Source organism: Nothobranchius furzeri, chromosome 6, assembly GCF_043380555.1.
Source record: "Nothobranchius furzeri strain GRZ-AD chromosome 6, NfurGRZ-RIMD1, whole genome shotgun sequence".
Classification (NCBI taxonomy): domain Eukaryota; kingdom Metazoa; phylum Chordata; class Actinopteri; order Cyprinodontiformes; family Nothobranchiidae; genus Nothobranchius; species Nothobranchius furzeri.
Genome location: NC_091746.1, coordinates 51183044 through 51252972, shown reverse-complemented (window position 1 = coordinate 51252972; position 69929 = coordinate 51183044). Strand labels below are relative to the sequence as shown.

General features: G+C 41.3%; 5 protein-coding genes and 1 long non-coding RNA gene across 7 annotated transcripts; 5 read left to right on the top strand and 1 right to left on the bottom strand.

Moving 5' to 3' along the window:
* Positions 1 to 756: 756 nt before the first annotated feature.
* On the top strand, positions 757 to 6366 carry mpx (myeloid-specific peroxidase). The gene is made up of 15 exons (XM_015941107.3): positions 757 to 843; positions 931 to 996; positions 1068 to 1158; positions 1926 to 2101; positions 2191 to 2323; positions 2562 to 2691; positions 2774 to 2980; positions 3057 to 3420; positions 3830 to 3990; positions 4056 to 4314; positions 4395 to 4565; positions 4647 to 4884; positions 4964 to 5175; positions 5422 to 5478; positions 5760 to 6366. Exons 2-14 carry the CDS (start codon positions 933 to 935, stop codon positions 5472 to 5474), a joined length of 2259 nt encoding a protein of 752 aa, XP_015796593.3. The 5' UTR covers positions 757 to 843; positions 931 to 932; the 3' UTR covers positions 5475 to 5478; positions 5760 to 6366.
* A 7809-nt stretch (positions 6367 to 14175) lies between these two features.
* loxa (lysyl oxidase a) lies at positions 14176 to 23645 on the top strand. The gene is made up of 7 exons (XM_054744276.2): positions 14176 to 14945; positions 15036 to 15144; positions 15684 to 15815; positions 18462 to 18618; positions 22945 to 23040; positions 23148 to 23263; positions 23353 to 23645. Exons 1-7 carry the CDS (start codon positions 14336 to 14338, stop codon positions 23357 to 23359), a joined length of 1227 nt encoding a protein of 408 aa, XP_054600251.2. The 5' UTR covers positions 14176 to 14335; the 3' UTR covers positions 23360 to 23645.
* A 1186-nt stretch (positions 23646 to 24831) lies between these two features.
* Positions 24832 to 31803, top strand: snx24 (sorting nexin 24). 2 transcript variants are annotated; one of them, XR_011520864.1, is made up of 7 exons: positions 24832 to 25040; positions 26198 to 26281; positions 29793 to 29897; positions 30012 to 30106; positions 30179 to 30255; positions 30790 to 30854; positions 30931 to 31099. XR_011520864.1 is itself a non-coding variant. In XM_015941089.3 (7 exons), exons 1-7 carry the CDS (start codon positions 24972 to 24974, stop codon positions 30999 to 31001), a joined length of 519 nt encoding a protein of 172 aa, XP_015796575.1. In that variant the 5' UTR covers positions 24832 to 24971; the 3' UTR covers positions 31002 to 31803. The 2 variants fall into 2 exon arrangements, 1 of the variants encoding a protein (XP_015796575.1); XM_015941089.3 differs by having other exon boundaries at positions 30226 to 30255; positions 30931 to 31803.
* LOC139070322 (uncharacterized) lies at positions 28787 to 29106 on the top strand. The gene is made up of 2 exons (XR_011520865.1): positions 28787 to 28925; positions 29021 to 29106. It is a non-coding gene; the product is annotated as an uncharacterized lncRNA (long non-coding RNA).
* Positions 31804 to 34140: 2337 nt separating the features above from the next.
* On the bottom strand, positions 34141 to 40354 carry ggcx (gamma-glutamyl carboxylase). Its single transcript, XM_015941082.3, has 15 exons — positions 40192 to 40354; positions 39791 to 39991; positions 39559 to 39717; positions 39063 to 39228; positions 38911 to 38989; positions 38715 to 38821; positions 38469 to 38632; positions 38070 to 38365; positions 37795 to 37926; positions 37522 to 37673; positions 37280 to 37449; positions 37081 to 37211; positions 35799 to 35946; positions 34611 to 34815; positions 34141 to 34528 (listed from the first exon to the last, which is right to left on the bottom strand). The coding sequence occupies exons 1-15, from the start codon at positions 40214 to 40216 to the stop codon at positions 34369 to 34371; spliced, it is 2295 nt and encodes a 764-aa protein (XP_015796568.3). The 5' UTR covers positions 40217 to 40354; the 3' UTR covers positions 34141 to 34368.
* A 2499-nt stretch (positions 40355 to 42853) lies between these two features.
* On the top strand, positions 42854 to 68856 carry gmcl1 (germ cell-less, spermatogenesis associated). Its single transcript, XM_015941064.3, has 15 exons — positions 42854 to 43062; positions 57977 to 58152; positions 58265 to 58388; positions 58472 to 58568; positions 58666 to 58763; positions 58874 to 58986; positions 59059 to 59124; positions 59214 to 59298; positions 62555 to 62645; positions 62730 to 62870; positions 62956 to 63025; positions 63116 to 63191; positions 63271 to 63416; positions 68259 to 68346; positions 68425 to 68856. The coding sequence occupies exons 2-15, from the start codon at positions 57977 to 57979 to the stop codon at positions 68563 to 68565; spliced, it is 1512 nt and encodes a 503-aa protein (XP_015796550.1). The 5' UTR covers positions 42854 to 43062; the 3' UTR covers positions 68566 to 68856.
* The last annotated feature ends 1073 nt before the right edge of the window (positions 68857 to 69929 follow it).

Sequence of the window (69929 nt, the reverse complement as noted above, 5' to 3'; positions counted from 1 at the left end):
AATCCGACGCACCCTCCTCTCCAGAACTCCTGAATAGACCTTACCAGGGAGGCTCAGGAGTGTGATCCCCCTGTAGTTGGAACACATCCTGTGGTCCCCCTTTTTAAATTGGCAGACTGGGATGGTGGTCCTCCTATCCAATTGAACTGAGATTGATGTCCCTGGACTTCGCTTCCTCACTGGAAGACATGCCATTGGGATTGAGGAGGTCTTCGAAGTAGTCCGCCCACTGATCCACAACATCCCAAGTAGAGGTCAGCAGCACACCGTCCCCACAACAAACAGTGTTGGTAATGCTCAAGAAGTTGAGCCTGTCATTAAATTGTTTTGTTTTTAGTTTTAAGGTTTATTCAAGTGAGATAAATATGATGGTCCTGTCAGCCACTGTTACGTGTGTTATTTATTATCCTGCATGCGCTCGTGGCAGGTCTGTGGCACCTCACACTCACTACTGGACACTCCTGGAGAAACCTTACATGCACAGGTGCTCACATGGTGCTCTCACAAGGATGGACTTGAGCATTTTCAACACATCACCTCATTCATCATCTATTTTTTCTTCATTCAAGTCTTAAAATGATCCAAGACAAATCAAGGATGCAGTCTGCTGTTTATCTCTGCAGGTGTCCCAAGAATTATCTGTTGACTTAGAAACAGTAACCAGTTAGACATGGGGCATTTCCTGCAGCTCACTGAGAAGGAAGAAGGAAGTCGACTTTACTGAAACCTGCTCACACCCAGAGGGCGAGGTCTCCACTCGATCCTCTGAATAAAAGGAGGAGGATTATGTCAGATGCAGCTTCACTACCTCCAGTTCTCAGTGCATCTCAGCAGAAGTCACAGGTATCCTATAGTTTTATTCTGCACAGAGATTGATAAGATTTCTGGATGTGGTTTGTCTTTGCTAACTTTAGTTCACTTATGTTTCAGAGATGCTTTTCTCTGCTCTTCTTGTCCTGAGCATCAGCCTGGTGCCTACTCACTCTAAACCCTCTGGTAGGTCCATTTTTCTTTACATCTCATTTGTCTCGTTTCTGAGTTCATGTCTTTTTTCTATTTTTGTTTAGAAGGTCAAAAGCTCGGCAGTCCTTTTCTTTACAAATGCTTTGAAGAAGCAAAGAAGATAGTGGACGATGCATACAAATACTCCAGAGCAGAGTGAGTCTACTAAAGCAGTCTTGGTTATGTGCAGAGAAGTCCAGCCCTTTGCTGCAAAAACTGATTTATAAGAGTTTTTTAAGCCTCATTTTTAGACATTTTATCTTAGGTTTAATCTAGAAAGAAAATAAATTATTCTGTGGAAAAATAAATCAATAAAATAAGGTAAATGTTCTTAAATATGATCCAGGTATTTTGAGTAAAAGAATATGCAAAAGTTACTTGGCTAGAATTCTTAAAACAAGCAATAATAATAATAATAATAATAACAATAATAATGTTGATGTATTTTCCAGTTTTAAGAATTATAGCCAAGCAAATTTTGCTGATTTTTTTTTTACTCAAAACCAGAAAATTTGAATCATATTCAAGAAAATGTGCCTTTCTAAGTAATGCTGTTATTCTAAAGAAGAGTTTAGTTTCTTCTTAGACTACAAATAAAATAAAATGTCTAAAAATAAGGCTTTCTTTACTTAGATTTTGCAGTGTTGTCCTTGAGAGTCCCTCCAGCATGTTTTAGTTTTCTGCTCTGACGCCTGATTCAAGGGTTGAATTACCTGTTCAGATGTGTTGCAGCAGAACCCACCTGGTTTTAATCAGTGAGTGATTAACAGTCTTCTGCAGAGCTTGATGATCTGCTGAACAAGTTATTCAACCATTGGATCGAGGTGTGTTGGAGCAGGGAAACGACTCAAACATGCTGGAGGGGTACATGAGGAGATGCCTGGAGTAAAAAAAACTAATATTTTCTTGTTCTGGTTTTTCAGGAGTCTCAGACGGGTCCGTAAGGATGTAGTGCAACCCCATGATGCTCTCCGTCTGCTAAAGCAGCCTCGTGGTGACACCCGCTCAGCGGTTCGCTCTGCAGACTACATGGCCCAGACTCTCCGTCTGGTCCAGGAAAAGGTGCATACTGTGCACAAACGGTCCCTGAATGCAACAGGTCAGACAAACATTAGGTATATTCAGGTTGAAGCATGTTTATTCTGACTTCAAAGCTGCAAAAGATAAACAAATCCTTGTTTCTTTTAGATTTGCTGTGTCCAGAAGACCTGACAGAACTTGCGCGAATAACTGGGTGCAGTGCTCAGGTCAGAGCTCCAAACTGTGTCACCACACCTAACATCAACAAGTATCGCACGGCCACCAGTGTCTGCAACAACCTGTGAGCTCTATACTATACACTGTACAAATGCTTTTTTCTTTTCACTGAAATGAAAGAATTTTAATTTGTTCCAAGGGTAATAGTTTATCTCTTATGTAAAACTGACAGCTTCCCTGACAGGAAGTGAAGTTACTTTCAAAATGAGCATTGAGACACACACCACAGGAGATCTGTTCCCTTCTGTGGGATTTCTCAAGCTCTGTTTCCAAACTTGAACATTTCAAATTTTGACCCTCAGAAAAAATCCTCGCCTCGGAGCCTCCAACACCCCCTTTACGCGTTGGTTGCCTCCTGAGTATGACGACGGCATCTCCCAACCGAAAGGATGGGACAGAAACCGAAAGATCAACAACTTTGTGCTCCCACTGGTACCAGTTTAACCATTTACCTGCTAACCAAACCATCCACCTCTTTATTTAGGATTGATATTAAACCGATTTCTAATTTTAGGTGAGACAGGTGTCCAACAACATCTTGAGCACAACAGATGCAGGGGTTGTCAGTGACAGGGAGTTTTCTCACATGGTGACGCTGTTCGGTCAGTGGAATGACCACGACCTCACCTTCACACCCTTCTCGCCCAGCATCCGGTCCTTCAGCAATGGGGTGAACTGTGACGACAGCTGCGAGCGCACCGAGCCGTGCATCCCCATCCCGGTTAGTTATAACCTTGGATTTTGTTTTCATGCATCCATGTTTCCACTCACCCTCCAACATTTTCTCCCACAAACAGATCCCTCCTGGGGACCCCCGCCTGCCCTCCCGCCCTGACACCTGCCTCCCTGCCTTCAGGTCTGCCCCTGCTTGTGGAACCGGATACTCTGCTTATAATTTTGGAGGGGAACCCAACAGGAGAGAGCAGATCAACGCGCTGACGGCCTTCCTGGATCTGGGGCAGGTGTACGGCTCTGAGGAGAAACTTGCACTGAGTCTTCGCAACCTGAGCAGCAACGAAGGTCTTCTGGCCGTTAACACGGAGTTCAGAGACAACGGCCGAGAGCTACTGCCCTTCAGTCCTATGCAGGCCAACATGTGTGCGACTCGCGGAAGAATCACTAATGACACCAACGCTAAGGAGGTGCCCTGCTTCCTTGCAGGTTAGTTCGGTTTCTACATTTTTGGGCACCTAATAGCACTAAACTGTAAATATCATAATGTACACTCTAAAACATAGCAGGTTGAGTTAAATTGGATTTGCATTTGTCTTTATCTCTAAACAGCTGTTAGTGATAATTTCACAACTGTTTCAGAACTTTAATCAGAGGTAAAGTCAAAAATGAATTTGGGAATAGTGTTAATGATTATAGGCTTTTATAGTTCATCATACTTTTCCGTTTTCATGAAGAGCAAGCAAGCTTGTGTTACAAAAAGCCCAACATAGGTTTTTTTTTTTTATCAGTTTGATCAGCACTGAAATCAAACCTAAAACCGATTTACGCTTTTCAAAGTTCCAACAAACGATTGCAACTCAAACAAAAAGAGTCTGAAGAGCTAAAACTTTTGCAGGTGATGGCCGTGTGGTTGAGAACATCGCTCTGACCTCCCTTCACACTCTGTTCGTACGTGAGCACAACCGTTTGGCTCGTAGACTAAAAAGACTGAACCCTCACTGGGACAGCGAGACGCTCTACCAGGAGGCCCGAAAGATCATGGGCGCGTACACGCAGGTAGGCACGCCTGAGAATTCTCTAAAGCCGGTGTCATTTACTCATTTGATGTGTTTTTGTCTCAGATCTTTGTGTTCAGAGACTACCTGCCTCACATCGTTGGTGACGAAGAGATGCGTAAGCGGCTTGGTCGTTACCCTGGCTACAGCCCCAACGTCAACCCCAGCATTGCCAACGTCTTTGCCACAGCAGCTTATCGCTTTGCCCACTTGGCAATCCAGCCCGTTTTATCCCGACTGGATGCAAACAACCGAGAGCACAGCCAGTTTCCGAGCGTTCCCCTGTTCAAGGCCTTCTTCACCCCCTGGAGAATCATCTTTGAGGGTAAGATGCACAAAGACAGCCGTAACAAGATGGAGTTATGGTTTTAATCGTTGCCCTGATTGTTTCTGTTTCTGCTCCAGGTGGGATCGACCCTCTGCTGCGTGGTCTGTTTGGCCGTCCAGCTAAAATGGCCACCCAGGATCACATGTTGGTGGATGCTCTGAGGGAGCGGCTGTTCCAGTTCGTGATGCACTTGGCTATGGACCTGGGCTCTCTCAACATGCAGAGGAGTCGCGATCACAGCCTGCCTGGTACTCTGCTCTTTCGTTTTTACCCTTTTCCTCCTCCGATGTTTTCCTCCCTTTTTTAACTCATGTTGTCAACGCCTCCAGGCTACAATGCGTGGCGTAAGTTCTGCGGTCTGTCTCAGCCTCGTAACCAGGCAGAGCTGGGCCAAGTGCTGAACAACAGTGGCCTGGCTCGTAAGCTGCTGGAGCTCTATGGGACACCTGAGAACATTGACGTGTGGATGGGAGGAGTGGCAGAACCGTTTGTCCGCGGTGGACGTGTAGGGCCTCTGTTCGCCTGCCTCATAGCAACTCAGTTCCAGAAAATCCGCCAGGGCGACAGGTTAGAACATCCACGTTTTAATCCTTGACTAAACCAAGAGGATTTAATGAACTTTTGTCATTCTTGTTGAAATTTTCAGGCTTTGGTATCAGAACCTGGGTGTCTTCAATGCTGGTCAGAGGGGGGCTTTGTCTTCTGTCACGCTGTCCAGAATCATCTGCGACAACACCGATATCACGTCCGTGCCTCGAGACGTTTACAGAGTCATCTCCAACACAAACCCACTCGTGCCGTGCTCCAATATTCCTGCTTTGAACCTGTTTTCCTGGACTGATAGACCCGGCATCTTAGGTCAGGACACAAATCAGTTTATGACACAACTTGTTAGTTTTTACCATCTCTGTTGAGATCACATGGATGTAAAAGTCTCAATCACGTGCTGTTTGACCTCACAGGGTCTCCTGCTGATGCGTTGAATTTTGCAGTTTTCAAAGTTGTTTTTAAGAAAATCACATTAAATGAATGATGCAGGAATATTTAGACTTTGTGCCTCAGTTATGAGGTTTAGTTTAATGCTTTCAACCCTTTGATTTGCAGGAGGTGAAACTGAAGCACAAGCTGGATCAGAGCCCTATGGAAGTCCTGAGTAATGAGGTTGTCTATCCACGATTTTATTTAGAATAAATTAAAAAAAAAACATCAAATCTGTTCTGATCCAAAACGGTTATGTAGTTTTTATCATAACGTCTCCGCTTTTGAACCCTTTATTGGGTGAATGTGAGTCTTGATTTGCAGCTTAAACCAAAAACCCTTTAGAATTTAAAAACACACGTTTCAAAATTCTAAACAAGAACAAAAGCAAAGAAGTTTGAAAAATGAGACACAGTGCAGCTTAATGAGTGACTATTAATGAGTTAAATGTCTTTTCTTCTCAGATCCATTAGAGCAACCCGGCCCAGAGGGCTGACCGGACCACCAGTATTCTGCACCTCTTCTTGGCCCTTCTGGGCAAGTGTACAGCTCCTCCTCAAACTGAATATTTGTTTTTATCTGAATATATTCAGTGAATCAGACTATTCCATATCTACAAGTTGCTTCGTTTACACCTCTGGTGTCCATAAAGCAGGAAGTGCAGGTTGGGTGTTAACAGGAATTGTTGCTGCAGGTTCAGGGTCTATTACCGTCAGGAGACTGACTAGATGTTCCATCTGACCTGACCTGACCTTCTCCAGGCTGAACTTAACCTCATAAAACACCAGTGACCTGCCTGACTCAGAAACACAGTTTAACTGGACCCTCGTCTTACTTTTATTGTGACCTGATCAGATCTTTTGTAGTTTTAGCTTAAATAAAATTGAATGCAGATCTGTTACAGCTGCTTTGTTAAACCATGAATCTAATTTTTGATGAGATGATCAGTATTAAGATTTTATGCACCGATAAAATGTCGAATGAAAATGTTCAAAGCTGTCTGCTAATCCTGTTTCACAGCTGCTTTGGTATCTTGTGCTGCAGTTTTCATTCAATAAAAAATTCTGAGTACACTAGTTGTTTTTTGACAGTACTGTAAAATGTTTTGTAAAAGCTTGGGGGGGGGGGGGGGGCAGCAAAAACAAACCACCTAAAATAACTTACTAATATTTTGTGTAATTTTATAAAAAAAGGATTTGAGCTCAGTTGTTGCCAGGAACCAGTTACACTCTTTAAGATGGAACGTTTCATGCTTGAGTAAAAAAAAAATCAAACTAGAAGCTTGTTCCATCCTGACAAGTTTATCCACATTTTTATTAAACCGTTTTATTAATTTGAAGCTGGCTATTTTATGTTGAAACTAAATGTTAAAGTGCAAAAACAAATTAAGAACCTCTTGTGTTCTAAAGCTTATTGCGCAGTGACGAAAAACTTCAATAAAATAGTTTGAATGATGTGATTTCAGGAATTTAATCTGTGCTGGTGTATAATGGAGTCTCCACTAGATGGTGCTGCTTTGCTAAATGGAACCAAGTGGAAAATCCAACTTAATTCAAGAATTCATTAAATTCCTCACTGTCCTTGTTTTTCCAATTTGCAAGATCATCTTCAAATTCAGCAGTCTTTATTATAATCTGCCCCTTTAATCTGTGGGAATTAAAATGTATTTCTACATAACCCAAAAACTACAAATACATGTTTTGCAGATTGTTTTTCAGATTCTGTTAAATTAAATCTTGAACACAGACTGCCCTATTTTTGGAATATATACTTTTATTTTTATGACATGAAGACACACCTGAGCGGTTTTCCAGCCCACCTGGACTGCATGTGTCTGTTGGAAAAGACCCAGATGTGTTCAGAAGTAAACCTGCAACCTTTGGTAAAGAGACAGGAAATCACTCAATGAACCGGACAAAATGCTTTAAATTCATTAAGCTGATGCATAGATTTAGTATCAAAGCATATCCCAGATCATCCCCGACAAACCTTCGGCCACAAATGCCCTCTTCTTTTTTAGTTTCCTCCTCTCATTTCCACCTGCATGTTACCCAAACATGGAAATAAAGACAATGTGTGCTGAAAGTTCAACAAAACTCATGAGTAAATTTACAGGTCGTATTATTTTCATAAAATCTTCATTTTTGAGGATTTAAGGTCACTTTTGTTTAATCAATTTCATGCAAAAGAACATCGTCCACACAGTCCTGCAGAACTCTGAGTCCTGCCAGTGCGATGTCAGCTGCATGCAGAAATTCAGGGGAGTCATTAAGAAATGACATAAGCCAGACAGGAAGTGAGACATGTTTCAGTGAGGTGCATCCTGCATATTTCAAAATAAAACCTGAGTTGCATTGTTTTGAGGCCCAATCACAATCCTTGCACTGTGCCCTGCGGTCTTATGTGAAGTGCACTTGGGGAAGTGCACAGTAAGGCCACAAGTGTGCAACAAATTGCCAAATGGTGGCATCATATAAGCATTGTACCAATGTTTGGTTTGTAGTCATGCTGATTACGAACTTTTACAAGCTGATAAATCTCAAAATACATGACTGGCATGGTCGAAACAACCATCATTAATTTTTATTTCAATTGAAGTACAACATGTGTGTGATCCAGGGCGTAGTAAGGCAAAGCGGATTAGAAAGTAGCTCTTTTTGCCCCGTAGACTGATAGAAAAGAGACTAAATTTTAAAAAGAAAATATGTGAGACTGTTGTTACTTTAGACTCTTAAAATTACAATAAAACCACAAGAAACATTAAAAAAAAAGGGGACAAAGAGACTATTGAGAACTGATTGTGCCGGAAGGATTGATGAGCGCACAGAGAAGCAGCAGGATGATTAGCTGGAAGTAAAACAGGTGTGATGCATGACTGAGGAGGAAATGATGAACAGGCCGTGTGAGGAGTAAACCAATAATCACCGAACAACCCAACAAAGAGAATCAAATCCATGAAAATAAACATCAGACCCCTAGACTCAATAAATCATACATTAGAAAACAGATACAAATATCACAAGCATTATTAAGAAGGTTGAAGCATTTGAGGTAAAAAAGCCCGTTTTGAACACGAATCTGTCTGACTACAGAATGAAAAATAAAAGTGTAATGCATGATTATATTGATTCCATCATGTTCAATTTTAGCTATATATATATAAACAGTTTGGTGCATCACAACCACCAACTGGCTTGGAGTACAAACCAGAATAGTGCTCATACCATCAGGGAAACGAAAGAGAGAGAGAATAAAACGCACCATCAAGGGTAGCACATTGATCAGATGGAGCAATTAATGACCAAAGGAGAAAAACTGTGAAAATCGACAGTTTGGACTTTAGAATCCAGAAGGAAAATAATATAAATAATCTCTAGAATTGATTTATTCTTTATGGTGAAGTGTTGCGTTTCATCATGAATGTGTGTCTCTGAGCTGCAGGACAGTAAAGTTCCCACAAGCTCAACTTTTAGCTTGACACCAGTGCTGCTTTTCGTGCATTTCAGCTGGGATCTCTGTCTGCAGCTGTGGGATGAGTGGAGATACTGGGAGTGAGGAAGAATAACGACTCACTCCGCTCCTCCTCCTCCTCCTCCTTAGTGGGAGAAAATACAGTGCAGAATGCCACGTAGACCACCAGACTGTCTGTGTGTGTGTGTGTGTGTGTGTGTGTGTGTGTGTGTGTGTGTGTGTGTGTGTGTGTGTGTGTGTGTGTGTGTGTGTGTGTGTGTGTGTGTGTGTGTTATGCAAGCTAATGCTATCCCAGGGTGATAAATCTACATTTTTTATGACAAAAAGGAGAAACTATTCAGGTTTTCTGTAACAGGGGCTGGAAGCAGTTGGATTATACAACAGGGTGGAGATGAAATGAGCTACTGAGAGGAAATGTTGAAGCGTAAATATGAACAAACTTACCAAAGTGATTAGGACAAACAGAATATTACAGTCTGTGAAGTTTGTGAAGCAGATTAGAGGAAGAAGGCTCTGCTGGTGTGTGTGTGTGTGTATGTGTGCGTGCGTGCGCGCGCTCGCTGCGTGCGTGTGTGTGTGTGGTCTTGATTTATGTGCCTTTTGCTTAAGTAATGCTAAAACTCTAAAAGTTGAGAAAGGAGGCTCAAAAGATGTTTTTAACACCTTAGTCAAACGGGTCTGCTGACCCAGGGATTGGATTGAAAAACAATTTTTTTTCCATCAGGAGGACAACCCCCCCCCCCTCTCTCTCTCTCTCTCTCTCTTTCTCTCTCTTTCTGTCTCTCTCTTTGTCTCTCTCTCTCTTCCCTGACTTTTCTTTTGACAAACTTAGTTTGTTTTTCCTCCTTTTCTCTTCATCTCTAATGTGCATTTCTTCAAACTCTTTTTGCTCCTCCGAGTGCTCAAACGTCAGGAAGAATTCCAGCAACGTGGACAGAAGAAGCAGGCTAGCTAATTCCTTGCAGATGTGTCTCTGACCATGTGAAGGAGCACGGTATGCTAGCGCTGTCACTGCAGGCAGGGAGAGAAAGTATGCTCGACATGGAGTGGGAAAAAAAATCAATGAATCACCAGCAGAAATACATCCATGAACCAGAACAGCTGGTTCTGACTGTCTGGTGTTCCCTGGAAGAGAGAAGAGAGAAGGAGGCAATCAAGCAGCACATGCACTAAGTTTTCAGTCTCGGGAGGGGTTGGTGTTGGTATGCAGAATTAAACTATGTGAATCATCTGAAAAGTAAATTACAGAACCAAAAAGTAAGGAATTTTTCCTAGTTTTGTACTGGAGGAAAAGCATCGAACTTCCAGACAAACACAGGAAACAGAAAAAGGGGGAGAGCCATGTATTGGCTGAGGTCCCTATTACTGAAAAGATGGCATTTATTAGTCCACAAATTTCCTGTTTTTGTCATTTTTTTATGCTTAGGATGAAGTTTTGGTTTCATATATGGACCAGTTAAAGTTCGGGCCTCTTTCTAGACGACATGTGTCTACATTTCTACACATTTATAGCTGGAGCGACTCCCCGGAGTCTGCAAAGAGGATGTGTTGCATTTGCAGGAGCGCCTCTGATTTATCATTGTTTGCTTAAGCTGAGAAGGAAAGTCAGGGCGCAATTGGAACGGCGGTTAGACGATGTGTTCCCTCCGAGAACCATTCCACAGGGCTAAACACAGCATGATCTAATCACAAAAACAACACAACCCCATCAAGTATTTTTAGCTTGCTTCTTTTTTTCCTTTTGTTTCCAGCTGCTTTTTAAACGGCCTTCCCATTAATATTCACTCAGCACAGAACAGCCAATGGTTGATCTGGGTCAGATTTGATCAGTGTTTCTTTTGTTGTTTTTCTTGTAAAAATGAATAAAAGTGATGTGTTTTTGCACAGTTCTGTCCATGTTGAAGCAAAAGAAAAGTCAATATCAAAGAAAAATATGTTTATTTACATTAGAGTAACAAATTAAACATTTGTGTTGTTTTCGTCCAAATTTGTGAATGAAAACAATTCATTTGAAAGAAAATTGCAAATGTTCATGTTTTTCTCATTGATCAAATATGTTTTTGCCTCTCGTTTAGAAATTTTAAAACTTTGGAACACTGAATACATTTTTTTATTTATCATTTCTGATTATAATCGGTCACTCTGAGTTTTCATGCAGGCTGAACATGAAAATAGTCTCCTACACCTATCTCCTGCATTAGCTTCTGATAGAAAATAGACGGTGAGACTCTAGGATTAGAAAATCCTCACAGATCTACGTCACACTGTCACTCATGAACTCACCTATCTTGACCCATGACGAGGAAGGCTGTTATTGGTTTAGCGTAAAAAAAACAGCAGAGTGTTGTGACTAGTAGAAGCTAACTGTTAGCATTAACAACTTCACTACAGCAGAATATCCTTCAATCTTGTGTGATTTGTGGAGATAATGTTGCAAAGCAAACAGAGTCAGTAGTCGCATTACTGTTAGCCAATCAGAGGTGAGAGGTGAGGTCCCAATATGAGGAAGTAAGACTCCAAATCCTGCTGTCCGAAGGTCTCCTCTGATCTGGCGATCTTCTAGAGCCTGAAACAGGCACACAAGGTTTTTTTTTACCCAGAGTAATGGGTTTGACACACGGGAGGAAACAAACAACCACGTTCAGCAAAACTCATCGCTATCGCTTTCATAACCTGACACATGGGAGGCGACACGCACCAGCGGTAAAACCCAGCGACACTCTTGGATCCAGGGAAAATAGTGAGTCTTCCGTTGCTTTGGTTGGCCGTCAGATTGGAGATTTTAGGTTATTGAAGCAGTTCAGAGTTGAAAAAGTGGTCGCTATGAAGTCTAACAGGGTTTTGCTAGAGTTCAGTGAAGTCTTACTTCTGACTTTAATATATTTAAAAAATACTTGAATGGGTTCATCCATAAAGTAAACTTACCTAATCTATTAATTCTGGCACCAACAACTTCCAACGCCGCTGCCTTTTCTATATTCTTTAGTAGAAATGTTTTAAAGCTCTGGGAAATCTGACACGGCAAGGATGAACTTTTCCTCTATGTTTGCCCAGAGATGTACTGAGAAGCATCCTGTCTGCTCAATGGTCAGTCAATGAAACCTCCACTGATTAGTCCTTGATATTTTCTCAACTTTCTGTGATTGCGTCACTGACTGGGGATTGCGCACGACCTAGGGGGCAGTTAAGGCCACTGGCTTTTTCCAGTAAAACAATTCAAATGATGACCAGCCATCAGTGGAAGTAAATGAGTTAAAGTCTCTTTCCGGAGTATTTCTCTTATCCGATGGCACCATCTAGTGGCTGACGAGCATATCACACAAATAATCTCTCGATCCGTTTTTTTTAGATGGCGACTTCACATTTTTTGTTTATAAATGCTTCTGTAGCCGACAAACCGAGTAAAACATGTTGTTTTACAAGTATTTTATCATATCATGTTGTGTTATATTTTGTTCTTCACATTTGTTTTAAAGTGATTTATTAATTTTGAGCTGATAAACTGTTCATCAGCACATTCTTTAATGATGATGAACTCTGTTTTTTTTTTCAGAAACTCAGAGCTGATTGTAGTTTAGACTGAACCTTTTGATGAAAATGATAATCAAACCAGATAGTAGGAAATCAAGAGAAAATGACCAAAATCTTCCTCGCTCTGTAAAACCGTGCCATGTTTGGGGGTTTCACATCATGCCTGCTCATCAGAAACAAGTGAAAACTAAACCCTGAGTGTGGCTTTGAGCTGTAAAAGTGAAAGAGTAGAGATTACCCCTCCCACCGTCATCAGTTGGGCGCCCCTGAGCAAATCCTCTAACACCCAGCTGCTCTGGTGTTCCTGCGCCGTGGCGAGTGGATCTGACTGAGGCAGCTTCAGGTATAAACATAGGAAAGTGTGAGTGTCAGAAGAGCATTCCTGAGGTAAACAAAAACGTTCAAAGTGGTGCTATTATTTCTTCATAGCCACCTAATTCCAACGAGATGGCGGTTTCTAGGATGACTTAAGACATTTGATAAACACTCAAGTTTAAAGTTTGCCTATAATAAAGAACTTTACATGTTATGTTAGAAAAAGACCATTTTTAATGGGACACTTTAAGGGTGTGACTTTTGCAGCTGAACTTTTACTTTTCTGCTCAGATTGAATCAAGTTGTGGTTTTAAATCCAATGAAACATTGGCTCCTTTTTCATGTTGTTTCAAATAAAAACAAAACACACTTGATGCAAAATCTTTTCTGTGACATTTTGCTGTGCGACCCTGTGAAGTCGTTCCTGCGGTTTGTTGTGTGGATGCTAGAAATTATACATCTGGAGTTACCAGCAGGGCTGTGGTTTGACTCGACTGCTGTAAATGACTTCAATTCATCAGTAAAATGTCTCTGGGTCAGCGGCCAGTGAGACAGAATAACTCAGATATCAGGTATCACCACGCAGACTCCTTTTTTCTTCTCTTTTTCTCTCTGAATTGACTCATACTGACCTTAAAGTAGGACTGACGAGTGTTTCACAGTTTCTGTGAGGCTCGGAGGCTCCAGTCAAGTGGAGGGTTGGTTTGTGGGAGATGATTTCCTGGAAAAGCTTAGAAACTACAGGGCCATATAGCGTTGTGTTCAGGTTTCAGAGCTGATGAGTGATGAAGTGTCCAAACCAATAGCAGCATGCAGCTAGCTGGCATATAGAACTTTGTCGTTCCTTTCTTTTTGTGTTGAGACTTTTTTCTTAAGTTATAACAGTTCTACAGTTGATATAAAACATGTTCTTGAAGTTCTTTGTACTAAATTCCTCTCACATAAAGGGATTTAAGCAGTTTTATTCTTGAGATGTTTGGTACCTTCCAGAATGAGCCATTTCAGGGCTCTGTCACTTTAAGAAAACAAGCTGGATCTGGCCACGCCCATCCATCCACCACACAAGCTGCCATAAGCTGAGAAGCTCAACATCTGGAAGTGGCTGGTGTAGAGTTGTTGCTCCTCCAGCTGCTCTCTATTGCAGCAAGAGTTCTATTGTAATTTCTCTTATTGTGATGTCACAAACAGGAACTTTTTGAAATACTTGTTTAAAATACAGGCAGAAAACAGAAGGATGGATTACTTTTCACGTTTGGAGTGTTTATAGAGGCAGTAGAGACCCACAAAGGGGATGCAAAAGTTGGGTCATGCATAATATGTCCCCTTTAAACACTTAAGAACTGAATCTTGAGCGGTTTGTGTGCTTAAATAAAAATCTATACTGTTTCTCAGATGGAGAAAGAAAAACTAGTTTTACAACTTGTTAGCCACCTCATTTTACACATTGTAAATGGTCGGACTGTGCATTTATTAAACCCACTTATAGGGAGCATACTACATCACTTCGGTTACACGAGCAGCACCAGACTCTTGTAACCAGATCACAACTCCTCCTCTCCTTCATGATCATCATCATCCTCAAGCTGCAGAAGAAAAAGCCACACGAGTTCACTGAAATTTAGCTTTTCACTTTCACTGCTCGGTGAACATCATTTAAATACAGACATGACGGATTTTGTTGTTTGATATTTTTGTTTTCCAGGTTCTTTAAATTGAATTCACGATGGAATTACGCGCGTTTTGCGCCTCGCGTTATTTACGCATCTGCTTATTTGTTTTCCTCTTGCAAGTTTCCCGATGTCAGAGGAATCCTGCAGCTCGGCAGAGACACGAAGAGGGAGCTGCTCTCCGGCAGACCCTGCAGTGGTCCCACAACGGCCAGGTTTTTAGCATTTTGAGCCATGGATCGGAGTACGAACCCCCGAAGCGGAGGAGCGCGCCTCAGCAGCAAGTGCAGCCGCGACCCGTTACTATCATCCGGGATGCGGAGGCGGTGAGACCCCAGGACGCCCGGAGTCAGCAGCAGCAGCAGCCTCCCCGCAGCAGCATCCCGCAGCCGCTCCAGAGGCTCGTGAGAGGGCGCGAGCACCGTCAGCATCTTCACCGGGAGCGTCCCGGAGCGCGCGCCGGGACGCAAGAGAGCCCCAGGGTCAACGACGCACAGGGGAAGGTGAACGTCAGCCGACCGACTGAAGATGTAATGCTTGGTGATGACCCCTATGATCCCTACAAATCCATCGACTCTGATAATCCATATTACAACTATTATGACGCGTATGAGCAACCAAGGCCCAGATCGAGACCCGGATATGGCACTAGGTATCATCAGTACGGTAAGAGTACCAGTGTGCTCAGCTTCTTGGTGCACCTGATTTAGTTGGTGATAAATTTGAGAGAATATTTATTCTCTTATTCTGATGCAGGTCTCCCTGATCTGGTTCCTGATCCCTACTACATCCAGTCTTCTGTTTATGTCCAAAGAGTCCCAATGTACAGCTTGAGATGTGCAGCCGAGGAAAACTGTTTGTCAAGGTACTAATCCACAGGGAGAAGGGGTAGGAAGGGTTTACTGTCTGATTCACAGAGCTTCCGAGCCATAACAACCACTTTGTGGCTTTCTCCAGTGGAAGCAGTGAGATGAGGTGAAATTAAGTGAATCCTGCCACTGATGGAGAAAGGAGGGGGTGGATCTCTGTAAAAGTTTAATCATAGCCTGCCCTGGGAGAGAAAGCCCAAATGGTAAACACATTATTGAAGACTAACCCAAACAACCAAACGCCCATAAAGGATTTTTCCACCCAACACTTAACACAGACATGGCTTCATGTGGACCCTGGAAGTCTGCTCCACTCTGATGAGATGAAGCAGGAAAAACCTCTTTGATGATGTCATTGTGTCCACAAATTAAGGCCTCTCTCTCTCTCTCTCTCTCTCTCTCTCTCTCTCTCTCTCTCACTCTCTCTCTCTCTCTCTCTCTCTCTCTCTCTCTCTCTCTCTCTCTCTCTCTCTCTCTCTCTCTCTCTCTCTTCTGCAATCACACGTATTATTTTTTTTCTCTCTTTTATGTCTAGTTCAGCCTATAGGTCAAGGGACTACGACAACCGGATGCTGCTGAGGTTTCCTCAGAGAGTGAAGAACCAGGGCACGGCCGATTTCCTCCCCAACAGGCCACGTTACTCCTGGGAGTGGCACAGCTGCCACCAGTGAGTCTGTCCACCTCAGCATCATACGTCTCTGTGACTTGTTTTTCACCTCAATCTGCTGGATTTCTGGAATTCTTTGTCTTTGAGTCGTAACTGTTCATCGCGGCCGATGTCCACCTTGCCACACATGCACTATGTGCTTTTTCAGCCTAAATTTGCACCACAATTGTCCCACTCAATGAAAATATAATTACAGAATGTATTGCACATTCTTCAATCAACTTTGTATGATTGTTTTTTGAGAAATTAGTGCTGAAATTTAGCTTTAAATTAAAAATCTTTCCAAACAGTAAAATATGAAACACACCTGCACTTCTTCTCTTGTTGCTTGAGAATATTTCATCCCTTATATAATATAATTATTTAGTTCTTTAAGCAAGAAGTACAGAAAACTTATATATATATATATATATATATATATATATATATATATATATATATATATTACTCTTGTAATCCAGGATTAATTACTACACCAACATTTAGCCAATTTTAGATAACATTCCCAAATTCACATTCTGGCAAAAAAGAGGAACTATGCAGTTTTTGCTTGCTTTTAGCACCCCCTAGTGTCCGTTCATAGAACCGAAACCAAAACGTTGTGCTGTGAGTTTGTCTTTTTACTACTTTAATCTAACAGCTGAAATGTCTCCCAGCCTTCCTTAGTGTCTACAGGAGTGATTTATGACTAAATAAAGAAATCAGCTGTGTTCATGATCTAAAACATGCAGAAAATAAGCTGGAACCAGACTGCAGCGCCAGGTATGTCAGCTCAAATTTTAAAAGTTCCAACAGAGCTGCCGCCAGTCTGAAGTTGCAAGTAGAATATTCTGGCCACAGGGGGCAATAGGGGCAGGGTGGCCTTTTATTTACCCTGTAAAGGGTCGTTTTGCACATATGGCTCAAGAAAATAATTTAAAACATAAAAAAGTTTACCTTGTTGTTGTTTTAAGGTGTATTTGTGAGGTTATATACAGGTTATAGTATCCCTTTAAAGCAGATGGAATAGTAGGATTACTACTTTCACGACAAACTGGTTATATCCAGTCCTACATGTCAACAGCCTGAGTGGATCCACAGGTGGCAAGGGCCAGTTTTATTTATTTAAACTGTTAGTAGGCCCAAGCTGTAAAGGTGCTGTGAAAACCTCTTGTTTTTTTAAGCGTGTCCTATTATTTTCCTTCAAGGCAAACTTTTTTTAATTCACATATTTTATTATTTCTCATTTTAAACATATTTTAATAATTTTTTGAAATCTTTTTTAGACTTTCGTTTTTTGTTTTTGAGAAGCGTCTCATGATGTTTATCTTGAGAGGCGCTGTATAAAAGCTCATTTTCTTTCTTTATTTCTTTCTTTGCACATTTTTCATATTTTAAAATAATTTTCTTGAGCCAGTATGTGCTAAAATGACCCATTACAGGGTTAATGAAATGTCACTCAGACTACCACTCCCCGTGCCCAGAATATTGCACTTGCAACTTCAGAGTGCTGGTCCAGCCCCTGTTGGACTTAGTAAAGTGAAGCTGACATACCTGGCACTGCAGTCTGCTTCCAGGGTGTTTCCTCCATGTTTTAGATCATCAACACAGCTGATTTGTTTAATTTAGTAATGAATCAATCCTGTAGACACTAAGAAAGGCTGGGGGACATTTCAGCTGTTAGACTAAGGTGTTAAATAACAAACGCACAGCAAGGAGATAGGTTTCACTTTTGGTTCTACTAAACGGACCTTAAGGGGTGCTAAAAGCAAGCCAAAACTTTCACCTGCAAGTTCAGAAGAGACGTTGAGGTGGCATTGAGTTGTGGTTGAGGTAGGGCTGAGGTGGTGGTGCACAGTACCCATGGTCGCAGCCGAAGTGACGCTACCTGAGAGGGCTGAATGACATAGCTTGCAGCTTTAAAATTAATACGAAATGAGATAAAATTATTATTAGCTATATTAAAACTAGATGGTAAAGTTGTTGTTGTTATTGTTATTCTTATTCTTCTTATTCTTATTCTTGTTGTTATTATACATTGCATTTGGGATAAAATATACAGGCAAAACTATATCCTCTGAAAAAATAACACACACCTGATGATGAAGTTGTAAATTGTTTTGTTTGTTTTCATCCTAAAAAAAAAAAGAAAATTCCCTTTAGCTTTTCAGTAAATGATACAACTGACCTCAGCTGACCTTTAACCTCAACTTCTTTTTTCACTAAAATCTCATGATGAGGTTACTAAATCCAAAATGAAAACTTGGTGTTTCTTTTCCTCCTCTGACTTATTTTGCAAACTGTGACTCTTCCTTTTGAAACTACCTCAGTCCAAAGTTATGTTATGAAGTGGGAGACCTTCTGAACTGCTCCCCAAATGGAAAACATTTGGCCTAAACCCAACAAACTGTATAGATCTTTTTTGTCAGTGTTTTGAAAGTCGTCTGCTGTTACAATCCAGACTGTTTTTCTTGGAGATTGCAGAGCTAAACCAGACGTTATTGCCTTTCAGTTCCACATAACTGTGCACATTATGAGTAAAACAACCATTCTGATGTTCTTTCATCTCAGCATTGTTTGAAATAAACATCTGGATGTATTATTAGGTGTTTTGGTGAGAAACCTGATTTTCTTTACAGAATTGTGTCCTCTGCTGTTGACCCACAGGCACTACCACAGCATGGATGAGTTCAGCCACTACGAGCTGCTGGACGCCACCACTCACAGGGCGGTGGCAGAGGGCCACAAAGCCAGCTTTTGTCTGGAGGACACTTCCTGTGACTATGGATACTACAGGAGATACGCCTGCACGGCACACACCCAGGTCTCACACCTAAGCCTCACCTTAGCACTTTCTTTTCCACAATTGTTTGAATGGAGAGGAGGAAGTTTTCTCCTAAAGTTATTCAGATCTTTTTAACTTAGTGTTTGTGTGAATGTTTAGAAAAATCTATGTTTTATTTATTTATTTATTTATTTATTTATTTATTTGCTGTAGTTTGCTATTTGGACAACCTCACTTTGGAAAAATAGACTTTAGTCCTGACCTGATTGATAAGCTAACGGTTAGCCCAAGCAGAGCCAAAGCCAAAGAGGATTTTAGTTGTTTTAAAACCACTCAAGACTCAAAAATGATTGTAGTCCATCAAAAAATATATATTATAATAATAAATAAACCTTCCATTGCTGTCAGTTTCATATTACACACACGAACATCATGATGTTCCAATAGGAAGGGATCCAAGCTGCACCAAAAACTAGTGTGCAACCTCTGCTATTAGTGCTGACAACCATCTTTGTAAATGAGCATGCAATGCAATCTTAGTGGCGAGGTTTATAATTTAGTGTTGCGTGATCCACTCTGGTGTTTTTGAGTGAGAAGTTATGCAGCAGCTTACAATTTTGTTGAGTACTTCATGTTGTTTCCCCTCTAATCTAAAACGTGCAGCGTGTGATTTGTTTTTGAAGAAGAACTTTAGAAAATTTAAAGTTGTGAAAATATGAGATGTAACAAATTACAAAAGTACAACAGTTACAAACACTCGTAAATGGTTCTGATTCTTTCAGGGCATCGTGTGAGGCTTTAGCTTAAATTTGCACATAAGAATTCTGCACAAGTGTGTTAATCCAGAAGGATTGTCTCTTGCTGATGTGTGCAGCACATTAAATTATCAGAACTAAAGAAAAGAGGGATTTATTTAGAGTTTACTGAACCCAGAAATGTTTGAGGGGGAGTTTACAGAAATGAAAGCTCGTCCCACAAGAGAACTGCTGCCTTTTAACCAACTGCTTTTACATTGTTAGCTGTTTATGATGGCGGTTTAAAGGTTTGGTTCACTGAAAAATTAGTTAATTATTATTATAATCCGTCACTCTGAGTTTTTCATGCAGGCTGAACATGAAAATAGTCTCCTACACCTATCTCCTGCTTTAACTTCTGATAGAAACTAGATGGTGAAACTCTAGGAGAGAAAAGCTTGACAGATCTACATCACACTGTCACTTAACATTCATGGACTCACCCAACTTGACGCATGATGGGGAAGACTGTTGTTGGCTTAGTGTCTGGGAATCAGCAGAGAACTTCTCTGCTAATTTCAGCATTAGTAACTCCACCACACGGCAGAAGCTCCTACAGGCTCATGTTATTTGTGGAGATAAAACATCCACGTTGCAAGTCAGTGGTAGAGCCATATACTGCAGTTATCCAGTCCAAAACGATGCCCAAATATCAGGAAGTAAGACTCCAAATCCTGCCGTCTGAAGTTCAGCTGTGATGTGGGCAACTTTTAGGTCAGAGAAATGGTGCACCAGTATATTCTTTCCCCCAAAAAACAAGTTACAAGGCATTAATTCCTACCAGAGACCACTGCAAATGTATTGATTAAACGAATAAACCACTCTAATAAACTCTGTTCTCATTTCTTCAAAAAATAACGTATCTCAGGCAATTTTAAATACATTTGAGATGAAACCAAGACAATGTTTTAAAAAGCCTTAGAATGTTTAGTCCTATCTTTTGTTGACTTTGTAAGATAACAAGCTCAAGTCAATGGTAGTGGATTCAAGTCCACACCTCTGGATGTGAGTTAAAATTAGCAGAGAGTTAATTACAGCTAATGTGACTGCTACGAGATTACATCTGAATATTGCATAAGATAAGCCATATGACTGACCTCAAATGACTTTACTTCTCACTTCTAAGCATTTGATCATCTCTGACAAGCAATCCTTCAAGGAAAACCTGGTCCTTTAACGGTGTCCTAGAATTCAGAACCGCATTTACCTTGTTGGATATAAGCAGCTTTCCCATGTAACTTAGTAACGTTTTGATGGCCACAGAGAATCAGTTCCTTCTTAGAAAAGTTGGTTTAACATGTAAATCCCGACCCACTTCAATGTATAGACCAATGTTGGTCACAGCAATGCAGACAACCCTAATCCTAGCTGCTGCCAACATCCATGTCCCATCACATGGACAAGAGGAAAACAACAAAGAAGAATGATGGAGCTCCACTTATGTTCCAGGATGTTTGGGGAACATCCAGATTATGATTGAATGTCAGACAGTGTATACCCATAATTTGAGGTCTGGTTCAAGAAAGTATAGCTGCACACTTCCTGGTCTGCACCTCTCTCTCGCACACACAGTGGCGGTTCTACATGGAATTACTCCCAGGGCGAGGCCTCGAGGCCTCGCCCTGGGAGTAATATATATATTATAATATATATATTATATTATAATATATAATAAATATTCTAAATAGCAAAAATATTTCACACATAACAAACTAAAGATAATCACTACAGCACTGCACTTAGGACAGAAAACACAAACTAAAATTAAAACCTAATCTTGATGCAAAGTCATCAATAATGTCATCATATGAAATCTGCTCCCCTACTGAGTGACTGATACTAATCAGAGCCAGGTTAGTGAGCCGCCCCTGAAACATAGGTGACCTCAGGTATGACTTGATCAAGTTTTGAAAAGCTACTCTCAGCTTGAGCCACAGTGACTGGCAGAGCAGTCCAAAAGTTGGGGTAGATCTCCAATAGATCTTTATCATGATCCATAATATTTTAGAATTGCCTCTGAAATTGTAATTTAAACTGACATAAAAAATGTAGACTACCAAAAATGCCAACTTTTACAGAACAAATCATGTAAAAAATAATCAGTGCAGCCATCTGCAATAAATAAACAGGATAGTTAGTGGTGACTGGGGAGTTTTCTTCTGCTTGTAGAGTTGTTTTATTTATTATTATGTGAACATGATCAACATGTGTTTGTTGTTGTTCAGGCAGGCCACAGGCTGCAGCGAGCATTTAACAAATCCTTGTTTGAATCAGTAAAAAATGATTCAAGGATCTTTTTGAACCATTTGAATATTCGTTTCAATATGTCAGCCCTATTAGCTCTGTTAGCAATTAGTTGACCAAATTTAACCGTTAATATCCCAGTTAACTGGTTAAAAAATTGAAAACATGCATCATGAGAGCTACATACCTTTATCTTTCTCCTCTTTTTTCTTTTTTTCCCCCTGAATCGGGCACCTGGTGGTTTTAGCCTTTTTATGTTCATCTCTTCTGTTTGGCTCTTGACTCAGTAAGTTTCCTTTAGTCAGGACTAAACAATTTGACCTTGATGGGGGGGGGGGGTGACCACAAAATCGTTTTGTTTTTCCTTTTTGGTCATTTCACACAATTCAGAAAAACCTGAAAGAATGATAGGCCTGTGTTTATGATATTATGAATGAAATGTGCGTTAAATGGAAGGACATCAAGATGTGATTGACTTTAGCCATGTTAATACAGTTGATTCAGCCCCTACCCGCTCATTTCATTTGGGAAAGACCCAGAGGTGAATTTCCCCGTCGCACCCCTCCTCTTCCTCTTCTTCATACACACACGGTGCACCTGAACCCTCTCAGTCAGCAGGAGTGCCTGCAGCTGCAGGGGGCGCCAACTTGCTGTTTCCAATCCAGACACTGTGATATGACAGATAACAGAAAACCTCGGTGCGGCGCAGATTTCTTTCTTTTTTATTTTTTACTCAGCGCTTGTGCGCCCCTTTTGTGTCATGAAAAAATGCCGCCCCAGGCAACTGCCCTGTCTGCCCGTGCCTAAAACTGCTACTGAACACACACACACAACTCACCATGTATCCTTTCTCATTCAGTTGTTTTCTGAACGAAATGACGGGATTGACACTCGAACTGGATGTATTTCGCCTGAGATGGTGATTCTGTTGGTTCTGTGTGATCCTGTAACACTCACATACACATTACACACCACCCCATACAGAGTTTATAGCTGCAGGAAGTATCATAGTCATACAAATAAACCAGCCAATCAGCATGCAGCTCATTTAATATTAATGTTCTGTTCAAGTGGGTAGGGCAAACCAGTCTTTCCATTGTAGGGCTTTGTTATGGGGTTGTGTTTGGCCATTTATTAGGACTCATGGGTAACCGTTAGCCCCAACAATGTTACACAGAAGCTCAAAGAACATTTTCTAATTGTAAATGTTTTCTATGACCTCTATTATTCTATTAATTGCATTTTTTATTAAATGTATGCACATTTTAAGAATCATATATGTGATGTCTCTATTTGGTGTTTTGCGTGTGTATGGTTTGATGGTCAGGGCCTGAGTCCAGGATGTTATGATACCTACAACGCAGACATCGACTGTCAGTGGATTGACATCACAGATGTGAAACCTGGAGAGTATACCCTCAAAGTTTGTTGCACTCATAAACTAACTTCATTTCTAATACAATGAATAGATTTGAAGTGTTTTCATTGGAAAACCATGCTTTGCAGCTTAAATGTTACTTTCCTCCACAGATCAGCGTAAATCCTTACTATCAGGTCCCAGAATCCGACTACAGCAACAACATTGTGCGCTGTGATGTTCGTTACACTGGGAACTACGCCCATGTGTCAGGTTGTCACATGTCAACGTGAGTGTTGCATGATACTTTTTCTAAACAAAATGTTTTTGCCACCATTTCTCATCATTTCTGTGCTGTTTGATGTGTTTTTTTCTCAGATATTAAGGAACAGCAGTGATCTGTGGAAATTCTACTACTTAAACCCTGAAATCGAGGACTGCCTTCAGGATGTGGAAAATGACATCAAATAACAAAACATGAAACACTTTCTGTTTAGAAAAAAAACTAAGGAAACAGTGCAAGCACCATGAGATTTGGCAGAAATTTTTTTGATTTTCCTCACTGAAAAGCATGCTTACACTATTTTTTCCCCAATATTTTACAACATTGAATTGTACTGTAGGACTATGTTTTAAGAGAATAAAATAATTTAATAAAAACAAATACAAAAGATTTAACTAAGTCATTTTATTAGAATAATACATAAACTAAAAACATTCCCATATGTATGTGCAGCAGATAAATCTCTTCATATTCAACTGTTGTTGAAATATTCATAAATGAAGCTTTGTGATGCAGTTTTGTCATCTGTTTATAATAAAGTGACCATAGATTTCATTTTTCTGTTTCTGTCAAACACATAAGTTTTGTTTGTCTGAATTTGTGAGACAATCCTGAGAACGTAATCCACTAAAGTTGTGTTTCCAGCTGAGTCTCACTGTGTTATTCTGATTTTTTTTTTTTTTTTTTTTTTTTGGACTTTAGCCTGGAAATAAAAATTGCATTATCTAGTTGCTGGTTACTTTTTCTGACTGACTCAAAACACATTCAAGACTCAGCTGCTTTTGTAATGCAGGTTTTGCCTGATGACCAGCTTGTGCTATCAGAAAACTGTGATAACATCACCACAACGTCAACAAAATAGTTTCCTGGGTTGACAAACTTCCCAGGGACATTTTGCAAGACTTTTTCCAGGGCTGAGTGCAATAAAGAACAACCTGCCTTGCCTAAAAGTGGACTGAAAGTTTAACTTAAATTAAGACTTTTGGGGGGGATAAGACTCCTTTAAACTGTCTGTAAAGATCATTTAATTGAATAATAAAAACTGTTTACACATTATTCTATGTTTACAGTAATTTGTAACTGTACAACCCTTTTATGCCCACACCAAGAAAAGATAAAGCACAATTTTTTTATTAATTTGGAGCCTAAAAAAACAGGAATTTTTCTTCCAACTACACTATAGTTTTCATATATATACATACATACATACATAGAGAGAGAGAGAGAGAGAGAGAGAGAGAGAGAGAGAGAGAGAGAGAGAGAGAGAGAGCATGGATTTAAAAATAAAACATTAAATAAAAATAATTGTTTTTGTGATTTAATTTATTTTAAATTTACTTTCATTTAATCATTAGATACTTTTAAGATATAATCAGTTTGTATCATTGTATGATCGTTTTATTAGCTGCATATGATTAAAATTAAACATTTTAAAACATTTAATTTAACATTTAATCAGACAAAACGCAATTTTGTCCAAAAATCCCCAAATAGCTCCACTTTTGCTTTTGGTTACGTCATCCGCTCCACGCGGGGGCGCTACGAAAGCCTACTCGAGCTTTTTTATAGTTCAGGGATTTTTATCAGGTCATTCTGGTAAACCAACTGTAGTAAACCACCAGCAGTGTGTGTCTGCGTCTGTGTGTGTGATTGTGTGTAATGTGTGAGTGTTACAGGATCAAATATAACTGACAGAATCGCCATTTGAGGCGAAATGCATCCAACTCGAGTGTCGATCCCGTCGTTTCGTTCAGAAAACAACTCAATGGAGAAAGGATACACGGTGAGCTGTCGTGTGTGTGTGTGTGTGTGTGTGTGTGTGCATGCGCGCGCTTGCGCGTCCTGATCTGACCTGCTGCTGTCATCAGTTTTAAACCCTGATCTGGTTAAAATTAAACGCTTCTATGTTATAAACTATTTTGGCCTGCTAACTTTCCTCAGTTTGTGTCTAGATTTGCCTTGTTTACACTGTTTACAAACACGTATGCTCCTGACTGGCTGTCGAGCCCTATTTCAAATTCAAGAAATAATTTTTTGGCCCTATCAAATGCCACATAAAATACTTATTGGCACACCAATGTTGATTTTGAGGGCCAGTACTAATTTTTTATTCTTATAAATTTGCCAGTATCGCTTTTTCAGCGGTGATACATTCAGGGATCAAGAAAAAACTCTGATTTTTGAGATTCAGAGTGGATGAACCCTTATCAATCTGATCATTGTTGTCTGATTCCTTTGTTTTTCGTTCCTTTATTCTAAAATGCTTCACAGTCACCCTCACATTCATACAGTGTTTTTATTAGGTGTAAACAATAAACCCAGATATACAAGTGAGCCAGTTTGCTTAGGATATCGTTTAATTGTCTCAAAACTGACCCTCTTTATCATCATTTTTCTCTGGATTGGTGAAATATCTGAGAGAAATATTGTTTCTGTTTGAGCTAATGACGAACCAAACCATAATAACTATAAAACCTTTTTTCTTTGCTTTAACTTCCAGGATTTCCTGTAAATCCTACATGAAACAATCTGAATGTGTCCATATAATAAATGTGTGTTTTTTTTCTTTATTTTGTAAAAGAAAACGGTGATTATTACTAAAATAACATTTTTCATCTCTACCAGGATTATTGGTCACCTGATGTTTTGTTTGTATCTTGTTTGGGGTTGTATCACCACCACTTCTCCTTTATATGCTGTCATTCTGCTCAGAACAGGGATGTGTGAGCTGAGAATGTTTTACAGAACAATCCAGCTGAGTGAGGGAAGTAGACAGCAGTCTGTTCAGGGATGTTAAGTCTGACAGATCACACTGCATAGGCCAGATGTTTCCTCTCTCTAACTTGCTGATGGTTGCTCTAGAGGCAACACGCTGAATGGCTGGTGCGTCTCCGCTGACGAGCAGTTTTCATTCTCTCCTTCAATCTTTCTTTCTTTCAGGTCTTTAAAATTGACGTTCTGGTGAATGGAAGGTTGTACAGTGTTGAGAAACGCTACAGTGAATTCCACGCTTTGCACAAAATGGTGAGACTTTTAAAATGCATCCTCAGCTTCACTTCAGCTCCTCTTTCATATAAATGATCATATTTTTGCTTTTAATATTTAAAAATATCAAATGTTTTCTGCCTTAAGAGGATTTTGTTGATCATGTTTGAGTTACAAGAGCATTATAAAGTTTATCTGTGGTATTAAAGTATTTATGAGCTGATTCAGCGTTGGTCAGAACATTAAAAATGACTTGAAATGCTGTTTTCTGTTTTTGTGCCTTCATATTTGAAAATATATAAATTAACTTCTTCTGCTTTTCTGCACTGGTCATCAGAGCGATTTGATGATGGCTTTTCCAGTTCAGACCACTTATGCTGGACTAAAGCGTATGTAGTCATTGTCTAAACCACACATGGATAAAATATGTCCCCTGGACCACAGGCTCGCTGAGTCCTTCAGTGAAAACAAACCAATAGGACCGTTTCCCTTGGAAGAACCAGGAAGAGAGTTAAAGAAAATTCTAGAGTAGAGATCTTGAAAGAAACTTTCTGAAGTTGCACTGATTCTGTTTTGAGGGCCAGTGACCTGCTGGTATCTCTTCTGATTTATCTCCGAGAACTAGAAATAAAGGAATTGATTTAGCATCTTGAATCAAACCTGACCTGTCTAACTCCACTGACATGTAAAGAGTGAGTTGTGTTCAAAAAGAGACAATAATTTATTCTGATTGGTTATTTTTTAGCTGGCTAGTCCTGCCCCTCTGCCTGTGAGTTACCACACTCTTTCTCTATGCAGATCTAAATGGAGGACGAGTCTGGCAGGCCAGGTTAATAAAAATTTGGTCTAAAATACATGGGAGCGGGTCTAAGACTATCGATCGGCTCCAAAGAGGTTCTGGCAAACTGTCCGGCGCCTCAGGAGAGGAAGGCAGCAACTCGCTCACACTGTTTACAGTGGGGATGGGGAGCTGCTGACGTCAACTGAGGCTATAGTCGGACGGTGGAAGGAATACTTTGAGGAGCTCCTCAATCCCACCAATGCGCATTCCGAGGAGGAACCAGAGCTGGGAGGCCTGGGGATGGACTGTCCGATCTCGGGGGCAGAAGTTGCTGAGGTAGTCAAACAACTACACAGCGGCGGAGCCCCGGGGGCGGATGAGGTTCGTCCTGGGTATCTCAAGGCTATGGATGTTGTAGGGCTGTCATGGTTGACACGTCTCTACAACATTGCGTGGTCATCGGGGGCAGTTCCTAGGGAGTGGCAGACCGGGGTGGTGGTCCCCATCTTTAAGAAGGGTGACCTGAGGGTGTGTTCCAACTATAGGGGGATCACACTCCTCAGCCTCCCTGGAAAGGTCTACGCCAAGGTACTGGAGAGGAGGGTCCGATCGATAGTTGAATCTCAGATAGAGGAGGAGCAATGTGGTTTTCGTCCTGGCCGTGGAACTGTGGACCAGCTCTATACCCTTGCAAGGGTGATGGAGGGGGCATGGGAGTTTGCCCAACCAATCCACATGTGCTTTGTGGATTTGGAGAAGGCTTATGACCGTGTCCCCAGGGGCACCCTGTGGGGGACGCTCCAGGAGTATGGGGTGGGTGGCTTTCTGTTAAGGGCCATTCAGTCCCTTTACCAGAGGAGCGTGAGTTTGGTCCGCATAGCCGGTAGTAAGTCGGACCTGTTCCCAGTGAGGGTTGGACTCCGCCAGGGCTGCCCTTTGTCACCGGTTCTGTTCATCACTTTTATGGACAGAATTTCTAGACGCAGCCGTGGTGTGGAGTGTGTCGAGTTTGGTGGCAGGAGAATCTCGTCTCTGCTTTTTGCGGATGATGTGGTCCTCCTAGCTTCATCCAGCTCTGACCTTCAGCTCTTGCTGGGTAGGTTCGCGGCCGAATGTGAAGCGGCTGGGATGAGGATCAGCACCTCCAAATCTGAGACCATGGTTCTCGACCGGAAAAGGGTGGCTTGCCACCTCCGGGTCGGGGGAGAGGTCCTACCTCAAGTGGAGGAGTTTAAGTATCTCGGGGTCTTGTTCACGAGTGAGGGTAGGAGGGATCGGGAGATCGACAGGCGGATTGGTTCGGCGTCTGCAGTGATGCGGACGCTGAGCCGATCTGTCGTGGGGAAGAGGGAGCTGAGCCAGAAAGCCAGGCTCTCGATTTACCGGTCGATCTACGTCCCAATCCTCACCTATGGTCATGAGCTTTGGGTAATGACCGAAAGAACGAGATCGCGGATACAAGCGGCCGAAATGAGTTTCCTCCGTAGGGTGGCCGGGCTCAGCCTTAGAGATAGGGTGAGGAGCTCGGACATTCGGGAGGGACTCGGAGTAGAACCGCTGCTCCTCCGGATCGAAAGGAGCCAGTTGAGGTGGTTTGGGCATCTGGTCAGGATGCCTCCTGGACGCCTCCCCGGGGAGGTGTTTCGGGCATGTCCTGCCGGCAGAAGGCCCCCGGGTCGACCCAGGACACATTGGAGAGGTTACATCTCCAATCTGGTCCGGGAACGCCTTGGGGTCCTGCCGGAGGAGCTGGTGGACAAGGCCGGGGAGAGGACGGCCTGGAGCTCCCTAATTGGGATGCTGCCCCCGCGACCCGGACCCGGATAAGCGGAGGAAGACGAAGACGAAGACGGGTCTAAGTCTGTGCCATATTGGATGCCATGTTTCCTTCTACGGAAGCCCGTGAGGACAAAATGCATTTACTGATTTGTAACAAATGGTTACAAAACTTTCACCAATAATAAAGGTTGTTGTTTTACCTCTTCACTTGTTGCCAGTGATGGAAGGGAGTCTGATGTGTTTGTCATTTTGCTGAAAGTTGCACTCCCAGGGATTTTTGACCCTAATGGCCATCCGTTGGTAAGGTCTTACTCCAACACAAAAATACTGCTTGCTTGCAATGATTTGTGCATCTACTGCCCCCTAATTGCCAGGGAAACTACACACTGTCACTTTAAATCAGCAACTGAAGCTGGAGGTTGTCATGGAAACAGGGCAAACATTCTCTTATAGTTGACTTTTAATATAAGTAGCTCATTGTGTGGATTTTGATTGCTTTGACTGAATCAATACAAACCTCTAGCTGATTAAAATGGTTTTATTTCAGTACCTTTGAATTATTCGTGTTTATGGGATGTTCAGCTGAGTAAACTGAGTTAGTGGCGAGTCTTGTAACTATAGGAAGACAATCAGTGCAGAAAACACTTTTCAGGTGGCTAACCTGATTCATCACTCAGGTTTCTTAGTGGTTTTCATTTTCCACATGAATTCTTCTTTTCTTCCTGGTCACTCATCCGTGCTACGCAGGAGTGCTGCTCAGATGTTGCACGTGCAGAAACTCCAAGATTTTACATTAAGATGCAAACGAAAAGAAAATACAACTTTTTAATTCCAGTCTTTTCAAATGAGTACCCAGTTGTATTTTATTTTTTTAAATTATTTTTACTTTGCTAGATTTATGATTTTAATTTAAGGTTATGTGTGTAAGTTTGTTTACAGTCTGCGTCCACGGAGCTTCTATGTTTTGCTAACATTTTTAAATCCTTCCAGCTAAAGAAAAGCATCAAACCACCAGAAATTCCTTCAAAGCACGTCAGAAACTGGGTTCCTAAAGTGTTGGAGCAGAGGAGGCATGGCCTGGAGCTCTACCTGCAGGTTTGCTCACACACTCCAACACCTGAGCTGAGATTTGGGACCCAAAGATTCAAACTCTGGCTCTGTATCGGTGCTTTGAGCTCTCACTGAAACTTTGCCTTTTTCCCCCTTCAGACTATAATCATGGAAAATGAGGTTCTTCCAAAGATATTCCTGGATTTCCTCAACATCCGCCACTTTCCTTCAGTGCCAAAAACTGAAAGCTGTGGGTGAGTTGAAACTTCAAAGTAAAAGAGCAGTTTGTGGTAGTTTTTTGTTTATAAGAGAGTTTTCGTTCCCAGGCTGGAGGAGAACTTCACCGACTTAGATTTTCCTTATTTTATTGCAGGTCTTTTGATACAGAATCAGATGAATTAAGGTGAGTCACTTCCCACGAGTCACATGCTTGTTTTGTTCTTTAAGTTTTCCCCCTTTCAAGAATGATGTTTGATTTATTTTTTTAGAAATACAGTATCTAAACATGATTGTCTTACCATGTTCTGCAATATAATTTAGTTAATATGTTATTTTTTTGTACAAAGGCTGCCCACCCCCCATCTACCCATCAGTGGTAACTCCCACAATCCAACCCCTTAAAGCTGAGAGTCAAGCGGGGAGGCATTGGGTCCCATTGTTAAGGTCTTTTGTATGACCCACTATGTTAGAAAATTATTAAGAGGCATGCAAAAAAGATTTCAAGCTAATGTGCTTTCCAAATTTGCCATTGTAGCTTTAATCGTGAAAGTAGGGACATGGGCATAAGGTGCACTACAGTTTTGCACCTCTGAATGGAAAAAAGACAAAAAAAGACTGCAGATTGCTGCTTTAATTCTTCAGTGATTGCTTTACTTTTGCGCGTCGCCTATAATGGCTCTGTTGTTGTCTAACATCTACATTTTGGGCTGGTTTTCAGTAAACTTTCTCATCAGCCAGTCACGCTGTTCCTCAGAGATCCCTACCTTCTCCCCTCTGCACACGGTGCGTTCAAATCCAGATACAAACATGAACAAACAAGCTTATTAATATTTATTAATAATATATATTTTTTATTCAGACTCATTATCCAACGTGGTGATTGAAGGGGTGGTTCATGGCGTTTTCTACCCAGATCTTCAGCCAAGGTAGAGCCCTGCTGAGATGGATTTAAAGGGGCACGTCTTCATGATTGGATGCTTGTCTCCCTCTCAGGCGTGCATCAAGGAGACATGGTCCCATCTGCTGAGCCTCATTTTTAATAACTTAAGTAGAAAAATATTATTTTTTTAATACAAAGAAAATGTCTGCATTAATGTCAACACTAACCCTACTAACTAACTAACTAACTAACTAACTTCTACGTGATTACTTTAAAACTAATCTCTAATAGTTTAAATATTTTAATTTATCTTTGGAATGTACAAAAGAGTAAATAGTTTAAAAAGGGATCATTTCCTGTTTTATGATAAAATAATGAGAGAAATAAGCACACAGAACAACTACGGGGCTCGTTTATGTAGAGCAGGAATGGGAGTTTAGCAGGGATGTGTCAGAAAGCTCTCTGAGGAGACAGAGGGAGGACTGGGATGGACGGAAGGTTTACTCACAAGGAGGTGTTGTTCTCTTAGCGGCCCCTTTTGAGCAGCCAGATGAAGGAGAATAGAGGGTGGAGGAAGTCTGTTCTGGTGGAGACGATGTTTAAAAATAGCTGCGACTGGTTTAATTATGAGATCAGATGGGTGGAGACGACTACAAAGAAAACGTGACTTGTTCAGAAAAGATTGGGACGAGAGAGGGAGTAGCGCTCTATTTTTATTTATAGGTGATTACTTCCTTTCCTCCACACTAACCCACTTTGTATTTAAAAAAGGGAAATATGTAAAAATGAATTATATTTCATTTTTATCTGAATATTTTAATCCATCATTTAGTCTCAAATAAACTATTTTAATTTTCTAATCAATGTTTTGTTGCAGTGTTTTTGTACGAACACTGAACAGTGGCCCTAAAGATCGTTAACACTAACATCAGCAGTTGAATCAGCACATTTTAGGTGAGTTGTGACGTATTAAAGAGGTGAAAATGGTGCTTTGTCAGATAGAGGCAAAAAAAAAAAAACACTCAGCCAGTAAAACATTGTGCAATATGAAATGAACAACTAATCTGTGTTTTATGTATCCAGAACCTGTGAAACTATTAAAAAAAAAAACATTTCAATTAAAAATATTTGTTTGGTGATACTTTGTGTTGCATGTTTGAACAGTAGTTAATGATCAAGCTGTTGGTCTAAATTCCATTACTCAACACAGATGAAGACTGAATTACAACTACTGACAGAAACCTGCTTTAGAAGCTTGTTGCCGATTTCTTTGCATTGAATATTATATAAACGTTGTATATTAAATGTGTCGTGTCTGTGCCATTAAACCAAAATACAGTGAATTCTGATGATTTCACTGTAACACTATGTCACAAACTAACGCCAATAAAAAAAAATTCCGGTGGAAATTTTCCACAAACCTTTTCATGTCACATTTGATTTTTTTACTTAATTTTTTTAAAATGACAATAGTTTTACTTTAAAGGTGTCCTAGAACAAGGCTTTTTACAATTAGACTGTTCATTAAGCCTCTATACTTTGTTGGGGCTCACCGTGGTCCAAGAGCCCTGGTAAATGAGCAAATACAACCCCATTATAAAGCCCTACAATAGAAACAGGTTGGCTCCACCTACTCAGCCAGGAAATGAATATTTAATGTGCTACATCCTGATTGGCCGGTTTAGCCAAATGGTTCCATGTTAGAAACTGTTTTGTTTCTGTGCGGTGGTTGTAAAAAGAGGAAGTCAACATCCCGCTAGCTGATGTTGGGGAGGTTGCGGTGCAAGAGTTTGTGGGAAAACAAGGAAGTTACGTATACACCAACATTCTTCTTCGTTTTGCTCTCCAACAAGATGTTTGCAGTATCTCATGCTAGCATTGGCTGTAGCTCGGGCTAACATTATTCTGTGGTTAGCATCACAGTGACCAATGTTTATATATGATCTGCCTGGCCCAAAAAAGTTGCCACCTGGATTTAACTAAGCAAATAGGTAGGAGCCTCCTATTGGATATTTATTGCATGGGCAATCATCTTTCAGCTGGAAACAGGTTATTTAACCTCAACTGGTGGAATGAGTTGCTTCTCATTTCTTAATCACATGGAAAGACAAATCTGGTGGTCGTGGAAAAGATGTAACTGTTTGAGACGGGTCAGATCATTGGCATGCAACAACCAGAGAAAGCATCTAGATTGCAGAAACGACTAAAACTGGGTTAAGAACTGTCCACGCATTATTAAAAACTGGTCTGATGAGTCAAGATGGACCCTGCTCCAGAGTGATGGGTGCATCAGGGTAAGAAGAGAGGCAGATGAAGTGATGCCATCATGCCTACTGTACAAGCCTGTGGGGGCAGTGCTATGATCTGGGGTTGCTGCAGCTGGTCAGGTCTAGGTTCAGCAACAGGATGTGATACAAGAATGAGGTCAGCTGACTACCTGAATATACTGAATGGCCAGGTTATTCCATCTTCCCTGATGGCAATGCCAGGATTCATCAGGCTCAGATAATAAAAGAGTGGTTCAGGCAGCATGAGACGTCATTTTCACACATGGATTGGCCACCACAGAGTCCAGACCTTAACTCCATTGAGGAATGTGCTAGAGAAGGCTTTGTGCAGTGGTCAGACTCTACCATCATCAATGCAAGATCTTAGAGACACATTAATGCAACACTGGATGGAAATAAACCTTGGGATATGGCAAAGCTTATTAAACAATGCCACAGCAAATGTGTGCTTTAATAAAAACTAAAGGTGTTCCAACAAAATACTAGAGTATGTGACCATTGTTGGTGATGCTTTTTTTTTTGGGGGGGGGGGCCAGGCAGTGTATTATGCCAATGTTGAAATGGGTTACGACATTCTGATTTAAGGGTGTGTGTCTAAGCTTATGACATGTTAAATCAGTTATTATCAGAAAGAACCATTTTCCATGGCCATTACAACATTACTAATTTGCAAAGGAAAGCAAGGCGGAGATGGCACAGACTTTGTGGTATGCAACATTAGACACCCCAAGACGCCCATATTCAACAACAACAATGTGGTTTTGAACTTAAGAACACCTTTAAATATCAAATATTTCTGTCATGTAAAAAAATACTTTATACTCATTTAGACTTATTCTCATTATTCTAAATGAAGCAGTATTTATAAATCAGTGTGTTTGATATAAAAATATCCACCCCATTACTCAACAGTCTGATTTTACTGCAGATCTTGACATCTGAATTAAAAACTGTAAAAAAATAAAACACTTCAGTCAGGAAAAATACTAAATGTTTCAGAGGACTTCAAATTAAATTGTCTTTAGGGTCCCAGTCAGTAACAGTCCAGCAGCAAAACACACTAACAAATTGGAATGTGTGATTCAGTACTCGGGGATACTTTATCTTTTCCTTTGGTCCTAAATGTATTTTAAAGTTCTCCATGAACAACTTCATCTTTGAGCGGCTCATCCTGGTTGGATTCTGTTTGAGGTTCTTTCATGTTGGCAAATTCAACTTCTCTTCTCAGCTGGTCTAGAGGAGGAAGGCCAACCAGGAGGTTTCGCATCGCGATGGCCGTCATCAAGAATCTTCAAGATAAAAAAAAATTTAAATCCATGTTGACTTGTTCATTATTTATGTTCAAGACCCATCATATCAGAGAGTACTCACCCCCTTCGTACTGTGAAGTACTTTTTAACCGTGAAGCGTTCCAGTCGCTCCAGTGCGCCAGCCTCCCTGCGCTTCTTCACCTCCTTCATCCGGCGCTGCCTCTTCAGGAACAGCTGTACGACGGGATCGGTGGCGTTGACCTCTGCCTTTTCATCGTCGTCTGCAACCATGAGAGGCTGCAGCTCGGGAGGGAGAGGCTCAGTTTCTGTAGAGAGAAACAAATCAGTTATAGATTAGATATTTTGCTAAAGTGTGTGTTTATAGGAGATACTGCAGAGAGTGTTGAAAACTGGATTGGCAAAAATTTTCCAAATCTGTAGCCATGGTTCTCCACCAGAAAACGATGGATTGCTAACTCCGGGTCAGGGGGCAAGTCCTACCTCAAGAGGAGGAATTTAAAGTAACACTGAACAGTTCTCCCTGCTTCTCCATCCTACCGGTTGAAAGCAAAATTAACAACTGTCGTAATAATAATCGGCTGTGCCGCACCCTGCTGTAGTTAGTTGGCTCATGTTATTGTTAGCTTGTTGTTAGCACTAATAATATAAAAACTCTAAGTAAAAAAATCCACACTGTTGAACAAAAAATATTGTTACTTACAAGTCCAATTGCAACAAAGCCAGGTCACAATCAGTCCATGATCTGGTTTAGGCTCTTTACTCCACCTCCAAAGACATTACTCTCTTACGTTTACCTCCAGGCTCCTCCATGATGCCACCAAAACAGCAAACTGCTTTATTTTTTTATTCTTGTGCTTTTTATTAACAGTCAGCAAACTGAAAAAGCTAACTGCTAGCCTTTACATTAGCTACCAGCGGAGCAAATGGCTAAAAGCTGTTAATCAGGTAGAGAGCTCTACCTAGGGCACGTACCTGCCCCACAAAATTGTTAACTGCAGTTTCTGGTCAGCAGAGTGTCGCCCAAGGCGAAGTTTCTACCTACACAATCACTGAAACCAACTTTTTAGCGAAAAGCTTGTGTTAAAAACTGTTTAATGTTACTTTAAGTATATTGAGGTCTGGTTCACAAGTGAGGGAAGGAGAGAGCATGTGATCGACAGAAAACACATGTTCCCTGCTACCTCCACAACCCAGACCCGGACAAGCAGAGGAAAAGTTATGGACTAAAAACCTCCACAATCCTGGTTGTTGAGACTACGTTTTGCTGAAAGCACTGATGCATTCTAACCTGTTCCGTTGCGGATGCGCTCCTGGAGCTCCAGCAGCTTGGTGAAGTTCTGCTGCAGCGCCGCCTCTGTGGTGTTAACATAAACGTACATGTAGCACGACGGGCCTTCGGACACTGTGAACACCTTATGATAAGCTCCAGCAGGAACCTGCATATATCCACATTGTGAAAAATGAATAAATAATACAGACATACTGTTTGTCACTTATGTACATTGTAGAAGGAGAAGAAACTATCTTTTATATAGCGCCTCTCAAGATAAAAATTACAAGGAGATTCACAGGAACAAAATAAATCGAATAAATGATTAAAAATGAAAAAATATAAAATTGGGAAAAGCAAAAAAAAGTGAATTAAAATGTAAGAAAAGGGAAAGAGAAAATAAATGAGAGGAAATGAATATACAAGGACTAAAATGTGTTCCACTAATAGGGCTAAAGGTCTAAATGTTGCTGGTTTGATACCACATGCTAGCATGTTCTCCTTGCAGGAGGAAACACCCAAAAGTTCAGATAATCAGTAAAAAGAAAGAAAACAAAGTTATGGAGAAAAATAAAATGTGTAAAGTATGAAATATTTCCAGTCCTGTTATTTACTGAGTCACAGTGTTTCTGTAAAATCTGCTCCCGTTTCATAGTTTTTATGTGTGGTTCACTGAAAAAACATGATTTCAAAATAACTTTTCTCATTATGATGAATCACTCTGAATTTTTCATACAGGCTGAACATGAAAACAGTCTCCTTCACCTATCTCCCGCATTTGCCTCTGATAGAAAACAGACGGTGAAACTAGATTTTGAAAATCCTCACAGACCTATGTCACACCGTCACTTAACATTCATGAACTCACCCATGTTGACTCTCGACGAGAAAGGCTATTGTTGAAGCAACCAGGAGATGACAGAACATCTCGACTAGTAAAATCTAACCGTTAGCATTAGCAACTCCACCACACAGCAGAACTCCTCCAGGCTTATATGTTAATTGTGGAGATTAAACATCCACGTTGCAAGTCAGTGATAGAGTTGAGTTGCTGTTATTCAATCAGAGACGTCCAAATTGCAGGAAATAATACTCCAAATCCTGCCATCTGAAGCTCAACTCTGGCGTGGCTCACTTCTACTTCCTGCAACAGACGCACCGGTGCTCTTTTTTCCCCCAGAGTATGACTTACAAATGTGAACCACACCGTTAAACAATCCAATCAGCCTATAAACTAAGTCTGATGCACCCAAAGCATCAGACTTGTTTTAAAAATAAATACAGAAGTGTGTAGCTGTACCTTTATCTGCTCACCAGGCTGCAGAGTGTAGTTCTTTTTCCCCGCCACTATCTCCACATTCACCCGCCCCTGTAACACATGAACGCTGGTATTGCCCAGATCTTCACTCACAAAGTTTTCCAAGTGGAGACCTGAAGACAAAAACACTGTGAGCTTACGAATTAATGTTTTATTTTCTTTACAAAGACAGATTTACAACCTGGGAAATCAGCGATGAAGACAATTTCGGTCTGGTTGTCCAAACTGCCCTCGATCTCCTGGAACTTGGTCCTCCAGGGGGAGAGGTCCACTAGCAGAGGCATGAGCCACGGGTTTGGTTTGAACGGTGACCACTCCGCTTTCACGATGTCCACTCGAGGATCAAAAATCCTTAAATACGAAACAGTCCCAAACTTTATATTCCATTCAAACAAACTGAAAGCATTTAGAAGGCTCTCACACCTTTGCTGGAAGCGCTCGTTGATCGACACCCAGATGTCAAAGTAGATTTCTGGATCAGAGATGTTGTAGCGTGGCAGTAAGTGACCGAGACACGTAGCGTACTGCTTCAGCATGTCTCCGTGGTCTTTCCAACGGCGACTCTGAGTGAAAACCTACAGAACAAAAGCAGGATTATTTTCTCCTAAATTATGTGCATTTTGCTTCAAACTAATAATCTATTCAGGTATCGTTATCAAAATGATCCACCCTCCACAGAGTTTCCTAAAATCTTACCCCTGGGTTCAAGTATCCGACTTCGCCGGTTTTCCCATCTTTGTAGGTGATCTTCACATGCTGATGGCTGCGGGAGTGAACCATCATGTCCCACGAGTAGCCGTATAAGCCGTTGGTCCAGTTATTATAACCCTGGTACAGAACAGGGACGAAGAATGATGCATTTCAAGGCACCACATCACCATGTTCACTGTTTGAGCTGCTGTTGACACTATTGACCCTGATTGAGCAACGACTACTCGGTGAAGGCTTTGAACTCTCCCCGAGAGACCTACCTTTGTGATGAAGTGGGAGTAAGGCATGAAGAACTGCTCCACTATATAGAGAATAGTAAAAATGGCCCCCAGCTTGTGTTTAAATCTCAGTTTGGAAGATTTGGGAACATTCTGTGTTTCTTGATGCTCAGTGCTGTGGTTCTGTGGGTAAACGCAGGAAGTGCTGGGCTGAATCTCAGATGAGGTGAACGGCAGGACCGGACTGAGGAAAGATGGGAAACGAGAGAAGAATCTCCTGGGCCAGTCGGGGTAGCAGAAGAGAGGGCTGGTGGCCAGCATCGTGTAGGAGAACATTCCTGAGGAGGATCAAAAAGCTCAATGAGATTCAGTTTAAATTAGAGAGGGACTTAAAAGTGTTTAAAAAAAAAAGCAGAAAGAGCGGCAAGGCAGCACACGAACCGATGCTGAAGAGCTGAGAGTTCATGCCGTGGAAGTACGACACAAAGAAAATCGCAATCGGCCGCGTTGCATCAAAAAACAGCAGATAGCCGGCAGTCAGGTCCAAAGCCAGACCGCCTCCGTGCACGACCAGCAGACTCACCAACTCCACAGGAAGAATCGCTCTGGAAGAAAAGCTCGATTAGAGTAAGGAAAAAATAAAGTCAGAGAGTAAATTCTGCCACAGAAAATTTAATAAAGACATACTTGAAAGGATCAAAGAGCCAGTGATGTGCTAGATAAGACATGGAGTATCCCTCCACCCAGTCTGCATCCAACTTTTTGACTCCAGCAATGAAGTACACAATAAAAATCTTTGAAAATCAAGAATGAAAGACTAAATTAAATCTGCTGAACAAATAATTAAAATTTCAAAAATAAACAAACGAGTGCTGGCACAGACCTGCATTCTCAGCACGGTGTAGTTCCACAGAGGAACGTGAGCATTTCTTATAGATGGCCTCCGCAATCCATCTACTGACCTGCAAATACACACATATATGAGTTACAGAAGCAAGAAAACACACACACTTAAACTAACAGGCATCACCTCACCAGTATCTGTTGCTGTTCATTAATGTGAGCTGAAAACCAATGAGGCCGTAGAGATACGAGTGGTTGTTCCACGCGGTTTTGTCCAGAAAGAAGATGTACCAGTATGTTGAAATGAACATGAGGCAAGAGAGGCGGTAGAAACAGCCGAGCATGATTCCTATAGCACCTTTAATTAGAAACGAACACATAGAATCTGTTCATTAGGCCTTTTTGTCCTTACCATTCCTACACACACACACACACACACACACACACACACACACGCACACACACACACGCACACACACACACACACACACACACACACACACACACACACAAGTTGTAATGTTGCATTCAGGCTTTAGGGGGGTGGGTTAAGCAGAAAACTTGCAGATGTGTCTGAGTGCTTTTATCTCTGCAGTAGTTTATTCCTGCAGAGATTTTCCAATGTAAAAATCCCTGCATCCGCTCAGACACCAGTCTAGTTTTTGAACAAACACATTAAGCGACGCACCAATGAACATGACCAGATACACCAGGTACATCCAGTCCAGCGGCAGTGGCTCTAAGGAATTAAAAAGAGGAAAGCGACACACAGGAGTCCCATCCAGGTACTTGTAATCCAGATGACTGAGGCCCCGTTCCTGTGTGACATCTATGGCCATCAGCAAACCTGCACACATATAAACCCAAAAAGTAATAACTGGGTTTCTCTTTACATCAAAACTCACTTGGATTTTATTTACCAAACAGGCAGCGAAAGATGCCCAGAGAGGCAGGATCAGTGGGACGGTTCAGAAGGGCCACCAGGTTGTGCCAGGAGCTCAGGTCCTCCTTCTTGAACCCTAAAATCTTCTCCATCTTGCTTTTGGTCTCCGCTTTAACACATTTAGCTGCTGATCTCTTCTTTGAAGCCTTTTCTTCTCCATCACTGCTAACAAACGCTCCTAAAATGATCAAAACACAGGCATGTGCTGAAGACACAAAGCAAAACATAATTTGAAGTAATTTGGTTAATAAAAATATGTTATTTTAAGATGGATCTACGCCTGTTTTACACGATGCACAGCTATGGATTAAATACGGCTAGTTACGGTGTTTACGGTGGAGAAACATAGGAGCTAATTCCTGTTGCTAACAAGCTCACCTGCTGCGGCGTCTCTTGGCTCCATGTCAGGATAAAATAGTTTAAATTCGGGACAAAGGGATCTTTTCACTGCTCCCTCTGTCCCAGGTGGAGGTTCCCTGCGTGGCCAATGACGGACAAAGTTTACGTGTCACAGCTCCACACACGGGGAGTGAGGAAGAGGAGGAGGAGGAGGAGGACAATTTGGGAACGACTGGAATGTTGTGAAAGAGGTGCTTTCCGCCGATTGGCTATTACCTTTCTTGTATACGTCCTCTTTTTACGTCACATCCGGTCAGCGTTTCCGCATGATTTTCTTTTTTATTGATACATTTTAGATATTTTCCGTTCATAAAATCAAATACTGAAAAGACAAATCAAAGAAAATAAGTAGTAATATTTTGTCAATATGGCTCATATGTTGTATGTGATGATAATTTTCTATTTTAAATATTGTAACGTTCTGCACTTTAGCTGTGTTCTATGTGAGAATGTCAGCAGTATGTGTTCCATGTGCCACATTCTTTGCAGCTAATAGTTCTGTTGTGCTGGGTTCTCTTTTAAGGTAATAGAGTGGAATTTGGGGGGAGGGGGGGGTCTAGGAAGGGGCTGTTGGGGTTTTTTGGTCTCGCGCTCTGTCCGTTTTTTATTTTTTATTTTTATTTTATTTTATTTATTTATTTATTTATTTATTTATTTATTTATTTATTTTGGGCTCTGTGTTTTGGTGTGGTTGCGGCCAAGAGCAACTATTTTGGAGTCATTAAAAGGACTAAAGCATAAGTGATCGTCTCCGACCGTTATTGTGTCCGACGGGACGTTACAATATAATTTACAGTGTAGTTGGAATGTAAGTAGTTTTCACATCCTATTTACTGCAGCACCAATATCCCTATAGTGTTACAAGACATCAAATGTGTGTCAAAATAAATGAAACAATCAACTTAAAATGTTGAATCCAAATTTGACACCAACTATGTCTGTTCACCTGCGATCTGATCAGAGGTTCAGCTGTTTAGCTGTTCTGAACATTTTAACACAATTTCATTCCCATATTTATGAAATAAAAGAAAAAGCATATTTTTCACAAATCAAATAAAAATGTAACAAATCCCAGACTATGTTCAACAAATTCTGCAATCAGTATAGAATAATCTAGTCCATGGATGAAAAGTATAAGTGAGTGGATACCAACCTTGTTTTTCCACAAAGATTACCCTCAAGACAAACCATCCCACTTAACAGTCATTCAGAGCTATAACTCTTATACAGAGCTTTGATTGTACCATTGGGTGTATCACTGGGATTTTATAAATGTAACTTTTACAAATATAATCTTGGTAATCCCAACTCTTCAGCACAGACTAAATTGTGGGGACCCTCTTAGCGGGTCACAAACCCCACACTGAAAAAAAATCTGTGCTCTTGACATAAAAAAGTTATAGACAGTGGTTCCACAAAACAAAGTTAAGTCCCATTAACATGGCACTTTCATGTTTGTTGAAATACTTTTATGCAAGTGTAATTAATATGACTTTTTAACATCCGTAAAATAAAGTATTTTTAGGTTTAATTAACATGAAATATTCATGTTTCAGAGCATATTTTTTATATGGGAGGAACCTGATTTTTTTAAGTTTATAAAATAAATCATTTTTAGGTTTGATCAACATGAGATTTGAGACATGAGACTAGGACCCACTGGTCAGGTGTTTTATAGCATCAGATGCTCATGAGTGGAAAAAATGGTTGGAGTTGCCCTTTCCTAATCTAAACCAATTCAGCTTTGTCTGAACTTCCACAACAGAAAGACACCTAAAAGAACAGTAACATTTTTAGATTTATTATTTTACTTCATTTTCCACTAATATCAACTTCCAATTTTAAAATTTCCATAGTCTTTTTGCTAAAGTTTTCTTTTTTCTTTTTAATTTTAAAATTTGTCAAAAAAATGGTGTTTAGACAAAAATGACAACAAATCCCTTGAAGTAGATATTTAGGGCCACTGACATTTCTGGAAAAAAAATCTCATGAAACTTGTTTAATTAATGCACTTGCAGTTGTCTCTAGTAGGAATGAATACCTTGTAAGTCATATTCGGGGGTAAAAAATATACCAGTGCACCATTTCCAGGAACTTGAAATTATCCACATCACAGCTGAGCTTCAGGTGGTATATTTTGGCATGGACACAACACACTGTCAGTGTCTACATGTACAAGTACTCCTCTTTGGGAATCACTGGTCTATAAGCAGAGAAAATTCTGAGAAGATCTGAAGAGATTTATAGTTAATTAAACATACAAACAGATGTTTATATGTCTTCAAAAAAAGACACTGATAATTTGACTTATTGTGAACAGGGGCCAAGAGGAAAAGTGAGAGGTCAAGCATGTCTATTTAAGAATTTTAAATTTTAATTTATGGTTCCAACCAGTTCATCCTGGTAATTAAACAACCTTCATTATGCTTTTATTTGACTCAGTGATTAACATCTTATCTACTTGAATATGTACCACAAAGACTAGTGTCCAATTATCACCAGCAGGCGGTGCCATTGCGCATGACAGTCGTATGTGTAACTGTTGCTACAAACCGCCGAGCGAAGAAGAACAACAAAGCAGCTACATTATTTTTAATACATCCCCTCGCCTCTTTTGATTAATGTTAGCCTTATTTAGCAACATGTAACTAGAACCAGATAGCCAGTCGCTCTCCGGAGACTTGTATTGGGCAGCAGATGGTCAAAAGAGGCGCTGTTACTGTTCTCTTACATGGTTTTGATGGTGAGTTTGTCAGCCTAGCTCGCTAGCTCTCAGGTTAGCTCTTCTCCACAGACTCGTAAACGTCATCTTCACGCCTCTACCTCAGCTTCAGTTGTTATAATCACCAGGTAAGTCGAACACATCGTTACCTTTGGTGATCATCTGAGTCATAACCGGCAAATTATTATTATTATTATTATTTTGTGAATAAAATGCTCTCACTACTAACAAAATTGAGCATCCTGAACATGAGATCAACCCTTTATCAGTGCTGGCAAGTTTGAGCTAAAACTTTTCTAATCAGTTCATTTGTCAAATATTGCCACATTCCTCTAAGGATATGTGATTATGGTGGGACAGAGATAAATAGGATTGTGTAATTTGTGCTGATAGAAATCACAATATTTTGAGAAAAACGCATTAAATTAGGAGATAAAATTATTTTCTGCGGTTCATTGCTGAGATAGACGTTTTTCTAAATTGACAAAAGCAGTTTTTTAAAAGATGGATTAACGATTTAGTAATCTATCAAGAACAAGATTTCTAGTTGTTTAGAACAGTCACAGCATATGCTGTTTGTGCTTTTTAAAACAAGTGGAAGATAATGCAGCTGCAGCTTCAAACAGAACTGGTTTCATTTACATTGATGTAAAAAGCTGTGGTACAAGGTCCACAAACAGCCATTTTTTTTAATTGTCTTTGTTATTTTCTTTTGAGCACTGTGGAGGCTGTTGCTTTGCCTTGCAAGAAGGTTGCAGGTTCAAAACTCAGCCCCAGCCTTCGTGCACACGTTCTCTTCATGCATGCATGGGTTTTCTCCAGGCACCACAGTTTCCTTAAAAATACCAAAATCATGCATGTTAATCAAATTGTTGCCTCTCACTTGTCACACGAGCATCGATTGGAACCGGTTCCAACTGTTCGTTTTTCCCGGAATCATTCAAAGGTTGTTTTTTGTTTTTTTTTTCGATTCCCAGTTTCGATTCCTAGAATGCCGACGGAAGAGGAATCCGGCCGATCTCCGTGAAAATTAAACGTGATCTGCAAACTGTGATCAACGCTTTTCAGAGCTGATCACACCAGCTGTCTGTGTGCAGCACAGAGTACTCCCCACCCTGCGCTCAGTGGCCAAATGTAAACAAACGCCTCTGCCGAACTTTTACTCCGTAATGTAAACTTTAACTCCTGCAGTGTAGAGGAAACTTGTTAAATACGTCAACATTGGACACAGTAGATTTAATAGAAGCTTTAAAGAACAAACTGGACGGTGTGAGGTGAGTTTATCTCACTCCAGAAATAAAAACACACGGAGCGTCAGCAGTCAGTCGCAGCCACCAACACCTGTGTGTGTGAGCTTGAGCGTCAGAAGGCTGAACAATAACCTGTAGAATGATTTAAGTCATCATGCTAGAGCAGCTTCTCTGTGGTGGACCACACCAGCTTCTGCCACAATAAATAATAATAATAATAAATAACATTTTAATTTCCTTTTTGAACTATTTCTGTTGAGTTTTAATGTTTAAAATCTGTTAGATTGTTACTGACAGCAGCTACATTCAAGTTTCATTTTCTGTTCTGATTGAATGCTGCTGAAGCATGGAGGTGTAGTTCTCAGTCATCCTGGACATGATCATCCTGAGAGTTTTAGCTGAAAACAGCTGGACCATCCATCCATCCATTTTCATCCGCTTATCTGGAGTCGGGTCGCGGGGGCAGTAGCCTAAGGCGAGAGGCCCAGACTTCCCTCTCCCCAGCCACTTGGGCCAGCTCCTCCGGGGGAATCCCAAGGCATTCCCTGGCCAGGTGAGAGACATAGTCCCTCCACCGTGTTGTGGGTCTACGTTTAGGTCTCCTCCCGGTTGGACGTGCCCCTGAAAACCTCATCAGGGAGGCGTCCAGGAGGCATCCTGACCGAGCCACCTCAACTGGCTCCTCTCGATGTGGAGGAGCAGCAGGTCTACACCGAGCCCCTCCCGAAAGACCGAGCTTCTCACCCTATCTCTAAGGGAGAGCCCAGCCAATCTTCGGAGAAAACTCATTTCGGCCGCTTGTATCCGCAATCTCGTTCTTTTGGTCACTACCCAAAGCTCATCACCATAAGTCAGGGTAGGAACATAGATCGACCGGTAAATCGAGAGCTTCACCTTCTGACTCAGCTCTCTCTTCACCACGACAGACTGGTACAATGCCCGCATCACTGCAGATGCAGCACCAATCCACCTATTGATCTCACGCTCCAGTTTTCCTTCACTCATGAACAAGACATTGAGATACTTAAACTCCTCCACTTGGGGCAGGATCTCATCCCTGACCCGGAGAAGGCATTCTACCCTTTTCCGAATCAAGACCATGGTCTCAGATTTAGAGGAGCTGATTCTCATCCCAGCTGCTTCACACTCGGCTGCGAACCGCTCCAGCGAAAGCTGAAGATCATGTTCTGATGAAGCCAACAGAATCACATCATCTGCAAAAAGCAGAGACCTGATCCTCAGGCCACCAAAACGGATGCCCTCCACACCTTGGCTGCACCTAGAAATCCTGTCCATAAAGGTTATTGTAACCGGATTACAGGATACAATAAGATAATTAAAAGAAAAAATAAACAAATGGGCCAATAATTAGGTTCGGGGAGAATTGGAGGTTGTTTAAGAATGACTGGAGTCACGGGTATAGCATGAAACGGTTTATATACTAAATTTTAATAATAATGGGAAATATAACACATAAAGATAACACACAAAAACAGATGAAAACAATCGACAATAGTAAAATGCTCGGTATGAGATTTGATCATATGAGTCACAAGTCAGCCGGCGTCAAGTCAAATCCCCACGCTTGGGGTGAAAGTCAGAGTCCGGTGGTGCGATTTTTTCCTACCGCACCGTTGAGATTGTTCACAGAAGAGAGCAGTCTGCTCTTCAGTTACTTGAGATGTCCTGGTTCGTTCAGTGGTTAAGGCTCGCCATCTCCCTCGTCAGGAAGAAATCCAGTTCTCGTTCCAAGTGAGTGATCATAGGAGTCGGGATCAAACCCAAGGAAAAAAAAAACCCAGCCTGTAAACAACAGGACTGTTAGCGAGTTGGCATCGACCCTTCTCGTCACATCACAGCATAAAGTCTTACAGACTTAAACAAATGCTTCACTCTATTGGCATAGCCAATCATGTTTGGGTTCACAGTTCAACTAACATAACATCAATTTGATTGTCTATTAAAATAATTCTCAGTAGCTCTGGAAATATAATTACATATGACAACAATTGTTCAGCTCAATAGGCTCAGATAGATTCTATTACTCTACACTATTCAACAAGAAATACATTCATGACAACAAGGATACATTTAGTTGTGTTTCTATACAGCATTGTGACACCTTGTATATCTGTAACACAATAAATAAATAAATAAATAAATAAATAAATAAATAAATAAAATGTTCTATAACAAAATTCAACAAAATATAAATTCTGGTCCTTTGGTCCACCTTTGTAAAATAATTCCTCCCTAATCAGTTAGCTTTTATTTATTTTTATTTATCTATTTTTTTTTTATTATTAAATGTTTGGTTAAGGGACGCATTGCTAATTCTATGGCGTTAGCTATAACGCCCCTGAGGACCTTGTACATCTAGGCCGTACCACCATTAACTGGCGGTTTGAGCCGTTAACTCCTGGGAATCCCATATGCCCTACCGCCGTTAACTGGCGGTTTGAGCCGTTAACTCCTATATGCCCTACCACCGTTAACTGGTAGTTTGAGATGTTAACTCCTGGGATCTAACGTCTAGCAGCCCACTGCTGTCACCTCGGTTGCTGTAATTAGCTTTTTGAATTTAATAATTTACTGAATTTAATCTCATTCACTCACCAACGCGCTCCAACGGTTCCCTCCTACAGAGGATTGGTTCACTCTGTCGTCTCCACACAAATCTATAAGAATGGAATTAATTTGATAAGCTATTTAAGTTTCCTTTTTTTTTAAGTTGCATCGTTAGCTTTTTCTCTTCTTTTTTCTTTACTCACCGCGTTGGTTCCAAGTTCCTAGCTCTTATTAGAAGGAGTCAAGTCCGCCTCTCCCTCTATCTATGCGGCACCCAAATCAGGGTTCTTCACGGCCTCGACCGTTGTTTTTTTTCTCTCTCTCTCTCTCTCTCTAACCGCTCAGTCTTTGCTTTCTGTATCTGCGTGCTGCACAGCCGTTTGTCTCTCCTCTCGCTCAGCTGCGTCGCACGGTTTTATTTCGCGGAGGCGGGACTTATTTCTCTCAGCCAATGAAATTTCAGATTCCCACCTGGACCAATAGTATACAGCTTTCCTCTTCTGTTTCTGTTAGGGATGTTCAAGATTCTTGTTTTAACCGATGTTTAATATTAAACTCGTTATTTTAGTTATTCACCCTTCCAATAATTCATTATGAAATTATCTATTAGTTAATTAGATATCTATTAATTAGTATTGTTAATTTCCTTAATTTATATTTTATATTTTATCTAAATTGAGGATGGATCATATTAGTAAGCCAATTAGTTAATACCTCATTAAGGTTCTAGCTTCTGGGTTACATCCTCCCCCATTAAATATCATGCACGTCCCTGTGCATTGTTTCTACGGGGTACACAACTTCTTGAGTAAGAGAGTCAATAAAAGCTTTATTAAGTCCTTGGAAAAGGGACCTAACTACGGTCACTAGTGGATTGCCCAATTGAGAGTAAGTTAGTCTTTGAGGAGGCTGACTACTTCGTTCAGATCTCCTGACATACATCTCTGGTTGCACAGTATCATGCTCATCCGTTTCGGTTTGATTCTCAACTGAGACAGGACGAAGTGAGCTCTCTGTTTCCGACAGAGCTGATGAGCTATTCTTTAAGACTTTGGTCTTTTCAGATGTATGTGTCTGATCGTGTATGATGGGTTCAAAACTTACATCACGTTGCTGCGACTTTAGGACACCATCCAATTGAGGTAGGTTTGTGTTAGTTTCATCCCCCGTTTCTACGTCAGGTAAGTATACTTCATTTTTTTTCGTTTTTTCAGGTAAGTATGTTGCTGCTTCTTTCACTCTTTCAGGTAAGAATGTCGCAGTTTCACTCATTCTGTCAGGTAAGAATGTTTCGGTGTTGATGCCTTTGTCAAGTAAGGACAATTCAGCATTTTCATTACCAGCTAAGGTTGGTTCCTTGCGATCCCCTGTGTGTAAGGATAGTGTGTTTTGTTGTTGAATATTATTTACCGGTCCTGAATCTGCTATGAGTTCCCTATTTGGCAAGGTGACCTCTATTTGATAGGATGGTCGGTTTAGCACTTGTGGAAGATCAGAGTAATAAAACTCATCTACCTCTTCGTCAAGTGGCTCATCTGGGTCAGGTTCTAAGGCTGAACTCTGTCTTGTATGAGGTCTGCTAGGTTTCGTAACGCGTTCTGTTTCATTTTCTAATGAAGAGAGAAAACCACAAGGCAGTAAAAGATCTCTGTGGAGTGTTCTGTTGGGTCCTTCTCCGTTCTCTGGTTTTACAGTGTATACTGGCAAGTTTTCCATCTGTTTGAGAACTATATACACTGTTTGCTCCCATTTGTCTGCTAATTTATGCTTTTCTCTTAAGCGAAGATTTCGGACTAAAACACGATCTCCCACACCTAGTGTGGACTCACGAATGTTTCTGTCGAACCGTTCTTTGTTCTTCCTCGCTGTTTTTTGAGAGTTTTTTATGACAATGTCATAACTCTGTTCCAGATGACTCTTCAGTTCTTTAACATACTGAGAATGAGTTATAGAGGGCTTGTTCAAATGCGGTAACCCAAAGGCAATATCTATAGGCAACCGAGGCTGCCTACCGAACATTAGCTCGTAGGGAGAGTATCCCGTCACGTCATTTTTTGTACAATTGTACGAGTGAGTAAGTGGTTTTACAAAATCGCGCCAGTGAGGTTTCTCAGTGGCTTGTAAAGTTCCCAACATGCTGAGTAATGTACGATTGTACCGTTCAACGGGGTTGCCACGAGGGTGATAAGGGCTCGTTCTGACTTTATGGATACCAAGTAAAGAACAAAGTTCCTTGATTGTACGTGATTCGAAATCCCGTCCCTGATCACTATGAAGACGCTCAGGAAACCCGTAGTGGACTAAAAAATGTTCCCACAGGTTCTTCGCGACGGTGGTGGCTTTCTGATCTTTGGTTGGGATGGACACTGCATACTTTGTAAAATGGTCTGTAATCACTAAGACATCTTTAGTGTTCTTACTGTCTGGTTCTATGGAGAGAAAATCCATGCAAACTAACTCCATAGGTCTGGTGGTGGTAATACTCACCATTGGAGCAGCTTTGTCAGGGAGGGCCTTCCGACGGATACATCTTTCGCAAGTTTTAACTTTGATTTCGATATCACTAGCCATTCTTGGCCAGTAAAAACGGGACCGAATGAGATCTGTCGTACGTTCAACCCCAAGATGCCCCATATCATCATGTAGGCTTTGCATGACTGTTGAACGTAATGAATCAGGCAAGACTAACTGCAATGATGTCTCTGGTCCTAATTGGCGTCTCCGGTACAGTAAATCATTTTGAAACTCAAACCGTTTCCACTCTCTCAAAAGGTTAAGAACCACCGGGGGTTCTGCAATAGTATCAGTTGGCGGTTTATTGTCAGTCATAAGCAGCTGAATGACTCGGCCAATGGTTGGATCTTTCCTCTGCAAGGAGACAAGGTCAGCATGGTTATACTTGGGCACAGCAAAGAAACTGTCACTATTGTCTTCCAACTGGAATAGGTCTGGAATGGCCGCTGCAGACATGGCAAGTGACTGAACTAAACCACAAGGAGAATCAGTCTCATCCAAGACCATGTGCTTTTGGCATGTTGCCTTCACTGCTTCGGCTTGAAGTTGAAGCTCGACTTCTTTGACAGAGGATAAAAGATGAGATCGGAACTCATCTAGTCGTTGGCATTCCTCAGTGAATTTTGAGTTGTCTTCAGGTTTATCATGCAGCCTCCTAGACAGGCCATCCGCGTCAACGTTCTGTGTACCTGCACGGTATCTGATGTCAAAATTATAGGTGGACAACGCAGCTAGCCAACGATAGCTCGTTGCATCGAGTTTTGCCGTTGTTAAGAGGTAAGTTAACGGATTATTATCAGTAATGACAGTGAATGTGTTCCCATACAAATAGTCATGAAACTTATCTGTTATGGCCCACTTTAAGGCTAGAAACTCCAACTTGTGCGCAGGGTACCTAGTTTCACTAGAGCTTAAACCGCGACTTGCATAAGCGATTACCTGTGTGACACCGTTTTGCACTTGGTATAGCGCTGCACCGAGTCCGGTCGTACTAGCATCTGTGTGTACTAGATATGGGAGTTTTGCGTCAGCGTAGCCAAGAACTGGCGAAGTGGTAAGTTTTTCAATAATAGTTTGAAAGGACTTCTCACAGTCTTGGCTCCAACGATTCCCAAAGGGTTCTTTGGGGTTCAAGTCCTTTGATCTACATGGTGGTGTTTTAAAGTTTTTCCGTTTGGGTGGATAACCAGCCGTGAGAGATGTTAGTGGCTTGACAATATTTGAGTAATCTTTAACGAAGCGTCGGTAATAACCGGTAAATCCTAAGAAAGATTGGAGTTCCTTCAAAGTCTGAGGCTTCGGCCATGTTTTGAGTGCTTCCACCTTATCTGGATCGGTTTTTATGCCATCTCGAGATACTATATGTCCAAGATAACGCACAGATGTCTGGAAAAAACGACACTTATCTGGTGATAGCTTGAGTCCGTATTCTCTAAGCCGTTCAAGAACGTGAGAAAGTCTGGTTTCGTGTTCTTCCAAGGAGTTGGAAAAGACGATCAAGTCGTCTAGGAAAACTAACACTTCCTTCAGATTAATGTCCTTCATACACTTTTCCATAACCCGTTGGAAAGTGCTTGGAGCATTTGTTATTCCTTGTGGCATACGGTTAAATTCATAAAACCCAAACGGGCAAACAAAAGCAGTTTTAGGTTTATCCTTTTCACACATCTCTATTTGATAGTAACCTGACTTGAGGTCCATCACAGAAAACCACTGTGATCCAGCGAGAGCAGAAAAGGACTCCTCCAAGTTAGGCAGGGCATATGCGTCGCGAATGGTTTGCAGATTAAGCTTTCTATAGTCTTACATAGACGTACCTCACCATTCTTTTTCCGAACTACCACTATTGGTGAGGCAAATGGAGACTCCGACTCTCTTATTATACCGGTTTCCAAGAGGGCTTCCAAATGTTTTCTCACGGCTTCATAATCATGTGGATGGATCGGCCGAGATTTCTGTTTGAATGGGGTCTCGTCTTTTAAGTTGATGTGATGTCTTATCTGTTGTGTATGACCAAAATCAAGATCGTGGTGCGAAAACACATCGGAGTAAGTGTTAAGTTTGTTGGTGATCCTCCCTTTCCATTCTTCGGACAAGGGCGAAGTACCGAAGTCAAAACTGAGAGGAGGGTTTGAAGGTGAAGTCTGTTGCTGCGAACTACACGCCGCAAGTACTTTCTGATCACTTTTGTCAGGTGCTGGATATGGCATAACACGATCGGCTTTAACTAACTCAGCGATCACACAGTTAGTGGGTAATGTGATGTCATGGTTAGTTTCGTTTCTTAGTACAACAGGTACTTTGTATGGACCATGTGAAGGTAAGGAAATGAGGCAACAGTCTACAATTATACCCCCTGGTAGAGAACCATTGGTGGGTTGTTCAATGAGTGCATAAGGCTCATGCTTGTTTTGGCTGGGTTGCATAAACCCTTCTAGTAACAGTTTTTTATTTGCAGGGAGAACTTCTTGGGTTCTCCCTCGAAGCTTCACCACACCAACTCGTCCATCTTTGCTTTGTTTTTTTCTGACTGCTAAGGCTTTTAGCACGTGTTGGTACCCATAAGAGAGTGCCTTGGAATCAGGTAAGTTATTGGCAGACAATTGCTCATACAAAGGATCGAGTGTGTTTGTGCCAATGAGTAGTGGTGTATCAGAGTTTGAGCTTATATCCGGAACCACTAACGCAAGGGTAGGTAACTCAAGTCCAGACTGATCGAGCTCTTTTGGAAATGTGACACTTATCTCTATGTATCCTAAATAAGGAACTGCTTGACCGTTTGCGCCCTCGACTTCTAACAGATTACTGATGGGTTTAATTGAGAGGTCAGGTAAGTGTTCTTGGTAAAACGAATTGGCAATGGTGGTTACCTGGGACCCTGAATCCAGTAAACAATTACATTCAACACTGTTAACTGAGACTGTAGCTGTGCATCGCCCACCCACTAATCTTTTGGGAAGTTTTGGCACTGAATGAGCATGAACTGGCTTGCAAAAAAGTCTCTCTGTCCTTTCCTTAGAGGGACTTGGTTCTACTTTAGCACCTATCTGTCCCACGATAGGAGCTTCTACCGGTTTAAAGGAGGAGACTGAGCAATTGGCTTTGACATCTCCCACTCGCGCTGCTTCTGTCTAAGAGCAAGTCTTTTAGTTGCAACTAGTGCTGGATTTGGCTCGTTGCTACAGCTAGAAGCTATGTGCCCATCTTCTCCGCACTTAAAACAGTATCCAGGCTTTGGTCTGGGCACCACTGCTGTTATCTGCTGAATCTGTTTGGGCTCATCTGGAATTTTAGTCCCCACACGGGGTTTTGACTCTTTTTGAGTTTTCTTTGCCTTTTTATCTGTGTTGTTAACCTTAAGCTGTGCAATTTGGCTCCTGAGCTCAGCGATTTGTTTGCGTAAGTCATCACAGTTATCATCTATTTCCAGTTCACAAGTGTTTTTACTCTGAGAGCATGTTGTTTGCACATTTGAATACACTCTAGTTCGTTGTGCCCCTAAGTGTTGTTTCATGCGTGCTGCTTTAGTAGCCTGTTTGTCTTCTTCAGTGCGCAGTTTGAGGAGAAGTGCTGTAAAATGAGGCGGGTTGTCTTTCTTTTGTTCGAGTTGCAGGTTTGAAATCAGCGAGCTGTCCCAACAGCCTCTGCAAAACTGCTTGAGCAGCTGCTGGTCGGCGTCACTGGAGGAAATTCCATTCCTCTGAATAACTAGGTTTAACAAGGTGTATAACCTCTGAAAGTAATCGGAAGGTTTTTCACCACTGTCCTGGTTTGTGTTTAAGAAGCGAGCAAAGAGCTCGTCGCCGTCTTCGACAGCTGCGTAAGCTGAATCGAGATGTTCAAGGTACGTTTCCGGGTCGGATTTTGGACTAAGAGCTTTAACGATGCTCGCTGCTGGGGCTGACAGACTCTCCACGATTCTTCGTACAATTTGGGACTTGGTGAGTGAAGGATCATTTATGCATAACACTACACTACTACGCCAAGTATCATAGTCAGTTTCAAAAGAAGGGTGTGGAACTCGCCCTGAGAACGGTTTTAGTCTGTATTGTGAACTAGGCGGAGGGATAACCTCACTGCTTTTAACAATGTGTTCCACAATAACTCGCTGAACCTCAGGTGTGTTTAAAAGATTTGGTGGAATGCAAGGGTTTTGTTTTCCAGTCTCTGTAGGTGGACAATTGTCCTTTGAGTTGTTTATATAGTTAACTTCTGGTGTTAAAGGCAGGGAATATGTAACTTGGTCACTATGGAGCATTGGCTCTGGTTCAGTGACTGGTTCAGATGCATGGGTATCCCTTCCTAAAGATTCCCCAATTTTTGCCAGTTCCTCCATTAGAAGGTCTTTAAATGATTGATTGCTACGCGCAGCTATGTCCCTGAGCTCTGACAGATAGGCATCAGTGGCAGATGTGCTAGTTTCTAGACTGTACGCGCTGGCTAGGTCTTGAATATGGAAGAAAACATCTGGGTTCCTAGTACAAGGTTTGTCATAGGGTAAACATTGTTTCTTTAATTCCTTAACAGTGGCTTCATGTTGAAACTCCACAATAATCTGATCACAGTTTGGTAACTTAATGCGCCTGTTAACTGGTCCGAATCCTTCCATAAACCCAAAGACTTCGTTATCAAGGTCTGTATCAGTTAACCCACTGATTAAAACAGCATTTGAAACTTTGACCTTTTCTGTTTTTACAACTTCCATTTTAAAACACTCAAAAGTACCAATAATGCCAAAATGGCAAACCACTGTGACCTCCAGGCACTCTTATGATGTCAGTCAATGGTTAGCTAAGGTAACAACTCTACAATTCTCCTGGCTGGCTCGCCAAGTTTTATGTAACCGGATTACAGGATACAATAAGATAATTAAAAGAAAAAATAAACAAATGGGCCAATAATTAGGTTCGGGGAGAATTGGAGGTTGTTTAAGAATGACTGGAGTCACGGGTATAGCATGAAACGGTTTATATACTAAATTTTAATAATAATGGGAAATATAACACATAAAGATAACACACAAAAACAGATGAAAACAATCGACAATAGTAAAATGCTCGGTATGAGATTTGATCATATGAGTCACAAGTCAGCCGGCGTCAAGTCAAATCCCCACGCTTGGGGTGAAAGTCAGAGTCCGGTGGTGCGATTTTTTCCTACCGCACCGTTGAGATTGTTCACAGAAGAGAGCAGTCTGCTCTTCAGTTACTTGAGATGTCCTGGTTCGTTCAGTGGTTAAGGCTCGCCATCTCCCTCGTCAGGAAGAAATCCAGTTCTCGTTCCAAGTGAGTGATCATAGGAGTCGGGATCAAACCCAAGGAAAAAAAAAAACCCAGCCTGTAAACAACAGGACTGTTAGCGAGTTGGCATCGACCCTTCTCGTCACATCACAGCATAAAGTCTTACAGACTTAAACAAATGCTTCACTCTATTGGCATAGCCAATCATGTTTGGGTTCACAGTTCAACTAACATAACATCAATTTGATTGTCTATTAAAATAATTCTCAGTAGCTCTGGAAATATAATTACATATGACAACAATTGTTCAGCTCAATAGGCTCAGTTAGATTCTATTACTCTACACTATTCAACAAGAAATACATTCATGACAACAAGGATACATTTAGTTGTGTTTCTATACAGCATTGTGACACCTTGTATATCTGTAACACAATAAATAAATAAATAAATAAATAAATAAATAAATAAATAAATAAATAAATAAAATGTTCTATAACAAAATTCAACAAAATATAAATTCTGGTCCTTTGGTCCACCTTTGTAAAATAATTCCTCCCTAATCAGTTAGCTTTTATTTATTTTTATTTATCTATTTTTTTTTATTATTAAATGTTTGGTTAAGGGACGCATTGCTAATTCTATGGCGTTAGCTATAACGCCCCTGAGGACCTTGTACATCTAGGCCGTACCACCATTAACTGGCGGTTTGAGCCGTTAACTCCTGGGAATCCCATATGCCCTACCGCCGTTAACTGGCGGTTTGAGCCGTTAACTCCTATATGCCCTACCACCGTTAACTGGTAGTTTGAGATGTTAACTCCTGGGATCTAACGTCTAGCAGCCCACTGCTGTCACCTCGGTTGCTGTAATTAGCTTTTTGAATTTAATAATTTACTGAATTTAATCTCATTCACTCACCAACGCGCTCCAACGGTTCCCTCCTACAGAGGATTGGTTCACTCTGTCGTCTCCACACAAATCTATAAGAATGGAATTAATTTGATAAGCTATTTAAGTTTCCTTTTTTTTTAAGTTGCATCGTTAGCTTTTTCTCTTCTTTTTTCTTTACTCACCGCGTTGGTTCCAAGTTCCTAGCTCTTATTAGAAGGAGTCAAGTCCGCCTCTCCCTCTATCTATGCGGCACCCAAATCAGGGTTCTTCACGGCCTCGACCGTTGTTTTTTTTTCTCTCTCTCTCTCTCTCTAACCGCTCAGTCTTTGCTTTCTGTATCTGCGTGCTGCACAGCCGTTTGTCTCTCCTCTCGCTCAGCTGCGTCGCACGGTTTTATTTCGCGGAGGCGGGACTTATTTCTCTCAGCCAATGAAATTTCAGATTCCCACCTGGACCAATAGTGTACAGCTTTCCTCTTCTGTTTCTGTTAGGGATGTTCAAGATTCTTGTTTTAACCGATGTTTAATATTAAACTCGTTATTTTAGTTATTCACCCTTCCAATAATTCATTATGAAATTATCTATTAGTTAATTAGATATCTATTAATTAGTATTGTTAATTTCCTTAATTTATATTTTATATTTTATCTAAATTGAGGATGGATCATATTAGTAAGCCAATTAGTTAATACCTCATTAAGGTTCTAGCTTCTGGGTTACATCATGAACAGAATCGGTGACAAAGGGCAGCCTTTGCGGAGTCCAACTCTCACTGGGAAGGAGCCCGACTTACTGCCGGCAATGCGGACCAAGCTCTGACACCGGTCATACAGGGACCTAACAGCCCATATCAGAGGGCCTGGAACCCCATACTCCCGGAGTATCCCCCACAGGGCCCTCCGAGGGACGCGGTCAAATGCCTTCTCCAAATCCACAAATCACATGTAGACTGGATGGGAAAATTCCCATGCACCCTCCAGGATCCCCCTAAGGGTATAGAGCTGGTCCAGTGTTCCTCGGCCAGGACGAAAACCACATTGCTCCTCCTGAATCTGAGGTTCAACAATCCGACGGACCCTCCTCTCCAGAACCCCTGAATAGACCTTACAGGAAGGCTCAGGAGTGTGATCCCCCTGTAGTTGGAACACACCCTGCGGTCCCCCTTTTTAAATAAGGGGACCACAAACCCGGTCTGCCAGTCTAGTGGGACTGCCCCCAATGTCCACACGATATTGCAGAACCGCGTCGGCCAACACAGCCCCACAACATCCAGAGCCTTAAGGAACTCTGGCCGGATCTCATCCACCCCTGGAGCCTTGCCACAGAGGAGCTTTTTAACCACCTCAGTGACCTCAGCCCCAGAGATTTGAGAGGCCAACCCAAAGTCCCCAGACTGCTTCCTCACTGGAAGACGTGTTGGTGCGATTGAGGAGGTCTTCGAAGTATTCTGCCCACTGATGCACAACGTCCTGAGTAGAGGTCAGCAGCACACCGTCCAACTATAGATAGTGTTGGTAGCGCACTGCTCTCTCTCTCTCCCCCTGAGGAGCCAGATGGTGTACCAGAATCTCCTTGAAGCCGTACGGAAGTCTTGCTCCATGGTCTCACCGAACTCCTCCCATGCTCGTGTTTTTGCCTTGGTGACCACCCGAGCTGCGTTCCTCTTGGATTGCCGGTACCTGTCAGCTGTCTCTGAAGTCCCCCAGGCCAAAAAGACCTGATAGGACTCTTTCTTCAGCTTGACAGCATCCCTAACCACCGGTGTCCACCAGGGGGTTTCCACCACAACAGGCATCGACGATCCTGCGACCACAGCTCCGGTCGGCCGCCTCAACAATGGAGGCACGGAACAGGGTCCATTCAGACTCAAAGTCCCCTGCCTCCCCCGGAACATTTTGGAAGTTCTGTCGGAGGTGGGAGTTGAAGCTCCTTCTGACAGGAGACTGCCAGACGTTCCCAGCAGACCCTCGCGATACGTTTGGGCCTGCTTGGTCTGACCCCACCATCTGAGCCAACTCACCACCAGGTAGTGGTCAGTTGACAGCTCCGCCCCACTCTTCACCCGAGTGTCCAAGACATGCAGCCGCAGGTCAGATGAAACAACAACAAAGTCGATCATCGAGCTGCGGCCTAAGGTATCCTGGTGCCAAGAGCACATATGGACACCTTTATGTCTGAACATGGTGTTCATTATGGACAATCCATGACTGGCACAGAAGTCCAATAACAAAACACCACTCGAATTCAGATCGCCCGGGGGGGGGGTGGGGGGTGGGGGGTGGGGGGGGGGGGGGTTCCTCCCAACCAATAGCCAACAGCTGGACATTTCTGGATATGTTGGAGACATTTAGCCTCTCATCCCAGAGGCTTCTTCCAGACTTTGGTTGTGGTCAGAAACAAACACACTGGTTGTGCTGCAAGTCTTTTTCTTTTTTTCTCCAAAACGTGTTTTTGTCTAAATGAAGGTGATATTAGTGATGGGCAGGAGACCTGACCACGGGGTTTCCTGCCTCTCGCTCAATAATTGTGGTTCATAAAATTTTATTTGTTCATTTTCTTCTTTTCAATTATTTGAGATGGGAAGTTTGGGCAGCAGGTTTCAGTCCCCCTCTCAGGGACCAGAGGAGTCAGCAGAGGGTACAAGTTCCAGTCGCAAACATGCCTGTGAATGTAAAAAGAGAAAACGAAATGCTCAGTGTGACTGCGAAAGTGAGCAAGAGGAAGAAGACGACATATTAGATACACCTCGCAGGCAAGTCACACCAAAGGATTTAATTCAGCGTTGCTGCCTTTTAATCACCTTTGTAGTTTTCTTTATAATCTTGCATTTATATTTTCTCTGTGTGTGTTTTCTCTTTTTGCAGGAAAAAGTTGAAAAGCACTTCAAAATATATTTACCAGACATTATTTCTGAATGGTGAAAACAGCGATATTCGCATCTGTGCTCTGGGGCAGGAGTGGAACCTCCACAAAGTGTACCTGTGTCAGGTAAAATAAGTAAAAACAGTCCTGCGCATTATCAGTTTTTATATTTAAACTTTTTATTTATTTATTTATTTATTTATTTGCAGTCAGGGTATTTCTCTAGTATGTTCAGCGGCTCATGGAAGGAATCCAACATGATGGAAATCAACTTGGAGATCCCAGACCAGAACATTGATGCTGAAGGTGAGCGTCCCAGAACACAGACAATAACTTTACTCTTGATTTTATGTTGTTGTTGTTGTTTTTACAGTCTGCATCTCATTTTGCTGTGTTTGTGCAGCTCTTCAGGTTGTGTTTGGATCTCTGTATCGTGATGATGTCCTGATCAAGCCCAGCAGGGTCATCTGTATTCTTGCTGCTGCTTGTATGCTACAGCTGGTCAGTCCAGGACAAAATATATTTTTGAATATAAAATGACTGCATAGGATTTGCATGTATTATATCAAAATAATGCAAAATCTCAGTAGTTTTCCTTGTACTGTTGACAGGACGGCTTGATCCAGCAGTGCGGTGAAACCATGAAGGAAAACATCAGTGCGAAGACTGTGTGTGGTTACTATGCTTGTGCTAGCATCTACGGCCTGGATTCAGTCATGAAAAAGTCAGAACTATTTTGAATATGTTAGGATTTAATTAATAAGCATGATTTTTATGTCTGTATTTGTGTTTGAAGGTGTTTAGAGTGGCTTCTTAACAACCTGATGACCCATCAGAATGTTGAGTTGTTGAAAGAACTTGGGTATGAGAGATGGAGATGCAGCTTTTTCTAAAACAGGAAATAATGACCTGAACAATCCCGATCACTGTGTGTTTTGTTTCTGTCTGCAGGGTTGATGTGATGCAGCAACTCATTCAGTCCTCAGATCTGTTCGTCATGCAGGTGGAGATGGATGTTTACACCGCTCTGAAGAAGGTAGACGGCAGGGAGTTGCTCTGTTTCTTTACCGTAAAGGCTTTAAGTCACATATGTAAAACACAAAGATAGGATTTCACTATGGCTGGGCAGTAAATCGAAAATGTATTGTTATCGAAATTTCTGACTCATCGATGTTTCCCATGTCAATAGATTTGATAACAAAAAAATGAAAAGATTTGCGTAGGTTCGCAAAGTTCATGTCCCTTTAAAAAGCTGTACCACTTTTGAGTCACGTAAAACTGTGACTCAACACGTGACAGCCCCATCTAGTGGACAAATTTTGTTTCTGCACATACCTGTAGTTATCGTCCATTTATCGTTATCGAGGTGAAATCCTAAATATATCATGATATTGATTTTAGGCCATATCGCCCAGCCCTAGATTTCACCCATTTAATAGTTTTATCTGATCATATATAATAGGTATTATATCCAGCCTGCAGATGTAGAATATAAACTACAAAAACTACAAGTCCCAGAATGCATTGGAACTCCCAACATTCTGTTCGTTTGGATGGTGTTTTTTAACATTTGTAGTAATCAGTTGTAAATAATTTTCTTTAAAATAATCAGTAAAAGATCTTGATGGAGGAAGATATGAGAAAGTAAAAGATGGATGTTCTGACATCTAAATATTGCATCTTGAGAAAAAAAATCACATTCTGTACAAATATTTTGAAATCTGGAAAAAAAAATTATGATTATTTCTGATTATAATCAGTCACTCTGAGTTTTCCATGCAGGCTGAACATGAAAACAGTCTCCCACACCTATCTCCTGCATTAGCTTCTGATAGAACATAGACAGTGAATCTCGAGGATTAGAAAATCTTGACAGATCTACGTCACACTGTCTCTTAACATTCATGGACTCATCCATCTTGACTTGAGACAGGGACGGCTGTTGTTGTTTTAGCATCCAGGAAACGGCAGAGAATGTCGGGACTAGCAGAAGCTAACTATTAGCATTAGCGACATTACCACACAGCAGAACTCCTCCAAGCTCGTGTAATGTGTGGAGATAAAACATCCATGTTGCAGAGCAAATGGACTCACTGGTAAAGTTGCATTGCTGTTATCCAATCAGAGGCAAAATGTCCTACTAGAGACCACTGCAAATGTGTTGAAAACGAGTTGTATGGTTTGAGAAATTGAGTGCTTTTAGAGCTTAATATATATTACCTCTACTTATGACCAATAAGCTGTGATACTCTATATAAATATAGAATATCAACCTGCTTGGTCTTTACGGTGTTTAACCAGAAGATTCTAGGATTCTTTGTTTTAGTCAGGGATTGTAAACACTTTGTTTTGATTCAGAAAAGAGTCGGGTTTATAAAAGAAGAAGAGGAAAATATCATTTCTATAGCGCCTCTCAAGATAAAAATCATGAGGCGCTTCACAGAAACAAAAAATATAAAAATATAAAAAAGAATTTAGAAAATGGTTAAAAATATATTTATTTCAAATGAGCAAAAAATAGACAATTGTTATTTAAAAAGTTAAGAAAGAGAGAGAGAGTGAATAGGAAAGAGGCAAATCAGTGGATCCTGAGGAAGGTGGAATAGGTGGGGAGAGCAGAATAAAGAGAGAGTGGTGAAGAAGGTCGTACAAAAGCCAGCTTGAACAAGTGAGTCTTCAGCTGCTTTTTAAAGGAGACCACTGAGTCCACTGATCTCAGGCTCAGGGGGAGAGAGTCCCCGAGTCTGGGGGCCACAGCAGCAAATGATCTGTCACCTTTGGTCTTTAGCCTGGTGCTGCACAACCAGTAGGCTTTCATCACTGGACCTCAGGGACCCGCTGGGGGTGTAGGGACTAAGAAGATCACCAATGTAAGATGGTGCTTGTCCATGTAAGGCCCTATAGACCAGAACCAGGATCATGAAATGAATCCTGGAGTTGACTCGCTGCCAGTGAAGCTGGAGGAGAAGTGGGGTGATGTGATGTGAAAAGTAAGAATTTATTTTTAAAACAATTAAAACATGACAGGTTAACTAACATTTCTGTGATGGATGAATGTAGATGTAGTATGTGGTGCCTATGTGTGAATGCGATGTTATCAGAACTGTATCTAGGAGAGCTGAGTTCTGGGTGTAAAAGAATTTGGTTTGCGTTAAGCTAAGAATTTGATTATTATCGAAAAGCATCAGACGCTATCTGTGTGTCTACTTCACCCGTTCTCGGAGACCCTCTTCGTGGATCCGAAGGTCAGAGAGGTTAGATGACCTCTGACACCCAGGTCCAGTAGATTGACCACATCACCGACTTCTCCAGTCCAGAGATGTCTCGTGTCAGATGGATGGAACTTAGCGTCAGACGGACTCTTAAGGAGTCTGAACAATATCAGCTTGTTCTGCAGGAACTGTTTGCTACATCAGCTTCGCAGGTGCAAAAAGATTTTGACGACATGTCAAAATCTTTTTTAGATTAGAGAGGTTTTGCTTCAGATGGCCGGTCTGAAGCTTTCTCAAGAACTGATGAATCACCAGAGTGATCCAGTTTTAATGTTCTCATGTTATGATTTGTGTAGCCAACCAGAGGCTGACAAGTTGAGGAATATTACCAAGACAACTCAGAAAAATGCCTTCCTTAATACCGGATGCTCTGATCTGGGGTAAAGGACTATCTATGTGTCACGCTTTTAACTTAACTTTACTTTGTCCTTGTGTGAGTGCAAATGGTGATGACCTTGTCATCAACATGCTGAAACATATATCAATCAATGTAATAACATAACATTCATTTCAAACTTCAATCGCTCAAGCACAGATTAATGAAAACATTTCATTATATTATAATTATTATAAGTAGCAATAAACAAACATTTATTTAATGATTATCTAATTTATAAGTTTAAAAGTTCATATTTAATTTAAGAAATAATTCTTTGATTTAGCAACTAATCCGAGCTGCGAGTGTTCCTTATTCAGAGGCATGAAGAATCCTGTAGGACGATAAGGGAAGCTGGACCTTGAGGAGAGAACATTGTTGACAATACGTTATCATGTGTTCAGAGCTGCAGAGAGGCTCTGAGCTCCAGCTGATGGGATGAAGACAGGCCAATTTAAAGGGAATACATGCAGTCTCGTGTCTCCATTTTGACCAGATGTTGAATGGTCAAACAGTACCTAAAAACTGACCATTACTGGACATTACAGAGTAAACCACACCTTTAGTCCTACCCTTCGTGAAATTAAGTTAGACACCCTGCTCTAAAATCATTTTTATTCTGTTTTTTAAAACTGTTTCTTTAGTGGATGTTTCTGCAGCTCAACCCATCGTGGGACGGGCCGATCAAGCAGCTTCTAGCCGACGCTGACACCTGGCTTTGTAAACGCAGATCAGGTAAAGTAATCTGTTAGTTAGAGTATTTTGTGTCAGTAATCAAACACTTACCTTTTTTTAGTAACTTAGTTTTTGTCCCTACAGACCTGTGTGAGAAAGAGCCATTCCTGAACACAGAGGAGGGGGCAGCTTTTTGCTCGGTGTTCAAACTCGTACGACTCCAACACATCATCAATGATCTCGCTTCTGCACGCATCCTGGAGAGAGATAATATTTTACCTCCTGGTATAATCTGATTCTAAAATATCTTGATTGTTGTTCTGTGTGCTGTACCATTTTTACATATGTAATGTTAAACGTTATGTTTCAGAGTGGCTGACAACAATGTATAAAAACCAGTGGTTTGCCATGCTCCGGACAGAATTTGACAACGATAACGGGTGAGAGGCTGAAACCCAAATGGCAGTGATCTTATTTTATGTTGAATAAACTCAAAGCGTCCTGAGGACACAGCTGTCTTTTACCTTTAGTCCCCAGGTGTCCAACAAAGACGAGTTTGAGCTGAACAGTATGAGGTGTGGCAGGAAACTGAGTAAAGATGGAGATGTGAGTTTAGCCATCACTGTCATCGTTTATGTTTGTTTCTAATTTCTTTCTTAATAACTGTGATATTTGTTTGTTTCAGTACTGCTGGCGGTGGACAGGCTTTAACTTTGGGTTTGACCTTTTGGTGACTTACACAAACCGCTTCATAGTCTTTAAAAGGAATACACTCAGTCAGCCATGTGGGGGCGCTGTGAGCCTACAACCTCGGAGACATCTAGCATACAGGTCAGAGGTTCAGTCAGCATGTTCATAATACAGATAACGATGTCTAAAAGGCCCATCTGTCTGGGAATATACCGAAAGGTTGGGTATGAGGTGGTTTTGGGGGCATTTATTTTCAACATAATGCTCATCACATACTGATGTGATTTAATTTCATTATTATTAATCATTTTATTGTGAATTATTTTATTCATTTTGGGGGAGAGCCTGAAGAAAGAAGGGTAGACCTTTTTTTAATTGTGTATTTACAAAAAGTTGCTTGCTTTAACAGCAAGAAAAACATTTACTGTATCTATCTTATACTCATAGGAGTGTTAATAAAAATAAAAGCAATGAAAAGTAAGAGATGGCAAACGAACAACCCTAATCTATAAATGTACGGCGTAGATGGGAACTTATCTGACATAAATCCAGCAGCTGTCCACCCTCTGGTAGTTTCTGACACTGATGGAAGAACATATTTATACCGTTTCAGCAGAGGATGCTGAGATTAAAGAAGAACATCCGTTCTATTGAAAATGGAAGAGGAAGATTTTGTGTTACTATTAAAGGGAAGTGAGTTTTTGGTAATGGCAACGTTTATAACGGTTCATTTATCTGACTGTAACCTCAGTTAACCTCAGACAAACCTGACTACTAAATTAGGATTTACCACCCTGCAGGGGGCCTCTGATTTAATTTGTTCTTTAGTCAAACATCATCACATATATAATAATTACCGTATTTTCCGGACTATACGCCGCTACTTTTTTCCCCACGGATTGAACCATGCAGCTTATAATGAGGTGCAGCTTTACTGAAGATTTTCCTTCACCTGCCAGGGGGCGCTTTAGCAGAAAGTGAAACAGGTGGAAGTCAAAAGTGGAAATCGAAGAAAGTGCTCATTTTAATTTAGCAAATGCAAGCAGCCGGCACGACGAAGAATTTTTTTCAAATCCATACCCCCTCATCATGGAAACAACACGTATGAGTTCATATGTTGCTGCATTTAAGTTGAAGGCCATCGGTCTGGCAGTAAAGGAGGGAAACAGTGCTGCTGCACGTAAGCCTGGCATGAATGAATCCATGGTTCGGTGCTGGAGACGGCAGCGGGAAGAACTCATTCACGCCAGCTTCACCCGGGGATGATGACAGCAACACGGACAGCGGCACTGACATCGCCACAGAAAAGGTGTGACGAAGCTCTTCTGAGGCTGTTCAACTCCGACACTGAAGAAGAGGACTTTAATGGCTTTAGTGCGCAAGAGGAAGATGAGAGCGAATGACTTCTTCTAGTAGGCAGGTGTGTTTTATTTACTAACCAGGCATGTTTTGTGTGCAGTTTTTATTTTCTAATCATCCAGGGCTTATTAATGCTGTGTCAGCGCTTTTCTTTTCTTCTAAACATGCAAATTACCAGTAATAACGTGTCAGTTCTGTTTTTATTTTATAACCATCCAGAAATATGAATGCTATCAGTGCTATTTTCTTTTCTAAACTTACAGGCACGTTCACCCGTTTTTAAAATTTGTTTTTGTTGAATTAAAACAACAACGAAAAACCTCCGTGTAGCGTCTTTCTGTCTAATTATCATATGTTATGGCCATACATGCGCTGTGCGCCGGAGACCTGCATGTGGCTGCTGCGCCGCAGCTTGTATTTGAGTGCGGCGTGCGTGTGTAGAAAACCTTTTTTTTTTTTTTTGGTGCGGCTTATATTGAGGTGCGCTCTATAGTCCGGAAATTACGGTATAAGAGACATGTTATGCAAAACTCACCTTCTGCATCATTTTGTGGTGCCATGTAGGTTTTTATTACCTTTTAATACTCTAAATGTGGAAAAAACCCATCCGTCCATTTTCTGACTGGGTTTGGTTTTAGGAATTGTGCCTAAACCAACCTGCTTCCAAAAGTTCCCGTATGTGAAATCTTAGAATAACTGAAAAAAACAAAAGCTCACCTGGTGTAGAGCCACTGCTGGAGGAGCAGCGGCTCTACTCTAAGCCTCTCCCAGATATCGGAGCTTCTCAGCTTATAGCAGCCTGAGTGGGAATGGGTGGGGTGTGACCAGCTCCAGGTTGTTTTCCTGAAACTAGGGCTGCAACAAACGATTATTTGGATAATCGATTAATCGGATGGGGTCTCGACACGATTAATCGATTAATCGGATTACATGGGGAAATTTTTAAAAACTGCTAGGGAAACGTTATTTCTCTCCTTCCTTCACTTTAACACAACATTATTAGAAAACAGTTCAATAGCAGAAAAACAACATGCCATCACCTAAATTGTCTTATAAGGTGTATAGACAGAGACCCTAAGCTACATCTATCTGTGACCTAAAATGCTTGGTCCAAGTTAAACAGCTTAAGGGCAATTCTCATCTGTTTTGTTTGATCTCATCTGTTGACATTTATTTTAAATGTAATTAAACATAGGCTGTGAATTAATCAAAATTGATCACTATTTCCAAAAATGACTGAAAAAATACCAAATAAAACAAAAGTAAATGAATGCCATCCTCCTTGCGATGATGCCCTGGGCAACTGCCATAAAGTCACATCAAGAAATGCTGCTGATCATTCCAATGATCCCAAATAGACTCACATTAGGCCACATGAAAGCAACTGAACCCAAAAATATATTAACCAGTATATAACTGCACTCTCACACAACACGCCTGCAGCAACAGTTAGGACTCCTCCCTCCCTTTTAAAAGCGTTTTTGCTTCCGAGGACATTGTGGTTGTAAAACCACATGCTAGTAGTCTGGCCCCGGTGTGATCAACCAGTTTCTGCGGGAATGTGACGGCGGAACCAGGGCCAGATTAACACTTTGTTGTACCCTGGGCAACAATATTCAAGGGCTCCATCATCACGACCCAAGGATCACCATAATGTGGTCACATACAGAATATTTTACTGTAATATGCAGTAAATATACTCAATACTTGAATGCCTGACAACACGTAACCCACCCAGAGTAACCTTTGGCCCACCTCGTGTGGACTGACCAATGAGGAGAGGGTCTTAACTTGAGGCCCTCTCTTCATTGGTCAGTCTGCATGAGACTGACTCTCAACTGACATTCGAAGTCATAGGCAGCAAAGCGTCTCTGTGCAGCGCAAAAGCCCGGGTGGACAGTTTGTTTAATGTAGGGTGATCATATTTCCATTTCCAAACAAGAGGACAGGGGATCTGTGCCTATGATGTCACACTATGGCAACACCACACAAACCATGTTGGGACCCATTTTTTGTAAGAACTAAATTAATATCAGATTCTGCCAATAAAAGGGCTCTAAAACAATTCATATGTAAATATTTTGCATATTTAATGCAAAATCTAATTTTTCTGCTTTAGTGCTGCAACAAGGTTTTATTAATAATAAATTATTATACCTTTTGTTTTACTACAGCATCGGTAAGCTTCCTGTGCACAGATTATTAAGGATGCTTGTTTCAGCTGTGAGATTAGACGATAGGATCAATGATAAAATAAGTTGTCACACACTCCATGGAAACTTTCAGATAATCCACAAATAGTGGCTTTCAAATGGTTTTGTTACTTTTTGCAAGTTTAGAAAAGAAGCAGATGAGACAGCATGTCTGATAATTTAGTTTTTTATCTGATAATATTAGAACATGTCAGTAATGTCTGAGGGGCTTTTACAAACACTGTATAACTAACACTCCTGGAGAGGGCATGAATTACACAGAGGCTTCTGGGGAGCCCAGTTATGGAGGGGGGGGGGGGGGGGGGAGACATTTTGCCTTGGCCCCCAAAATGTCTTGAAACGGCCCTGGGTGTGTGACTGAGTTTTGAAGGTGATCTGAATTGTATCAGATGTATAACTATGACATGTGTATAACTTATTGTTTTTTACTGGTAAAAACGTGTAGTGGAGATAAATCTACCTACATTTTACTTTGTTTTCTTGTTTTTATTTAACTATTTTCCTGTCCTGTCTGTCTCTCATCTTCCTGCATCTCCTCATAATTCTCCAGAAAATCTGTTGCCTGGATTCTTACTTTTTCACCTCATCAGTTACTTTTGAGCAGATCAAAGAGATCTCCTGACCGCAAAGCGGAGAGCGCGTTTTCGATGCTGCGTGAGGTGAAATCACCACAGCACAGGTGATGAGCTCCGCAGCAGAGCGCTTCAGGCACAAATAAGACAGAAAATAGAGAACATGTGCAGACAAGAACGATCGTGTGCTAATTATAGTTCTTTGGTTGCGCCACTTTGAGAATGGACCGTGCGCTGGAAGCAGCTGCCTGGATCGCTGTGCAACAATGTGGAACCGGTTCGCAGCAGCGCAAGTCTGCAGGCTCTCCCTCGCGCTGATCTGCCTGTACCGGCTCTCCCTCGCGCTGATCTGCGGCTCTCCCTCGCGCTGATCTGCGGCTCTCCCTCGCGCTGATCTGACTTGCTCTGGTCTGCGCGCAACGGTGGGCGGGAAGGGGCTTTTGGAAGAGTTGTGCGACACAACGAATCGATGACGCAATTCGTTGCCAACGCTTTTAGTAATCGATTTTCATCGAATTCATCGATTCGTTGTTGCAGCCCTACCTGAAACAACTCATTCTGGAAGGTGCCAAAACTGTCAAGAATAAAACTGCTGAAATAGTTTTATGTGAGAAGGATTTAGTGCTAGGAACTTCATAAGCATGTATCCTATCAACCACAGGACAATTAATATCTTGAGAAAAAAGTCGTAACTTGTCCCCTGTAAGTTTGTAAAACGATGGATCAGACTAAGGTTGTATGCGGATCAGCAGAAGCTTTGGTTGCGTCAGTCATGATCACAGCAACACATATAAAACATGCTGTACACCTTAACCTGACGTTGACCTTTTTTTTATCAGGTTACGCCTCGCCTCTTTCGATAGCCGAGGGAAACTGGTCTGCAGTCGCTCTACAGGCTACCAGCTTCTCACTCTGGAGAAAGACCAGGTCAGTGAGCACCTCCAGATGTGCTCAGCTGTCTGTAGACTGACTTAAGATTCACTCATCCCCCTTTCTGCCCCTCAGGAGTATGTGGTGATGAACCTGGACAGCCGGTTGTTATCGTTCCCCCTCTATGTGTGCTGTAACTTCCTGTATACGTCGCCCCCTTCTGACCACCGTCCAGACTCCTCTGAACAAAGCAGCGCGGCTCGCTCCGTGTCCTGATAGCAGCTGAACAGCCGTTAACCATTCCCCTGGTCAAGTGGAAACAGTGATGTAAAGTTATTGTTTTTGTTTTGTTTTTTACAATCAAGTCACTTTTGAACTTTTCTTCTGCATGCCCCATAGTTCTGTCAAGTGTTTGAGGCTCATTTTTTACATCCATGTAGGAAGTGTTCCAGCACATTCTGAATAAGCCTTTTTATATACTCGGTTTACCAAATGATGCTCAGGAAAGATCAGACCATCTTTTATCCTCAATAAAGCTTAATCCATCCTACTCCTCTGCAGTGTGCTGCTGGAGCGCTCTAGAATAAAAAAAAGCTGGAAATTGCTTTTGACTCTGCATTTGAGACGTTTACAGTAACATGATGTGAAGATCTGGTGGCTAAAACCCTCCTTCAGTTCCTTTTCACATTAATTGTAATTCAACCACTCAGAATGTGGTTTATCAGCGTGAATGAAGGGAATTTGGATTTTGTTCTATGTGGACAACATGAAGGCGTAGAAACAGGTTTAAAACAAATTGCATCATCAGATATCACACAAATGAGAATCGGACTAACTGGAAAACTGAAGTTGTGGTTAAATGTGACCGACTACAAAACATAAATTAAACTTTGAGATGTGCCTCGCATGCAGCATTAAGCTGCTTTATTCTCTCATGTGCGCGTGCTGCTAAAAACAGCAAAAAGTTAAATTGTGAAAAAGGATGATTTTTAACGGTCTTTATCTGCTCCACTGTCCCGGTGCGTGCCGCTTACCTACTCCAGAGTATTTTACTTTTGTTCTAACGGTTTGTTTGGCTTTTCTGCTGCTGTTACCTCGTTGTTTTGTAAAACGATCATCTTCAACATTTCTGTGTAGCTCCTGTTCAGATGTTAAATTTGATTTTATTTAGCCATTATTTATTTTTCTACTTTTGTTGTATTTTTATAAATCTGTTTTCTTGGCTGAAGATATCTATGACTTTGTACTGCTAATAAAACAGCCCTCTGACATGGGCCGCAGTGCTATCAAATGATCCCATCTCTTTCCTAATGAAGGTCTGTATCAGCGGTTTTAGATAAATCATTTATAAAATCAGCTTTTCTTTTGCTGATTAAACATTTAATAAGGACTGCACCAGTTAAAAAGCTGGACACACCATCTTATTGACATTTTAAAATGAGGTCAGAATTGATGTTATTCCCAGAAGTCCAGTCATCCCTTGATTACCTGTTTTCTTTACCTTTATCATTTCATCTCCAACTTGTCCCTATCTCTGCTTAGTTTTCTCAGAGGCAATTTTTTATTTTACAGCAAAAACCAAAAACAATACATTTCCAGTCACTATTTTTGAGATTGTATTGTATCATTAGCTGCTTTAC

Coding starts and splice junctions, on each gene's coding strand:
- loxa (XM_054744276.2), top strand. CDS start 14,336: ATGGAATTACGCGCGTTTTGCGCCTCGCGTTATTTACGCATCTGCTTA. Junction 15,145..15,683: donor GAGGAAAACTGTTTGTCAAG/GTACTAATCCAC, acceptor TTTTATGTCTAG/TTCAGCCTATAGGTCAAGGG. Junction 18,619..22,944: donor CCTGCACGGCACACACCCAG/GTCTCACACCTA, acceptor TTTGATGGTCAG/GGCCTGAGTCCAGGATGTTA.
- mpx (XM_015941107.3), top strand. CDS start 933: ATGCTTTTCTCTGCTCTTCTTGTCCTGAGCATCAGCCTGGTGCCTACT. Junction 2,981..3,056: donor AGCCGTGCATCCCCATCCCG/GTTAGTTATAAC, acceptor TCCCACAAACAG/ATCCCTCCTGGGGACCCCCG. Junction 5,176..5,421: donor TGATAGACCCGGCATCTTAG/GTCAGGACACAA, acceptor TTTGATTTGCAG/GAGGTGAAACTGAAGCACAA.
- gmcl1 (XM_015941064.3), top strand. CDS start 57,977: ATGGGAAGTTTGGGCAGCAGGTTTCAGTCCCCCTCTCAGGGACCAGAG. Junction 58,569..58,665: donor CCAGAACATTGATGCTGAAG/GTGAGCGTCCCA, acceptor GTGTTTGTGCAG/CTCTTCAGGTTGTGTTTGGA. Junction 58,764..58,873: donor CTGCTTGTATGCTACAGCTG/GTCAGTCCAGGA, acceptor TACTGTTGACAG/GACGGCTTGATCCAGCAGTG.
- snx24 (XM_015941089.3), top strand. CDS start 24,972: ATGCATCCAACTCGAGTGTCGATCCCGTCGTTTCGTTCAGAAAACAAC. Junction 25,041..26,197: donor CAATGGAGAAAGGATACACG/GTGAGCTGTCGT, acceptor TCTTTCTTTCAG/GTCTTTAAAATTGACGTTCT. Junction 30,855..30,930: donor CCTTCTCCCCTCTGCACACG/GTGCGTTCAAAT, acceptor TTTTTTATTCAG/ACTCATTATCCAACGTGGTG.
- ggcx (XM_015941082.3), bottom strand. CDS start 40,216: ATGGAGCCAAGAGACGCCGCAGCAG. Junction 39,229..39,558: donor GTATCTGGTCATGTTCATTG/GTGCGTCGCTTA, acceptor TTCTAATTAAAG/GTGCTATAGGAATCATGCTC. Junction 34,816..35,798: donor GCGCATCCGCAACGGAACAG/GTTAGAATGCAT, acceptor TTCTCTCTACAG/AAACTGAGCCTCTCCCTCCC.